Here is a 60,948-nt window from a genome sequence, read left to right as displayed (position 1 = left end):
TTATATGTTAAGGTGGAGGACATTAATTGGTTCAGTAGCACCACAGTATAACACACCACGCGAGTGTTGTCAGTTTGCAGAACAGAACATTTTTGGAATACTGTCTTAGTTCCATATGTGAGCGATGACTCAAACCAGTCAATGAATCAAAACAAATGAAAAGAATTATGTCCATGTGATACAGTTGGAAACAGTTGTAGCAGAACACAACCCTCCGTTACTACTGTCTCTATAAAAAGAACACATATAATATGCATGGTTGGACATATGACCCTTTTTCCACGAACTGGATGACATCAAACTTAACCTTTGAAATGCCCCCTTTGCAAAGCGCCACTGTCCCCTTCCCCGTGTACAGTGGCCACATACGGTATTGCAGATTTCCCTTCTTTTTTTCTGTTGCCATGGTGATGAGCACCACGCCGGGGATGGAGCTGTGAAAGTACTCGAAAAACTAAATTATTCCAAAACACTCAGCCAGACGTAGACGGAAAAAATAGACCATTGTATGCATCATTTTAATTTTAAGCTAAATTAACAGATGGCCTTTGAAAATTAATTGAAGGCATTAGCCTAAATTAATCAGTCGATGGTATTGATCAAACGTGTAAAATGTAAATTAACACATAGAAAAACACACACCACTCACACACAAGCACTTAGAACACTTTCGTTCTTTTGCTTATTATCATCATCATCATCATCATTAATATTATTATTATTATTAATAATAATAATAATAATAATAATAATAATAATAATAATAATATATTATTTATTTATTTATTTTTAACACAATTTGGATATGGGGAAACAACATTGCCATGGGAGATTCCATGTCCCTCACCATTCAAACTGTGACAGCACTGCGGCAATGACAACTACTGTTTGAAACTGCAAAACGTGCGGTGATCGCCTCCCCTCTGACCGTGCATGTGTGCCATCTGGACTATGTTGGTAGGCCCTCCTGGCACCAATTCCAACTCCAGTCAGTCTCCATCAGCCCCTGCGCACTCTCCGGTCAGCGGCGCCACTGGGTGCAGGGATATCCCGGTGACAGGGAAGCCCGCTCGAGGTAAGCGAGACACCTCCACCGGCCATCTACGCTCGGCATCTGTCTACTTTACCGCAGCCTCTGCGTGTGCCGTTTGCGGGGAGTCAATCGGAACGCTTTGCCTTGGACTTGTTTTTAGTGTCAGCGAGTGGCCGAGAGGCCCGGTGACCCACATTGTTACCTAATGCTGCGTGTTAGCCCGCTAGCTGGGCAGCTAGCTAGCTCCGGCTAAAAGTGGGTTGACACACATTCAGCGACTGTTGCCGAGCGAGTTGATTGCGCGCTGAATAAAGTGGCTCGCCGGCGAAGAGTGATCGAATAATCGCTGGCCATAGATAAAAGGTACCTCGGCGGACTGTGTCATGTGTCGCGGTAAGTGTGGCAAAGCGTGAATGCTGTTGTTTTGTGGCTTTAATTCGCGCTAGCCTGTAAGCTAGACGGCGTTAGCATTCAGAGCAATCAGTGCCCGGTGTGCCGGCCGGCTTCACCGGCGGCTGACATATAATTTTACTCGACACAGCAAAGGAGTTTATTCTAGGCGATGACACCTGTAAATGTTGCACGGGCACACCTTATTTTGAGTCGACGTGCTGTGCAAATGTCTATATATGTTTTCTTTGCGCGTCAGTTTTCCACTTCGATGCCCACTGACAGCTCTGTGACAGCTGCGTTTTCTCACCGGGTTCGCTCCGGCGAACCTGTTTCCCGCCGCCGCCGCCGTCACTAGCGTCTTACCGATCACAAAACTGACCACAGACACTGTATATCTGCTCCATCTTATCTGTTTGCAAAATGTCTCGCCGGTGGAGCCGATGCTGATGGATATGACAGGAGGCGGGTGATTAGTAATGCAGTCTGGAAAAGGGCTCGCAAAATGCCAGTTTTGTAAATCTGCAACTTGCAAATGAGATGGAACAGTAGCAGCTTTACTTCTATTAGAAACAGCGAGCCGTTCATCACTCATCATCTAGCTTGACGGACATCATAACCATGTTGTATGCAGGACTCTTTTCTTTTTTTTTCTCTCCCCCCCCCTTTGGCACTGCTTTAAATTGATGTTTTCCCAACTGTGGTCGATGCATTATAATAGGGTTGTAATTAGGAGATAAGTAAATATGCCTAAATATTAGGCATAAAACATGGAAATAAAAACTGTTTATCCCAACCTGAGGATAGAGGCTGCTCTGTAGTCTATTGGCTGCCGGTACTTCTGTATCACTTGCCAGATGGTGGCAGGGGGAAAGCAGGATGGCTGGGGAGGCTGTTGCTGTTTAAAGGTCCCGTATTATGCAAAATCACTTTTCCAATATTTTCCAGGAGCAACAAATGTTTCTATTCTTCCAGTGAACTCCCAAGAAATGAGGACAAAAGTCAATTTACTTGCTGATTGATTGCTCAACTTTTCAGAAAGTGGGTGCTAAAACACCCAGTTCTGGAAATAAATTATCCCCCTGTGATGTCACAAAGAGCAGTGATCACAGCCAACCAGGTGGTTGTTTGGGGAGACCACACAGTATCAGTTTGAATAGAAAGCAGAAACTCTTTTGTTGAAATGTTTTGGCAGGAGTCAATTAACTGGGGATTAAATCTGCCGTGGTCTTGAGTTCTAAAGAGTTTGACTAATGAATCTTGTGAGGCTGTTGCAGAAGAAATGTCTAAAACTGGTATAACGCAGGACCTTTAACATCTAATCTAATCTTAACATTTGAAGTGTGGACAAAAGTAGCACATGCCGATGGGACAGTAGGACAGCCGGTTGATTTTGGACCTGATGTGTTGTTGTTGAGTGTTGTCACAGGTTTTGATTTAGTAGCTTGAGCTGACACTGAGTAAAAAGCAAACGCATTCTCTGAGGCTTTCACTCATCTCTGGGCTTCTTTTTCTACCTTGTTTTAAAACAGAAGCGATGCGCGTCTCTCGTATCTTAAAATCCGGATGCTGCCGTGCCGAATGAGGAGGTGCGGCCAACAACGCGCAGATCATTTCCTGATACGCCTCGTAATGTGATTATTACCCGCCTGTCATGTCGGGCTTCACTGATAAGGAGGAGTGTGTGTTAATTTGATTGTCTCATTGCCGGTGATTGTGGACGGTTTAAATCATTCACTGAGCTCTTTGTGAAAGGTCCCATATGTTGAAATTTGAAAAAAACATTTTTTTTTTTAACTTGCGAAAGAAAGTTTTAGAAGGTGGGAGCTAAAACAGCTTAGCAGCTCTGGAAATGAGCTCTTTGTGATGTCACAAACTGCAGGTAAGAAGTAAATATATGAAACTGGGTGTAACGTTGGATCTTTGAATGTTCTCAAATAGATAAAGATGATATTATGAGAATTATAAAATAACAAGTGTGCATAACAGACCTGTTTATAAATGAGTCATAAGCCACAAACCAGTTTTTTTTTTAATGTGCGTTTGAGAGTCTGTGTTTGATCGGGACTAGAAAGTTATGAATAATCATGTTGTCCTGGAGCCCAGTGAACTGAATGTTCATCGTCTCAAGGATTTTATTTTTCCCCCTCTGTGGCGTCACTGGCTCAGGGTCATCTTTGTGCCCGCGTGGGGAAGAAATTTCTTGCGCTGCCGTCACAGAATGCGACTTGAGAATGGCTCGCTTTTACAGTCGTTGGAACAGTTTTGGTTCCTACACACAACAGATGTTGCATTAGTCACGGCAGAGCATGTGTTTGCTGCAGAATGCCGGCGCTGATATCATGGGGTTAAAGATTGTTTCAACACGGTCTCGGCCGGAAGTGCGAGTGATTTTCTTTTTTTTTTTTTTATGTTGTGATGTTTTCTGCACTTTAATCACTGTTATGCATCGTTTTTAAAATGGCTAACTGTTAGTTTTTGTTTGTTTTAAACTTTTATATGAGCGGGCTCAGTACCATTGTTTAGTCTCTGTCTGATACCTACCTTATCACGTTTGCCTTTTTAGCCCCTCCGACATGACTTTTTTTTTTTTTTTTTCACCAATGGAAGCGACTGCCGGCAATTTTGTCTGGGGATTCATTTAAAGTGCTCACTTTACTTTGCGGGGCCTTGTTGTGGCAACACTCTGATGCCTCTGGCTGCCTGCTCTGCAGCAGATAATGTGGTGCCACCACTATTTAGTCTGCACCGCACGAGGGCTGCGCAATTTAAACAAACAGACTGACAAGAATATCATTTCCACTGGGCACAGTCAGCATGTTGCAGCTGCTTTATTTACACGTGATGCACGACATCCGACCCCGAAGCCTGCGCCAGCCCATCATCGAGCCGCTGTGAATAAGAACCTTGCAAACCGTGTTTGACATGTTCTTGTTCGTATGTCACCACTGGAATCGGAATCAGAATGAGCTTTATTGTTGTCGTAAAACAAGTCGCAACGAGATTGCAGCACCTGCTCGGTGCATGAGAAGGGACACAAACAACCCCATTGCACATATCGCGCACGCCATAAATATTCCCTGACGGCATGAATGCATTAAAGTCACTCTGACATGTGCTAATTAACAGGGTGATAATAAATGATGATGATAATAAGTAATGATATTTTACACAGCGATGAACTTCTTTAAACATTTATTCTCAGACATCCTGTTTTAGTGCTCAAGTTCATTTGATAAACAAAAATGATCGTCTGCTCTGCATCACCCTTTCGAATTTATTTTATGATCTGTTGTTTTTTTTTTGTCTCTTACTGAGAACATTTTGGCGTAAGTGGAATAATCCAGCATAATAAATTCAGAAACATGCAATTTTTGCAAGAAGTTATATTGCAAAACATCCATCCGTCCATCCGTCCGTCCGTCCATCCATCCATCTATCCATCCATCCGTCCATCCATCCATCCATCTTTCGATACCCGCTTATTCAGGGTCACGGGGGCCTGCTGGAGCTCATCCCAGCTGTCATAGGGCGAAGGCAGGGTGACACCCTGGACAAGTTGCTGCATCGCAGGGCCACAAAAAGATGAACAACCAATTGCAATGCATTCACTCGCATGCATGTTTTTGAACTGTGGGAGGAAGCCGGAGAACCTGGAGAGAACAAACACAGACACGGGGAGAACATGCAAACTCTGGAATCGAACCCACAACCTTCTTGCTGTGAGGTGGGAGTGCTAACCACTGAACAGATTGGTTGTCTTGCTTCTCAAGGCAGTGCCAAACAGCCCAAACTTAGAAGTGACCTCTGTACTAAAGTACATGGAAGCTTTCAGTTGGTGATCAGTGGTTTCTCTTCACTACCTGCTCTCTGTCGTACCTTTTGTTTTTTCTTTTTTTTTCTACCAATGCATGGACAAGACACCGTCTACACTGCCTCATGATTTCCCTGCCATTCTTTTTGATCGGCTACAGAAGCACCCATTTACAATGCTGTTAGACAACACAGTGCCTCTCGGGGCTGTTGACTTGAATCCGGTTTGAAAGGCAGTCTTACAATGAGCTGTTTTACAGAGGTTTTTTTTTTTTTTTTGGGCGCTTTTGAGGATGGTGTGATGAAATGTGAACTCACTGTTCATTATGAATGATAGGACTATGTGTGTCTCTGGGTTTAAAGAGGAACGACCAAACTGTAGAAAATTTCATCCATTGGCCTCAAAACGGCTGACTGTCGGGCTTCTTCTCTGGACATGCGACAAGAGCAACAAAAAATCCACAGACTCTTTCGCCTTCACACTAACCTAATGAAGCGCTGAGTTTTGTTCCTCTCCAATCTTAAAAGAGGTTCACAGACTTTGCAGCAAAACAAGTTTATCCGTATTGCTAAACCAAATAATTATACTAATGTTTATTTAATGTTTATTTCATTTACGTTGATGCATTTGCCTGTTTTCCTTCAAATTCCAAAAGCTGCGGTCTTGTGAGTTCCTGCTTTGGCAGAGTGTGACCAGAAGTAATTGAAACAGGTGTTAGGGGTTAACACAAACATCACAGGCCTGAGGTACTTAAGGTTGCGGAAATATTTTGGTGAAGAGATCCCGCAGGCCGAATAATTAATGTCAGATGTGTTCTGCTCATTGTGCTCTACATTTAAGTGGGAGCGGTAGTCGGTTCCTCGAAGTTCACATCAGAGCCGAGCCTCCCCCAGGACATGTTCTGTCATGATACGGGCTTTTGGGACGCCGCTCCCGTCATAACTCTTGCACGATGATATTTGTATCGGGATAATAACAACACGGCCCATTGACGGTAATTCCCGAAATCTCTTTATCTTTATTCTCTCCATTCTTCTGCTGCTTGTTTATCTATATATAGCCACGTAATGACATCACAGGACATCTATTGGCACCAAATCACTTCAACACGGCACTTAGATTTTAATTTTTTCATTCATATGAAGTGCGCTTTCAGAAATTTGCTTGACATTTTTATGGAAACTCCTCCATAAATTAAAAATTATGCGAGGAAGCTCCACCGGAGTCTCGCATAGGATGTGGAAATCTGGAAATGGCCAATAAGGATGGACTTGAGTAAACATGATTGTGGCTGCTTTATGAGCGATGCGTCGGGGTCTGCCACCGGCGGGTTATGGCCTTGCTGGGACCTTTGTTTTGATGAGGCCAATAAAGTGCAGCCACTCTATAAGAGAGAGTAGCTGCACTTTATCACTTCATTTACTGAAGGTAAACACGATGAAGTGTGACGAAAGTTCAAATAAAGAGCCACTGGCCCAGGGTTGCTAATAAGCCCGAGTGACGTCCGGGCTTTTTTGTCAGCGTGTCTCGAGTGCTGCTCATTTATTCCTGTGGCCCTGCGGGAGGTTCACATTGACCCAGATGTTTTAGTTCTGATTCAGATGACGTGATATCACGTCTGACTCTCGTGTCTCTTCTTTTTCTCGCCGTTCAACAGGCTAAGGAAGTGAAGCTGCCTCGTCTGCAGGACCCCGTGTCCGTCACGACATGAAGACGTCGTCCAGGTTGAACGTCCCCTGCAGTCAAAAGGTAACATCCTGGGCTTTGTCTGCTAAGCGGCAACGTTGGTTCTTGCACTGCATCCTTTTATTCTTCCCTCTGAAGAATATTTAACTGGCTGGATGAGCCATGCAGGGCCTATTCTCATGATGAGACACTGCTGTGGAAGTCTTTACAGAGCTTTTACTGCAGCTGTGAACAGACTCTGATAACTTTCATTGCCTTAATCTTGGTTTTATTTCACATTTTTTTCCGGAGCTGTTTATGGCCGTGTGTTTATTGAACCCCCAAATTGTTTTTTTTTTAACCGTAATATTTGCACATAAACCAAAACTAATTTTAAAATGTATGGCATTTTATTCCGATTGTTAAGAGCTGTCCGCTGGGATGAAAGTCACTAGCAGGTTGTTGGGGGGGATGATTCAAAGCTGCAGCTGTATTTGCTGCACTTAAAAATCCCTGATGATCTGAAAAAAAAAATTAAAGAAAGGTTTTGAATCAACGTAGCCAGTTTTAATCCAGCTGGAAAAGATGAAACGAGGGTGAAACGAAGCATGTGGAAAACTTTGCACGGTTTGCCAAGATTCCTTGTAAACTAGTTCATTGAAAAACGGTTTTATTTGCTCTTAATCGAGACCTAGAAACTTTTTTTTTCTCAGACTGGAATCTGTGTCTGATCAAAAATACTTTCATTTAATTTCAATATTTTCCCACAAAAAAAAAATCACTTTGTGCTGTTCACTGATGTGGATGCTGCTGACAAGTATGAAAGAACCCTAAGTATCAACAAACAGGAAGCTGCAGGCTAGTAAACATGTAGTACTAGATAAAACATGGTACTCCCGGATGTAGAGGCTGATAATAAAGACAATAATCATACACTATATCTGTTAAATAGTAGTGTAGGAATGTAGCCTTGCCACTAGTGACCCTGTGAGATTTGGATTATCAGCAATATCAGCGACTCGGCGGCAGGTCACTGTTTGGTTTGACATCAGCGTCTCAAAGGTCTTCTCACAGTTTTATCTCTGCCTTGCAGTATTTGGGAGGGGCGCTGGCACGAAACCAACGTCCTGCTACGTTATGTTGGGGGACAAACGCACCTCTGCTAAAAGTCTGAAAGGTTTCACTGAAGCAGTTTTGCTTCACCGTGCCTCGGTGGTGATCACAGCAGGGGGGCGGTGGTGTAACTTGTCTGGAAAGTCCGGAACGCCAGTGTGACATTTGGATGAAAGTCATTTGGATTTTTTGGCTGTTGGCTGTTACCTGGGGCAGTTTTTTTTTTTTTTTTAATTGGTTAAATACCATTAGAGTGACATCTTGGGAGAGCTCCTCGGATTCCTTCACCGCTTGCATTGATCAGTGATGAGTAAGAAGAGAAAAAACTCATCTAATAGAAGATAGAATTGATGAGTAAGTTATAGAAGTCAGACTGTTCTCTTGGTACCATAGTAACTTAATATTCTGCACATTCTAACCCTAATCCTAACCCTAACCCACTGTGAAAGCACCTCTTGCCGTGCACATTTAAGACACGATTATCAGCACTTAATGACTTGTGCTTGATCGCTTTGACATGGCGGAGAAAAGAAAAGCAAAGCCCGTCAGTGATTCAAGCCTCCTGGAAGGTTTTTCACTTGGCACATTATTCCCCTGAGTTGACTTGTGCCACTTATGAGGAAGGGTCAAGGTGACTGTGCATTAAAAAAACAAAACAAAAAAAAGAACCCAACTTATCCGACTGATTGCTTCTTTCCACTGTCGGGAGTCCATGGCTCCGCCCTGAGCGACTTGGACGACCCCGCGGGAGGTTCACGCAGAGTTCAGAACGGCGGGGCGTGCTGGGCGGCGCAGCTAATGGATTTGGGGCGCGACGGGGAGTTCGCCGTGCGCAGGCGGGGCTGACTGACTGCCTGATTGTTGATGATGATGCAGTGGATTGCAGCGCCTCGTGACGCGTGTGAATCGCTGTCGGTGTACAAGATGGAAACGTCGTGGGGCTGGTGTTGTGTTTGTTGATGTGGGTGGAAGCGGCAACGGCAGCGACCGGCGTCGCCGTGGCACCGTCGGGATTTCTGATGCCGTCAGCGCTTTACCGCGGGTTGCGTGCGGTCAGGGCAGTCGTCTCACAGTGTCTCACAGTGTCTCACAGTGTCTCACAGTGCACTGCCGGAGCACCACATGACTCACCATTCATTTTATGTGTTTTATTTTTTATTTTTACTGCATCACTAATTCTACATTTGAAGACCGTCTGCAGCGTGGTCTTCCCTTTCGTCTGCCTGAGAGTTGGATCGCGAGGCGTCTTTGCAGAATGGTGTATTTTGTCACCTGATGCACAGCAGTTGTGCAGAAAACTTCACTGCTCTTGGTCTCGCTGTGCTGGACTCTGCCGGTGCTCTCCTCAGACAGAGAACGCCTCTGTTTCCAATTCTCCGATTGTGAGAACTCCAACGTCGCTTCCCACGACCGTTGGTGATTTGCGGCGGGCGGCAGAAAAAGAATCGCACGTCCGCAGCAGGAAACGCCGGCGTGCCAGATGGAGTTGTGGCCGTAGCGTTTCACCGCTTTTGGTTGTAATCTTGCTGGGCGGCAGGGCACCGCAGCGGGCCTTGATTGCTTCTCCAACTCTGCCAGCCCAACCCCCTGAACTCCGCTGACCCATTTGGCACGGACGTGAGACCCCTGGCTGAGTTCCTGCCTTGCTTTTCTGCCTGCCAGCCGCCGCTGCTGCCGCTGCTGCCGCTGCTGCCGCTGCTGCCGCTGCTGCTGCTGCCGCCGCCGCCGCCGCCGCCGCCGCCGCCGCCGCCGCCGCTGCTGCTTGCCTCTCAAGCATTCTTGTCTGTGGGCTGCGGTGAGAAAATGCAAAAACAAAGAGTTCGTTTGTGCTGCCGGGCCCAGCGGACGTGCAGGCGCTGAGTGGAAACGCAGCTGGTCGCCCCGACGCGGAGGCTTGGATTGGCTGTGCGGCGGCACGGAGGGCAGCTGGGAGCCGCTGTCATTTGCATTTCCTGTCCCCGTCGTCACGCGTTAGCGGGAAGCGTCAGGAGGGAGCGGACGTGGACGGCACGTCGCGGATGCTGCAGAATGCACGCGGCTCTGTCGCCGCCACCGCCGCCGCCGCCTCGGGCCAAACATATGACCGGGCCGAGCGAATTTGTTTTGATGTCGCGCCTGTTTGACGTGCGCGTCTGCTTCAGCAGGAAATGTGTGCACGGAAGACTGTCTGCACGACATCATCCAGGATGCGTCACGAAACAAAAGAGAGAATTCTTGAATCCCTCTGTGCTGCAAGTTGACGCTGCACGAAATAACTCGCGCCCTTTGCGTTTTTTTATGTATTTTATGCTGTAAATGTCCCACTTTGGCCCTCTAGCAGGCTGCACCAATACCACCTGGTCCGACTATAACAAACTGAATCAGTAAAGTATTTGGATTCCGATGGTCAACTGGTTAAGTTATTGCTCCTCATCCGGCTTAAATGGGAAGTTTTCACCAAATGAACTGGCGCCAACCGTATCAGTTGGACTCATGCAGTGGAACTGGCAGCAAGGGATCCGTGCGTTTAATCCTTTCGGGGAAAATCCTCTGATTTCTGGGAGCAGCTCCAGTGGTTGGCGCCCTGCATTCAGCCAGGTATCACCGCCGGGTTTGTCGTGCGTCCGCGGCTGGAAGGGCCGCACGAAGCTGCGACGCCCCCGGTGCTTGTTCCAGACAGGGACCCCGGGGGCGTGACCACTCTGCTGCGTCAGTGTTCTGGTGTCGTATGTGATTCACTAAAAAAGGGGCCTCTGGAAAACATCCAGGGCTGGGATGGAAATACAGTTGTTGAGTTGCGGCTTGGACTTTCCTGACGCCGTCGTTTCTGTCTCCCCAGTGAAGTCGCACAGTGAGGCGATGCCGCTGCCTGCACCACTGGGGGTTTTTCTCTCTCTTTGAAAATGAGCTCATTGCAGGGTAGCTGTCATGACATTCACCTTTGTGAATCGAATCCCCGAAGCATTCGTTTCGTCACGGTGGCTTGCATATACAGTAGAAACTGCGGTTTTGTTCCTCACATTGAGCTGTTTTTTTTTAATAAACCCAGCAGTTGTATTTATTTTTCTATTTAAAATTGGATTTTAAAACGGTCCGTTTTATGTTGTTCAGGTTTGGAATCGACAAGTCTGGCCGCCTGTTGTGTGACTTTCACGCAGCCAAGGTTTTCTTTCAGCCCGATCGAGTATCGCAGGCCTCTGGTGGTGCACCAGGTGAAATCTTTGAGGTTCCCTAAATCCCCTGTTCTCAGGTGTCAGCACGCAGGTCATGTAGATGATGAAGAAAACACGGCCAGGCCTCTGTGACATCAGGTCTCAGAAATCTTGTTTGACGTCTAACTTTGATAATTTGCAGTAATTAGTTACCTGGCACGGCAGATGGAACGTTTCCTAAATCCTGTGGATTTAGAGACATGGAGAGTTGGGACCTGACAGATCCAGCAGTCATGTCACGTGGGGAATAGGCCTGGATCATCATAGAAAAAAAAAACACAATCACAATTATTTATTTTTTATGTTGTCAAAATACTGATTATTGCACAATGATTGTCTGAATTGGAAACGTTGGCATGTATCGAACCACTAAAGTGAAAAAAACAACAAAATGTCCTCAGAGAAAAAGCCATCAACTCTTTTTAGTTTTATCAGCTACATCAAGTTATATCACACCATCATGTGTGAATTACCAAACTACTGTAGAACCTTTTTTTTTTTTTTGGTGACCTACTAACATTTGGGCTGCTTCATTCAAGAACTGATTGACCGAAATCTTTGTGTGCCAGTATGAGATTTCCTCACACATGCGTTTAATTTTTTGGGCCACAATAGAAGCTTTAATCTTAACACAACAAGGAAAAAGTTTTCAAGTGGGCCCTGAAATGTAGCCGAGACCTGGACTGACCCCAGACGATGAATGAATCAATGAATCGGCGGAAGATGAGATCCATATCTTCAATTAGTAGTGCTTCATCAACCACCTTATCTGATTCAAGTTAATTTGACCTCGTATTGAATTTGCGATTTGCTTTCTCCCTGCTGTTGAAAAGGAGGCCGTGCGAGGGTCTAATTCCAGGCACTTCTGTCGGTGTAGAGAAACTGATTCCTTCACCGCACGGTGTGGTGAACAACATCCCTGTGTTTGGCTTTTTATTGGCTCCCATTGTGTTTGTTCTCCAGCTGCACCCTCCGGCGTGCCTTCAGTTAGTTTCCATCCTTGTTGATATTTTTGCTTTGAGTTTTTTTTTTTAACTTTTTTAAACCTTCAACTGGTTCAGCCAGTTGGGTCGCCTGTGATTGACGGACGACGCGGTGGCTGCTGATCGCTTTGCGTTCCCCTCACCTGCCGGTAGCGTGTTTGGCTGTCTGTCTGACTGAGATAATCAGCGGTCACATGACCGAGAGGGGCGGGGCTGGCTCTGCGTGCAGGTCACCCAGTGGTCAGCGCACTCTCCCCCCCTGACTCGGCAGTCTGAGTGAGCAAGCTGTGAAGGAATTAAGGGAGGGTGTGTGTGTGTGTGTGTGTGTGTGTGTGTGTGTGTGTGTGTGTGTGTGTGTGTGTGTGTGTGTGTGTGTGTGTGTGTGTGTGTGTGTGTGTGTGTGTGTGTGTGTGTGCTTCTCCTCCGCTGCGCACTGCACTGCACTGCACTGCACGGTGAAGTCGGTTGCTATGGTTTTGCCCGTTGGCACCGCTGCCGCGCTTGCATCTCAGTGAGGGCGCGGCGGGCTGCGTGACGAGCGCCGCCGCCATAGATCCACTTCAGAGTGACTCATATCCTCAGAGCTGCGCTGCCCTACATCTCAGCCTGCGTGCACACACCCGCCCGCCTGCGCAAACGCACCAACACACACACACACACACACACACACACACACACACACACACACACACACACACACACACACACACCAGCGACTCGGCGGACGCTCCACTGTGATAGTGTGTTTGCGTCGCAGGTGGAAAATAGGAATCTTTCCACGTTCACACATTTGGATGGATGGCGCCGGCGGACGCGGCTCGCTGCATAATTGGCCGTCAAACACCCAACACCTTCGCACCTCGCCGGCGTTTTTCCTCCTGCCCCCACTTCCGTTCCCCTTGACGTCGGCGCCTGCCGAGGCCTCCAGGAGGCAGAGTCGCTGTGGCGTGATTAAAACGAGGAAATGCGATACGTGTTTTATCCCCCACTCCGCTCTCACCTTTTGTCCGTGTAAAAAAAAACCCGGAGCTTATGGTGGGTTTATGCGGAGCGTGTGAGCCGCGGCACCCATGTGCGCAGGAAGGTGTCGCCTGTGTAGCTGTGATTAAGTCAGGCCGGAGAAGGAGGAGGAGGAGGAGGAGGAAGAGGAAAGTGGGTCATTGGGCCAGCAGGTCAGTGAGGCATCCATGACATCACAGTTATACAACCTCTGCTTACAAAACAGTGGGGCTGCGGAGAGCAGAGCTGCCGCAGCCGGTGCCAGCACACCGGAGTCGCTGCTTCATATTTTCCTCTCTCCTCTTCCTCCGCTCCTGCCGGCAAGCAGGGACACCCCTGTCTGTGCTTCTTCCTCTAACCTGCTCTTTCCGTCTTTGTCTTTTCAGTCTCAGTCTGGTGTTCCTGTCAGCTTCAGTGTAGGGTGCTGGGGTGTGGTGTGGTGTGGTGCAGCAGAGTTTCGATATCGGCTCTTTCTTCCGTTTCCAGGTGTAAGATGCCAGTTTTCCACACAAAAAAAGGCTCCTAAATTTTTTTTTTTTTAAATGTTGCTTTTGTCTTGAGAGTGATGGGAAGTGACTCATGAAACAATAAACTGAAAGTCAGTGACAAATCTATTATTCATCCTGTTGTTTTTTAGCGTGTCTCAACACGTGGAAAAATACTTGGTGGGATGTCTCACCGTGAGACTTCATCAGTCACGGCTAATTGGGGATTCCTTCTCACGCCAGCTGTGTATTGTTATCCTCTGTTTCTGGTTTTGTACTGCTTTCTCCCAACTTTAACTACAAGTGCCCTCAGGGGCCCACATTTTCAAATTTCCCAGTTTAGCCCTTTGTTTGCAGCCTCCTGCAAGAAGCAGGTTTGATTTGTTGGCTCTTCCCTTTGGAAGACAAAACTGCGTAGGTGTTTTGTCACTCACCTGGCAAAGGCATTTGAACCTTTGGTCATTTCATGCGTTTTTTTTGCTGATCAGATTACGAAAAACGCATGAACTGACCAAGTGCAAACAGTCCAAATCCGTTTTGACATCCGATCACCAAAACCACCTCGTAAAAACGCATTTGTCACGGACGTGCAAACAGAATGCGACTTCAGTCCACATTAACGACTGCCTACTCCACTCACCTCTCCCGTGTACGTACTTGGTCGGCGCCCCAACTTCCGGCGTCGTCATTGTAAAGTTACAAACAAGAAGCGAAAACAAATCATTTTTGTTAGACTCGTTTATTAGCATGCTAATAAATTTCATTCCGGATTAGCGTATTTTGTCAGCGGAGCAGCGGTCGCAGTTTCCCACATGTGATTAAATGTGCGACGTTGCATCCGAAAATTTGCCAGCCACTGTTGATCCGAAAATAAAGTCATCACGACTCTGTCCCACCAGTCGTTACTCCTCGTTCGGATCCATACGAGCTGCAGTAGAACGAGTGACTTGATATAGTCCGCAAACAGGAAGTTGATTCTTATTCGCTGTCATGTAAAACTCGCCGTGGTTTTGCGCTTTACTGCTCCCAGTCGTTAAAAACGGAAATGACGCATGTTGCATTTGCATAGGTTCGGCAGGGGGGGGGCTGTGTGTGTGTGTGTGTGATGCGATCACAAATGGCACGCTCGAGACGCATGTTAATGGCTAAGTGCGAACAGATGCTGCGAGATCCGTTCTCGTGATCCAATCCCCCAAAACAGTTACAAGTGACCAAGTGAAAACAGGGCCAGAGAGGTGGTTTCCAAAAGAAAGTGCTCCAAGAACCCCCCATTCTGGGGAGCTTATCCAAAGACTGCACGTCATTTGTTTGAAGGGATATGGAAAACAAATTTTGCATCATTTTGGAGCAATTTGCTTTTTGCACCACATCACATCATCATCTGTCTGCAGGAGTTTTGATTAGAATAGGGCCAAAAGAAGAAAAAGCAAAAGTCAAAGCAGGAAGCCCAACACTAGAGCTCCAACATTGACAGAGCCTTCAGCTAGGAAAACGCCGGTTGTGATGCTAACCGACTGAGGAAATGAAAGGCTGTAATATTGACTGGAGAAACCCCAGGCCGCTCTTCATTTGAATTAAGGGAGCTAACTGCTGAGTGGACGACACCAGTTAAATCATTACAAAAGATAACCTGATTGTCTCCCCCCGCCCCGCCCATCTCTTCTCCATTCAGATGCCGCTGCCATGTGTCACATCCGACGACACGGAGAACCTCTGAGAGTCGTCTCGTCTTGTGTTTGCCCTGCGGTCTGTGACTCCCCTCTCAAGCTCTCGCAGATCCGCCGCCGCCGCAGCCCGCTCGGCGCTCGCCTTCCTCCTGCAGCACCTTCCTCACCCTCTCACGGGACAGGCTGGACTGTCAGTAAGCCAAGGTTCACTCTCAACCGCCAGATGTGACACTGTGTTGAAACAGCCAGAAGTGAAGAAACTGCGTCTCTCATGTCGGTTGGTGTGTGTGCGCGTGTGTTTTTTTTCCCTTTTCTCCCACCACAGGTTCAGTCACAAATGTCTTCCTCAAGATTAAAAGATCCCTCTCCAGCACTTCACACCTGAACAGCATACAAAATGACCTCGAGCATTGACCGGTGAGTCTTTATCTGCAGACGATGTGACCTTTATTGTTACTTTTTCACTGACAGTTTCACAATAAGTCAGACAGTTTGTCTGTTGCATGCACGGACTTCACAAACTCTGAATTGCTCTGGAGTCGCTATACCGCACAGATGTATAATCAATGGACTAAATACCTTGACCTGCTTTCTCCTCTGCAGGGATGACAACAGCACCATTGATGGGTTAATGGAAGAAGATGAAAAGGACAAAGCAAAACGGTAAACACTCTGGGTTTATGCTCAGTCGGTCTGCACATTTTGTAACACTCTTGACCTGAAAAGCAGCCTCAAAAGAGCCATTTGAAACCTCCTCCTCTTCTTCCTCCTCTTCCTGTGTGAACCTGCAGCGTGTCCCGTAACAAGTCAGAGAAGAAACGCAGAGACCAGTTCAATGTTCTCATCAAGGAGCTGGGCACCATGTTGCCGGGCAACACCCGCAAGATGGACAAGTCCACGATTTTACAGAAGAGCATCGACTTCCTGCACAAACACAAAGGTTGGGGAAGGGATCCATTGTGCCGAGGTGGCGTAATGTGTTTATTGTTCTGCTTGCATCTGCTGGCTGACATTCTGCACGTCCATCCCCATTAGAAAACGCTGCTCAGTCAGAGTCGACGGAGATCCGACAAGACTGGAAGCCTACGTTTCTTAGTAATGAAGAGTTCACCCAGCTGATGTTGGAGGTGAGTCGAAGCATTTCTTCCTCCTGTTCAGGTACGGCGAGGATGTCCAATAATTTAAAGGTCCGATGATACGTCTCGACCCTGCTAATGAACAATCTTTTACTTATTTCGTCTGCTCCGCTTTTTTGGCAATGTGATAAAACACCAGGTCCTGGAAATCTGCCCCTTGTGATGTCACATAGGGTACTGCGTTGTCTTCCAGGTTCATGACCACATCCCCAGCCAGGTGTTAGTTCTACCCTCAGACACCTTGTGCCCCCCCCCCCCCCCCTTCCAAACTCACAGCAAAGCGTCAGTTGTAGCAGGAGGCTGAAAGAGCCTTCATGCAGGAGGCTGTAAACAGAGGGCTAACAATTCAGTTTTCTGTCACAAATTAGTTTTCTCCATGTGACTTTTATGAATGTATTTGCATTTTTCCAGGCACTGGATGGGTTTTTCTTGGCAATAATGACTGACGGGAATATAATCTACGCCTCTGAGAGTGTGACATCCCTGCTAGAGCACTTACCTGTAAGTACAGTGCGATGTTCAAAGAAGTAGATGCAACAGCGGAATATTTTCAAATTGTGATGACTTCATTCATTTTAATTAATAGGCTGAATACATGCAGGATCTTTAAACTGCGCTTTATTTCCCCATTGTATAAGCAAAACACATGTCTTTGTCTTACTACACCATACTGCAGCACTGTGTTGATAATAAATGAACAAAGAAATAAATAAATTCCATGATGATGTTTGTGTCTGTGCAATGTTTGTTATTTCCTCACACTTAAAATTTGTCGGCTGCTGCTTTGCGTCTTTCAGTCTGATCTCGTGGACCAGAACCTGCTGAACTTCTTGCCAGCCGGGGAGCACTCAGACGTGTACAAGGCTCTGTCCTCCCACATCATGGAAGGAGAGACGCTGACGCCCGAATATCTGAAAAGTAAAGCTCACCTTCCACCGCCGGCGTCGCATCTTTGCCATCATCCTGCAGATCTGGTTTCTCATCCTTGCTTTTTTTTACCCCAGCAAAAAATCAGCTGGAGTTCTGCTGCCACATGCTCAGAGGGACCATCGACCCTAAAGAGCCTCCTGTGTACGAGTACGTCAAGTTCATCGGAAATTTCAAGTCCCTGAATAATGGTGAGTCGCACCGAAATGTGCCGGAAGTGCGTCTGAGCCGAGTCTCCCCAGATCTAATCTCTCGCCGTGTCTGTGTGTGCTTGTCGCCAGTGCCTAACTGTACCCGGAACAGTTTCGAAGGAGTGATCCAGCGATCGCTTCAGTCTGCCTTTGAAGACAGAGTGTGTCTCATAGCAACCGTGAGGCTCGCCAAACCTCAGTTTATCAAAGTGAGGATCCTTGTCCGCTCCGCCGTCTCCCGCCCAGCATTCCATCTGCTCCGCACACCCTCGCTCCCAGTGAAAAAAAAAGAAAAAGATTAGTTTTAATGAGGACACAGCTCAGTGGCGACGCCCGCCCAGTCAAACACACTGGGGCTTCCTCCCGTCTGCCATTAATTTCATTCCCTCGCCGCCTCTGTTGGCTGTGACTTTCTCTTTAAAAACATCACAGCCGTCTCTTTTCCACTCTGTGAAATGGCTCATTTGTCCCACCCAGTCAAAGAGCTTCTCAATTTTTGTCTAGTCTATTAGAATTTTTTTTTTTTTTTTTTAAATAGTCAATTGGACCAGATTTTGAAAAACACACTCAGCATCTTCAGACCTCATCAGACTCTAACCTTTCTCTGCCCTGTATCTCATTATTTTCTTTCCTCTTCCCTCACAGGAAATGTGCATTGTAGAAGAGCCTAATGAGGAGTTTACCTCCCGTCATAGTCTAGAGTGGAAGTTTCTGTTTTTGGACCACAGGTAGTCTTTATCTTCATTTCTTTTCTCAGTTCATTGTGCAAAATGAATGGATCTTCTTGTTCCTGAACATTTGGTGCTCCTGAGGCTTATTCTGTGGGGGGGGGGTAATTTTCACAATAATAGTTAATACTTTATGCACCGTCAAGTGTTATGCACTGCAATTGTGTCCATTCCTCATTTTGTTAATGATCTAAGGAGACCAAGGCCAAAAGAGGCAACAGTCTGACTTCTTATTTCCTGATCTGGAACAAATACAGCTTCCCACTAACGTGACACCAGCTTAAATTTGAGTTGCACCATGTCGATTTTTGTTTTGCTGCTGCAGCAGTGATTTAATGTTTGTGGAGTGCTGCTGTTTATCTGCCTGCCTGTCGACATCAAATTAGCAAATGAAAATCCAAAGAGCTTGCAAGGCAGCTGGGCTGCAAACATTTCACATCTGAAATCTTGCAGACCGTGGAAACTTGAACACTCACCCAAATTCCTCTCAGCTGGTCTGAATATGACAGGACTCATCAGTGTCTTTTGAGGAAAAAGAGGCGGTACCTAAAGTTGGGGTTTAGCAGCGATCAAGGAAGAGCTACTGCAGGATTGTTCAGCATGGATGCTGCAATATTCAAATATACCCATTACCAAAGTGGCCCAGTCTACTGAAGAAATCTGATTGGCATATTCAGTGTGATAAAATGGTCATCCGGCTTTTGGCTGAAACCATAATAATATTAATTGTAATAATCATAAACGTGCTCTTTCTTTGTTCAGAGCGCCACCTATCATCGGCTACCTGCCCTTTGAGGTCCTGGGTACGTCGGGATACGACTACTACCACGTGGACGACCTGGAGACGCTCGCCAAATGCCACGAACACCGTGAGTCAGGCACTCTGACGACTGAGTGTCGCACACACACACACGTGCCCACGATGGACGTCACTCAGCTTTGATTCCCTGCGTGTGTCCTTCAGTGATGCAGTACGGCAAAGGGAAGTCCTGCTACTACAGGTTCCTCACCAAAGGGCAGCAGTGGATTTGGCTGCAGACCCACTACTACATCACGTACCACCAGTGGAACTCCAGACCCGAGTTCATCGTCTGCACGCACACGGTGGTCAGGTGCGTGGAGGGTTGAAGCAAGTTGCATTCGTGGGACGTTCTTGTCGAGGCCAGGAGTGTAAAACTCACTGGGATTATGATGGTAACACATAGATGGATAGATAATGTGGCGGCATACCCACAGTATATCTGCTATGATATCAAAAGAAGAAAACAAAAACCTAAACAAAGGAGTGTTTATTAAACTTTTTTCAAAATCTGTGTCAGTCAGGCTGATTTATTCTAGTGAAGTCGCTCTTCCAGCAGCGTCAGGGTCTTGCATCTGCACTTGTGCTTGTCATTTTGCTGAAGTTCCCACTTCCTGCTGCTCTACTTACTGGCAGCTGACAAAAAAAGCTCTGCTTCTGCTTTATGTCAGACAGACTCACTGTTATACATTGAATGTCATTGCGATGCAGTGAGACTGACCACTGTTTGTGTCCCTGCTGCACAGTTACGCTGAAGTAAGAGCGGAGCAGCGGCGAGAGCTGGGAATAGAAGAATCCCACCCTGAAATCACAGCAGACAAGGTGAGTCTTCTGTCCCGCTCGCTGTGTGGTTTGCACCAGAAAGCACCCGTCGGCGACGCTGACTGCTGCGACTTTTCTCCGTCGCCTTCGCAGCAATCGCAGGACTCGGGCTCCGAGTCTCAGCTCAACACTGCCAGCCTGAAGGAGGCGCTAGAGCGCTTCAACCACAGCCGGACGCCCTCGGCGTCGTCTCGCAGCTCACGCAAGTCCTCGCACACAGCCGTGTCTGACCCAGCCTGTAAGTGCCCTGCGTCGCAACAGCATTCATTCATTCATTCATTCATTCATTCTCTTCCTTTTTTTCCACCCTCAGCCTCACAGATGAAGCTCCAGGGCGACAGGAGTACACCGGGTCGCCAGTCGGTATGTGCAGTGGAGATGACCTCACAACGAAGGTCTTCTATTAGCAGTCAGGTCAGTCGAGTCACATGTCGCATAATGAGGAAGAGTGTTTTTTTTTGTTGTTTCTGAGACTTTTTTTTCTCATTTTGTTTTAATTGTACCAGCAATCAATGAGCTCTCAAAACACGGCGCAGAACATAACCCCGTCCATGGTTTCACAACAACAACAGCAGCAGCAGCAACAGCAGCAGCAGCAGCAGCAACAACAGCAGCAGCAGCAGCAGCAGCAGCAGCAGCAACAGCAACAGCAGCAGCAGCAACAACAACAACAACAACAACAACAGCAGCAGCCTCAACAACAACAACAGCAACAGCAGCAACAGCCTCAACAGCAAGTTCAGACGTCTGGTCAGGTAAAGCATACAGTACACATCTTTTTAATACAAAAACGTAACAGATTCCTTAAATTATGCTGGATTATTTGTTGTTACTTAGTAATAGCCCAGCTTTAATCACACTAAATCATTAAAAAAGGTAAAATCTACAACATCCCAGACAGGAAACAAAATTGAAAAAAATAAAAGCAATAACTTTGTACTTGTTATGCCTGTGTGGTTCTGTGACAGTCAATGGTTCAGTTCTGCAACCAGCTGGATGCCATGCACAGCATGAAGGAGCAGCTGGAGCAGAGGACCAAGATGATCGAGGCCAACATCCAGCGGCAGCAGGACGAGCTGCGGCAGATCCAGGACGAGCTGCAGCGAGTGCAGGGCCACAGTCTGCAGGTTGTGCGCGGGACAATCCGCAGCCGCTCGGCCGTTCTACTCTCTGTTCTCAAATGTCGTGTCTGGATTTTATTTTACTCACCGTTTCCCTGTCGGGTGGGGGGAATTCTTGCAATCTTTCAGATGTTTCTGCAGAAAGGAGCCGCGGGACTGAACCTGAGCTCCATTCAGATGGCGCCGGCTAACGCGGTGCAGCAGGGGGCGACGTTCAACATGCAGGGCCAGTTGGTGTCCCCGGGGCCCCTGCAGGGCGCCATACAGCAGCAGCACGCTCTCCAGCCTCAGTCCCAGCAGCAAACACTCCTCCGGGACCAGAGCTCGGCTCTTGCGCAGGTCGGACGAGCTCCTCTGTTTACTCTCCCGCCGATTCCCTCGTGGCGCCACTGAATTTCCCCTCTGGCTCTCTCCGCTTCAGTCCCAGCGCTCGTCTCTCACGCTGCAGCCGCAGCAGAATCCGCTCTCGGCGCCTCTCTACAACACGATGATGATCCCCCAGCAGAGCTCCACCAACGTGGTCCAGATCGCCACCAGCCTGGCCCAGAACACCGGACCAAACACTCCTGCTGTGGCCACGTTTGCGCAGGAGCGAGCCACCCAGATCAGGCAGGTTCTCCTCACCGTCACCACCGTCAGCTTTGTGCAACAATATCGCAGACACTTAATAACGCTCATTTTATGGCCCCTGACAGGTTCCCTGCTGCTCCTCAGCTGCTCACCAAGCTGGTGACGGGACAGATGGCCTGCGGGGCAGTGATGGTGCCCACCACCATGTTCATGGGACAAATGGTGACAGCCTTTGCTCCTCAGCAGGGCCAGACTCAGGCCATTAGCATTTCCCAGCAGCCGCAGCAGCAGCAGCAGCAACAGCAGCAGCAGCAGCAGCAGCAGCAGCAGCAACAGGAGCAGCAGCAGCAGCAGCAGCAGCTGTCCCAGGTCACAGCCATGCAGCCAGGGCAGGCTCCGCTGGCGCAGCAGCAGACACAGTTCCTACAGGTGCAGCGGCAACGTCTGCCCTCATTTTAGTTGTAGCCGTGATTTTTGAGTCTCCAGTTTGAGTCTGTAAAGTTTGTTGACGTCAAGCAGAGGAAGTTTCCGCTCTGGAACTCATTGAGGGAACAGCAAGCAGTTGAGACCTGGTTTCATCACGGCTAAAAGGTCGTGATTGGTTTTGAAACGCTTAGTTTGACTGAATGTTGATGTTAACTTGACTTTAAATGCTTTCAATTCAAACTTGCCCAGATGGATGAGCACAATTTCAGAACTGAGATCTAAGTGTTCAAGGATTTGCACAGGCTGGATTTATTCTTTTACAAAAGTCAAGCGCGTTCGGACTGCCAGCCAAAATCAGATTTTTTAGCCCATCCAGATTGAAACCGGATGGGCTTTGTAGTCTGAACAGTCACAAATCAAATGAAATCCAATTTTTTTGAAACCACCTTCGAGAGGTCGTTTCAAATCACATTTGGACAGATGCGTCTCTGTCTGTGATGTCACTCTATGCGACGTAAGACCCAATGCGCCAGACCAGAGAGCGACATTCCAGGTGCGGAGCTGTTAGGTAATGGAGCAGACAGAGGAAGTAGAAAACAGCAGCACCTGGACAGAGGAGGAAACTCATTGGCTCATCAGTGTGTGGGGAGATACTGTAGCTCCAATCAAGCCAAGCTCCAGGGCAGGGCTGTATCGCAACAAGTGCCACTGTCGCAATGATGTGACGTCACACACTGCACGCTACGATGGAGGGTGCCTCCGCTCCGATGTCGTTGCTCCAGCAGCCTGTCAGATGGGTCAATTATGTGGCCCAGTGTGAACAGAGCCAGATCCCATTTGGACACTTGCTAAAAACAGCGTGGACAGTCAGCCCTGAAAATCGGATTTGAGAAGGAATCTGATTTGAATCAGATTTCCCTGCAGTCTGAATGCTTCCCCGAATCCCTGATGATGTCAGTGGTCATGTACAACCCTGGTGACACCACGGCCACATTAAGCAGAACTGCTGTTGTAGCACAACTACAACACAGCAAGTTTCAGATGTTCACATAGTTCCACCGAGACGTCTCACCTACTTGATTTTCCTTTTTTACTTTCACCGCAGGCTTCTCGGCTCCTTCACGGAAACCAGTCCACCCAGCTGATCCTGCAGGCGGCCTTCCCCCTGCAGCAGCAGGGCACCTTCACTGCCACAACACCACAGCAGCAACAGAAGCAGTTGCAGCAGCAACAGCAGCAGCAGCAGCTGGCCCCTCACCGGGCGGACAGTTTGTCTGATCGCTCGGCCGCTCAGCGGCAGTAGCCGAACAGTAACACCAGCCGAGTGTGGAGTGGAACCCGAAGACGGCCACGTGGCGCTGACGGCGCTCTGAGGAGGAAGAAGTGCTGGTGGTCGTCTGCTGGAAGTGCCACCCAGTGACAGGTGACCGGACGGGCCCGGCTGCACCTTCAGCTTTTTGCACTTAGCTCCCCGAGCGCTGCAGGGAACCAGAACTGGGTCTGCTGCCGTTCCGGCTGTAGACTTTGGCTCCTCTTCAAAGCCTTTTATTTTGCCAAGAAACGGAGCTCCAGTGTCCGTACCGGACCCTCATCCCCCCCAAGCCTCTACCCGTCTGTGTGCGTGTGTGAGTGCGACCCTTGTGCGTGTGTCTAGTCTCTAGTCGTCCCCTACAGAATCACTTTATGCAGAGCTGTCTCAGACAATGCAGCCCAAAGCAGCCAGAGGCTCGTTGTTGTGTTTTTGTTTCTTCCCCTTCCCCGCTCTTGTTTTCTTTTTATGTAAAGAAAATTAATAATTATGGGTCAGAAAATATTTTTAAGAATGTGGTGTAGAGTGAACTTTTACTGTACAGAACGTGTAATATATCATGTAAATACAATGAAAAAGAAAGAACTAATATTTTATATGATGCATGAAATGCGTATAGTCTGATATTTGCAGCTTGGAATATGTTTATTTTTCTCTCTTTCTCCTGTATTTTTTTTTTTTAAAGAAAAGAAATCATGAATGGTTCAGCGACTGAACGGTTCAAACATTTCTCCTGTGTGTGTGTTTGCGAAGCAGACAAAGCTGTTGCTGTCTCATGTGTCACAGTTTGTTTGATCCTTGACCCAGAAAAATGTCATATTATCAAAAAAAAAAAAAAATACATTGTTTGGATCTATTTTGCTTTCCCTTCTGAGATGTATAAAAAAAACAAAACAAACGCAAGCCTCGCCTCATGTTGACTCAAACTTTTCCGTAATTTTTTTTCAGAGCCACAACTTTGTTGATGCTGTTAACCGATGACATATCTCAGGTGGAGCGGTTTGTGACTGCACAGGTTTAGATAAATTCAAGTTACGTCCTTGCTCCCGGTTTACTCTTTAGCCGCTTCACCAGGTTGGAAGGTGGAGGGTTTTCGGCACAGACGTCTTCCTTAGCGTCTTCTTCCAGTTCTGCCCTGCACAACCCGGACAAGTTATAAAGTGATAAAAGGCTTCTGTGTCAGGTGCCGAATGCACCTTTGTCTGTATACATTGTGATATTTTGACATTGCTCAGCTGCAACCCTCTGAGGTCTTGTGCAAAATTCCCTGAGCCAATGATTTGGTGAACCTCCCAGCAGTCCCAGTAGAAGGTCATTTTTGTTGTGCCACTTTTCAGTGTGTGCTGCAACAGGCGCTGGAACTCGGCCCTCTGTGATGTCACAAATTGTACTGCTAGCTCACCCAGCGTGGTGGTGATCTCCAACTGTCCCGCAAAACTGCAAACTGGCTTGCTAAGGATGCAATTGCTCTCTCTTGCCACAAGAGGGCATAGTGTCCAGAAAATTGTATAACGCCAAACACTTGTTTAATTGTTGTTGTTTTTTTTTATTCTGTTTGCTTCTAGAACACATTGATAAAGATTTTTTAAAAACACAAATATGGGACCTGTTGTAACCCTTTATATTGCCTCAGACAGGATAGCTCACTGGATTAGACTGCTGACTGTGGTGCAGGAGACCTCAGTTCAATTTCAATTTGAGGCAACTGAAATTTAACCAAGATTTTATTCGCATCTATGTATGCTTGCGGTACTAGTATGCGTCTGCAGTCTGAAGTCCGGAAGGGTGGACAGCTCAGTGGGTTAAACTACTGACTGTCATGTGGGAGACCCAGGTTTGATTCCTGCTCCAGGTGAATTCATGTGTGTTGGGGGCTCAAGAGAGGCTTTTAATTTTTTGGCACCTAGAGAGAGAGAAAAAAAAAGACGGTATATAGTAACACTTTTTTCAGGATTCTTTGAGCTCCAAACGTTTATAAGTAACACTGTTTGTACACGTTCCTCTCATTTCATCACAAACCCTCATAGAAATGTCATCCAAGGACCTGCTCTTGAATAAATCATGGGTATAATTCAAGTGTAGCTGAGCTGTCGCTGGCTGGGACTCGAACGGCCGTCTCCTGCACCGCAGCCAGAGACTACTGAGCCACTCACTGCGGTCACGCCAGCTGCCCTTCGAAAAGGCTCAGTCGCGCTATCTACGCTTCACAATCGTGTGTGCGTCTTTTTAAACCGCTTCACACGGCAAAGCGTGGGAGCGGCTTCGTGGTGCAATCAGGCACACCACGTAAACTCGGGTATAGAAAGAGATGGATGGACGGACTGAAGATTTAGCAGCATCCAGTGGTAGGAAGGGATATAGAAATGAAATAAATACATGTATTCATTTGTTGCGTTATCACATCTTTGCAGGGTCTTTTACACCACGCTGGATCCTAATTGTGAGCCAGAGCTAATTGTAGTTGTAGATATTATTTAATTTATTCATTTATTTAATTATTCACATTTATTTCTTGAGCCAAAACCATGTATCAATTAGAACACTGCATATTAAGAGCTACAGTATCTGTTTTGCTCCCTTTTGAATAGAAACAACAACAACAACAACAAAAAACAGTAAACATCTTTTTTCTGTTCTGTCGGACCTCACTGATACATTGATTGAGATTCCTTCCGACCTGCAGATACATAAAATGTCATGCATTCCTCTTCCTCAAGTGATTTTGCCCTAATAATCCTGATGGTGCAACTGGCCTGCAGTTTGAAAATTAAAAAGTAACATACCTAATGCACACTCATCAGTTCCTGGCAGGTTAAATCAGGATTACACAACTCAGTTGTTTTCAGTCAGATGTACCTTTCAACATGTTTCTCATGTAACCCAGTACTCCTCTCCAAATTACGTTTCCCAGAATCTTGATTGCAAATTAACACAGTGCAAAAATGAAAGAAAATTTATTGTAACGGACGGCCTCTTGAGATGCACCCTCTCGTTTTCAAGAGGTCCGCACAAATTCTAATTACAAATTCAAAAATCAGGATCACATGAAACCATTTTATTAATGTTCTTTGTTTTCTCTACAGATATAAAGTCATTTACACAAACAACCCTTACCTTTTATTTCACATTCTTGTGTTGCCTGTCAAATATTGACTATGCAGCTTTATAGCACGTTGACTTACAAAAATATTTCAATTTCTTTGCTCACTGTGACACCACCCCTCCGCATTTTTATGGTTCATGTACTTAAAAAGAAAGTGATCCTAAATAAATAGCTTTAAAAAAAAAAAACAAAGGTCGAGGAAACATAGGCTTGAAGTATTACATTGCTGGGTTTAAACAGCAGTTGGAGGCGATAGACACAGTAGGTTTTAATACTCTGCTTAGTCGTTCTATATCTTTTCTGTACCTGTGTTATTACAGTACCTGTAGCTGGGAGCAGTCACAGTAAAACTGGCCCAAAGGTGTCAAAGTTCTAAACTGGGTAATCTGGTGCTTCACTGCTTTTTACAACTGATCATTAAAAAGGTCCCATATTGTGCAGAATTCACCTACAAGTGTTTTCTCACAATAATATGCGTCTCTATCCAGTCAGTCAACTCTAACCCAAACTTTTTTTTCTGCTCTATTTCTCAGAAAGTGAAAAACAAGGCCCTTTTGTGAAGTCACAAAGATCACCGACGTCTCTCCCGCTTTAGTTTCAACACCCACAGCCAGCTGTTAGCTGTTGGCTCCGCCTGCTGAGGTAAAGCCGCTCCACTGGAGTTTAGGATAAAAAACAAAGGTATGAAAATTCGCACAATATGGGACCTTTAACCCAGAGTATCATTAGAGCTTTATTACATATCACGCTAATTTGATCTTACCCTCTCACAAGGCCTTATTTAGTTTGAACAATCTGTTTGACCCCCAACACAGGAAATTATAAACACCACATAAAATTAGGCCCTAATCAGAGGTTGCTTGGGAAAAAATAAGTGCAGTCCATGAAGGGAAAAGGCAACTGAGTCACCTGAATGCACCTGAGCTCACGTCAAACAGGGGGGGGGGGGGGGGGGCAAGAAGAAGAAGAAAAGAAAAAAATAGCATTCAACGTCTTAAATCAAAGGCAAATGTTTTATAGACGGCTGGGAGGGAAGGAGGTACTCTATGTGTGTGTGTGTGTGTGTGTGTTTCTGCTTGTAGGAAGCAGCACCTTAAAAAAAACAAAAACAATCAGTAACATTTCAGTCATCTTCCTCTCACACAGATAAGAACGCTGATGCCGCAGTCATGTCCACTTCCGTCTCCGACCAGCTGGTGTCACTCAACGGCTTCTTCTTCTCACAAAAGGTTTATTGTAACCGATAAGGCGACTTCGCCTCTCCTATGGGGCTTCAGTGTTTTGACTCGTCGGAACCTTATTTAACTCCAGCAGAGTGGTGGGTGCGCGAGTGCTCAACCCGCGTGAGACTGAGCCGCGGAGATGCCGGCTAGGAGACGAGGACGTGGCTTTAGCTCTCAATGTCAAACGTTCTGAGGGACACAAAGTCAAAACTACAGCTCTAAATAGCAAACTTAAATTTTACACTTATGTACAGAGAGGGAACCTGAAAGTCTCTCGTCCGATTAAAGTCCAGCATCGGGTTTGATGAAGAGTGCGGAGAGGGCAAACGCCAGGAAAACAATCCCTCCGATGATTGTTACTATGGAAACAAGTCAGGGAAACAACATTTCAATTACGACGCAAGTAAACCGAGTGAACGTCAGTGGAATATTCGGTCAAATTTATTGACAGTCTCTTCGTGATTAAAAAAAAAGGAGGTCAAAATCTCACCTGTTCTGACCGATATCTTCTGGGCGATCATTCTCCCTCCGATCACAGCCAGTCCTGTGCACAGACAGTGTCCCAGGGTCCCACCTACCGCCACTCCAAACGGATCCTGGGAATTTTAGAGATGAAAAACTACTTTGTTATGACACACAAACAAAGAAAACCACCCAAAGACAAATATCATGTCTTTGTTTGTGGTCTTAAAGTCTCAAGGGATGTCATTAGTTTAGCACTTGCACGACCTGAGGGTGAAAGTCAGACTAATATCCCCAGAAAAATAAAGTGACACCTGGTTGGGAACGGAGAAGCTACTCGGCAAGGACCTCATTTTCATTATTTTAATTCAACAATATTGAGTAGCATTTAATGCTCTGTCCTCCCCCAGAAAGCGATGCGCCAGTTGCTGTTCTTGCTACGATCATTCACGTTTATTCATGTTTGCCTCAGTCGATTCCGTTTGGTGGTTAAAGGTCTTGTGCAGACAGCGACCAACCTCTCTCGCGGCCAAGATGATGGTGGTGAGCTGCGAGCGGTCGCCCCACTCTGCCAGGAAGGTGAGGGTGAAGGCTTGGATGAAGATGGGCGAGACAAAGCTGTGCCACTTCTTCTGCGGGACGGCCGTCCCTGTTCCAGCCTCCACGTCCGGAGCTCCGTTCACCTGTTTGGATCGCTGGAGCTGCAAAGACGAAGATCCATCAGCACAGCTCGCAAAGTGCTGAATGTTTCAACGCTTAAGCAACAAACCAAAACATGCCACTTTTCACCTCCTTGTACTCTTCGTGCCAACAATCACTCTGTGAAATCAGCCTCCGATTGCATTTCAGGACAAGGTGCATCAACGCAGTCATGCATACCAGATAGGAATAACCAAGAGAATAGTCATTTATGACAACAGATTTTTTTTTCTCATTTTCTGGTGAGTTCACCAACAAGAAAGAGACTCTGCCTACTGTTAGAAGAAAGCACTAGTAAAAACACATTTGCATAATATTGGACCTCTGCCTTGTATATTTGAAGGCATAAATCCTACATGTAGATTTAGGGGGTGACGCACCAAAATAATTCACAGTGCTCTCTCGCTATCCGAGTGTTTCCCACGTTTAACATGAACTTATTATTACTGGACAAAAACCTTCGATGTACCTCTTCGTCCTTCTTCTTGATCTCCGCCTGCACCTCCTCCAACTCCTCCTGGCCTTCATCGGGGCTCATCCTCAGGCCTTCTCGCAGCATGCGGATGCCAAAGATGGCAAAGAGAGCAGTGGACACGTAGTATGTGTAGATTCTGGGGATGATGGTTGTGGCATAGCCAAACAGCACTGAGGAGGACACACAAAAATCAATTTGCTGTCGTTCCTGCATGAGAAGGAACGAGCCGAGCATGTGCGCGCCCACGTACCGGAGAGGCAGGTCATGAGTCCCAGGGCCAGCATAGCTCCTACCAGCACGGTGAGGCGGTTGTAGCGCATGGCCATGATGGCGGCGATGAAAAACGTCTTGTCGCCCAGTTCGGACACGATGATGACGGAGATTGAAGCCACGAAGGCGTGGATGAATCCCAGGTTTCCTTGACTGGCAGCATCTTGGGCAGCGACTGGACCCACTGGTCGCACCGTGGGAACTTTCTGAGGGAGGAGAGCAAGCGAGCACCAGTTACAGAGGAGAGCTGCGCTGCTCACACTTGTGCTGGTTGTGATAGTTTTTTAATACATATATTTTTGATTTTACCACCTTTGACCTACTGTTATTTTGTATGCGTGTAAACTGACACGGTTGGACAGAATTTCATTGTACATTGACAAAAAAATATTCGACCCTATTCTAAATCTGTGACAGCGCCAATTGTCGGTCAATATGCAATATCGGAAATCGGGCCATTGTGACGTTACAAAGGGTTTCCTCACACGAGGTTGTGCCAAAACCTACCAGTTAGGATTTGATGTTTTGTCTCCCATTCTCATTACCAACCTCTTTTTTGCAAGCGGTCGTAAATAGAAGGCTAAATAAACTGTTCTCGGGTAGTCGTGTCGTTTTATAAGGGAAACTATCAGGTGCGTGGGAGGAAAACGGATCTGAACTCGGATGGGGATATGACTCGTTTCAAAAACCAACAACAACAACACATAAATTAAATGCACAAATCGAGCCGTGGCGCGTCAACGTGACCTCTAGTTGCAGAAGTGTCAGTCACCATTCGTTTCCACGGAATATTTGCTATGTTTCGCTCGAAAGACGAGCTGAGAACTCCTGGAGCTCACGTTACACCCGGAACGAGGCGCCGCTGCTAGCGAGTGCGGGCTAGCTCGGAGGAGCTAGGAGGCAACGGGACGCGAGCTTCCAGTTGGTTTACAGCTCAACACTGTCGCGTACATTCATTAAAACGATGTGGGGCTATTTGACTGAGGATACTACCTCCTGCTTGGGCTGCTCCGGAACAGCTGCGTTGTGTTGTTCCTCTGGAACGGCGGCAACTCCGAGCGACAACAGAAACACGACGGCGAGCGGAAACAACACACATCTCACACTACTTCTGTCAGACCGTCCATTTCCTCCGCGGACCATTGGAGGCATTCTGGCTTTAACAACAACAACGAAAAATAAACCTTAACAAATTCCGCTGCTGCTAGCTGTTATTTTTACCCCCCCAAAAAAATCACTTAACGTAAGCGGCAACGGAGCTGTACAACTTCATATTAGCATCCTAAAGCGATTCCAGGGACGCTCGGCTGATACACGTCACGAACACACCGACCGGGCCGAGCGGTCGCGACGCGAAGCGGAAGTCAGAGTCTTTGTGACGCGCCGGTTCAGGCGGGATTTGAAAGTTGATTGGACTATGAAACAAGTGAACTCACTTTTATGTGACGTATATGTAAGACGGCGCAGTGATTGGATAATTGGCTTGCCAGAATGAATTTATTGTTCTGAAACGTAACAACAGTTTAAAAACGAAATAGCCTCTTAATTAAAACGAAGTAAAATGAATAAATACTTAACAAGAGAATTACAAAATAATAAACTTTAAAGTGATGTTTTAGACTGTCACGATTTTTTTTTTTATTTATTTAAATTATTTTTAGGTGTTCTTGTCGCATTTATTTTTTTGCGTCCGGCCATTTCACTTTAAATATCATCAAGCTTTTATTTTAACGACCGCATCCAACGCGATACCTTTAGTAACTGATATTCAATGTATTCAGACAGACATAGACTGACAGACATAGTGAGGTGAGCATTATTAAAAAGCAGGAACAGGTGGATGTTATTTCAGGGCTTTTTTTTTTGTATAACAGAACTTTTTGTACAAAAAATAAAATACACTTAGATTTACACATTTACATTGGGACCTTTAACTGTACAAAGCTTAGAATGTTTACACAGCTTAAAATAATACGTTAAAAACCCTTTCAACCCTAAAATTAACACTGCTTATGCAATTTAAGGGGGGGGAGTTTGACTTTGTAACACCAAGAGAATTCAGTGTTGGAGAGAAAGGAGAGTTTTGGTCTGACAGATTCACAACCACATTTAAATTGTACTGTCTTTCTTTGTGGTCAGGTGAAGGGCATCACAAAGATCTTATTATAGCACGAAGGGTATAAATGCTTTTCTGTGTTTCGGGTAAGGCCTGTACTTGATCACATAAAGTTCATGACAGAGCTGCGCCGCCAGTGCCTGGTTCGTGAGAACATAAAGGGCAAGGAGCCACCAGGTGAGGGACTGGCCTCCGAGCAGCAAACTAAAGGAGACGTAGATCAGCAGCTCGGCAAAGTAGTGCGGACAGGACACGAGCTCGAACCAGCCTCCCACTGGCATCCGGTGGGCCAGAGTCTCCACTGCTCCTGGAGGACAAGAGACAAACAGTAACAGGAAGCATCAGGAGCCTGCATCGTCCACAACTGATCTTGATTTTTTTTCACTGCGCCATCTAGTGGAAAGCAGGTTATCTTGCTGAGGGGCTTGTAGAGGATAGTTTTGAGGGCAGCGTGAACAGCTGTTATTCACAGACACAATCTCTGCCTCACAACAGTGCAGTACAGTGAATTATCCTGTAAATGTTTAGCTGTTATTTTTGGTCAATAAAAGCTTCGCAAACAAACTTGCACTTCCAAGTAAGCCAATTATGTTCACTTGACCTGAACTAAAATCTATTGCTCTACATGGGCTCCTTGATGCACAAAGCTCACCTGACTTGCTGACCCGAAGCCTGGCCAACAGAACTATGCACTGATGCTGCAACAGTGAAGCACCAATAAAAAGTGCACCACCTGCTATGTGGAACCAGCCCAACTGTGAGAGGAGAGTTCCACTGCCTGGTAAAAGAACAGCAGCAACGTTAGAACAATAAAACAGAATCAAGCAATCCACAGTGCAGAGAGTGACAAACGACTCCAGTTGAACCTTGTCCTTGACGGTCTGAGCAGAGCGCCGTCAAACCCAGCAGGACGTAGTACCCCAGACCAAACATGTACTGCACCAGATGAACGGCTCCGGTGTCGGAGAAGACACTAACACACAGACACTCCCGCAGCCTCCTCAGAGAGTGGACGCAGATCAGCGGCAGCAGCAGCAGAGTCGACAGCTGTGGGACTGAACACAGCATGAGAATCAAACATGATAACCAGTTTGGCCCTGGTGAAGGAGGAGGTCAGCCTACCTTCTTTGCTAGGGCTTGGTACGCTGGTCAACGTGTCCAATATTCTAGTCAGCCATGAGGGGTACGACTGGCCCTGAAATCGGAAGTTCAGGTGGAAGACAAGGAGAAGAGTATTCCAGCTAACGGATACAGCATAGAAATGCCAAAACCACCTGAAAGACAGGGCAGAAAAATAGCCCAGATTGACAGATTATTGTTTAGTTGCTAGTCTAATGGAAGCTAGTATTCCTGAGATCCTGAGAAGTGAAACATTATAACAAAATTCAAATGTAAATCCTATTTCAAAACAAAACAATCAAACAAAAACCACTACAGAAAAGGAAAAACAGCAGAGTTGATCACTTTAAATCTGAGGCAGTATGTCCAAACATCATTCAATAAAAATCTCCCTGGTGATTGGTCTTGTAACAGCACATTCTACATTCAAAACTTAGAAGTAAACAGCAATAAAAGAAATGCATGGTTGTAATAAACGAATAAACAAATTGCGAGACCAGAAAAGTTACCTCTTTGGCACGTCAAATACACGCAGCCATCTGCCGCGTTTGTAGCTTTCTTTCGTTTTCCCGTAACGAATAAGATCCTGAAACAGCACAGACAGCCGACATGTTTTGTATTTTATTGGTAGGTATGACGAGACTTTGTGAACACAAAAGGCTGCGAGGAAACAAACAGCCAAAAAGGTCCAGAGAGCATCGACAGGACTCGGGTTCATTTTCCCGAGTCCAGCTGGTGCGCTACGCTGATGTTGTGTGCGACGTTGAGAAGGGACCGACGGTAAAAGTCCGTGGGCACAGTAGTTCCGGGTGTGGAAAAGATTTTGACGTGAAGGAGTTTTATTTAAATCATTTCAATGGAAGAATTTGTGACAAATTTGGTCCTTTGCCATATTTTTGTCTTGTGGGTGGGCAGGAAAGAACTTAATTGACATTTTATGCAAACCTAATAGAAGAAACGTAATCCCACTTTAACTGTCTACCTTCTGCTTCAGCAAATGTTTTACATTTACCATGGTTAATACAACTTAAATATTCTAACGGAATGATTTTTTTTTAAATTTTCACATTACAATTGTGTTTGCTTTTTACGTTAATTTAAAACATAAACCTGAGGGTGAAGTTTGTTTTTACAATTCCTAAGTGGGATTGAAAAATAATAGACACAAGATTAGAACACAATTTCAATGAAAAGCTATTGAACATGTTCTTTTGACGGTCTAGCCTGCGTTAAATCTTGTATTTTAATTCTAATTTGTGGAAATGTACAAATAGCATGTGACAGCATTAAACATCTGCACCACTTTGATCTTGGGGACAGTGTTGACTGACCAAGTGGCCTGGACACTTCACTCATAAGCGACTTTACGCTGAGTTGTCTTCACACTGGTCCGTCTGTGTTTACAGTACAGCATTACACTGAGGGCAAGCAAAGTGTTTTTTTTGGTGAAAAGTCTTTGAGGCATTAAAGTTCAGGATGCCTCTTAGAGGAGCACAGTATCCTGTCTGAGGAAGTGCGAACCGTTTCCTGCTTCCCTCACTCCCTCCCTTGTCCTCAGTGTCCTCCTTTTGTTTACCGCCCCATGAGCAGGACCCTCATTAGGCCCCCCAACTATTGCTGCCACCCGATCTACTCTTTTCCCCAGAGCTGCACCAAAGACACTGTGCTGTTTCCCAAAGGAAACTTCGACACAGTACATCTTAATTCACTTTTCCAAAGTTTTCTGACAATAACATTCATATGTAGACAGTCAGCAAATTCACCAGAAACAAGAAAAGTCCATCCTTTAGTTCTTTCCACCACACCAAAGTATGTGCTCAAACACATACACTGGAAATAAAACCCTTGTGATGTCACAAAGGGCAGTGACAACACCCACTGTCTAGTTTTGGCTCCATCCTTTCAGACTGGTGTGGCAGCCGCATTTTTGGAAACACGTGGAAGGTGTTTGCAAAGTGTCACATCGGGCTGCAAAGTGCATTGGCTGGCTGAGGCTGCTCCACTGGGGATGAACTGTGCGGCTCCAGCTGGTTTTCTTTTCAGCTTTGTCTTCATCCCGTTAAAGAAACTTGAGGAAATAGAAGTTGTTAAGTTTTAATTTTAGCCGCACATTTCTCTTCCTCTTAAAATGTCACACGCACTTCACCTTTATACATTCATTCATTCATTCATCTTCTATACCCGCTTATTCCTATTCGGGGTCACGGGGGTCTGCTGGAGCCTATCCCAGCTGTCTTAGGGCGAAGGTAGGGTGACACCCTGGACAAGTCGCCAGTTCATCGCAGGGCCACATAGAGACAAACAACCATTCACACTCACATGCACACCTCCGGACAATTTAGAATGTTCAATTGACCTCACATGCATGTTTTTGGATTGTGGGAGGAAGCCGGAGAACCCGGAGAGAACCCACGCAGACACAGGGAGAACATGCAAACTCCACACAGAAAGGTCCCAGGTCCGGGCCACCTTTATACAGTTGTCTACAAATTACATGAATCACAATAATGCTGAGAAAACTTGCTCTATTTTTGTCCCTCTTGCTCCCTTTAATTGTATTCCCTTCTCTCACTGTGCATTTCTCTACTTTTTCTCTCCCCCTCTTTCTCTCCATCTCACCACTTGTTTGTGTCTTTCTCCACCTCCCCTTGTTTCTCTCTCTCTCTCTCTCTCTGTCTCTCTCTCTCTCTCCCTCACCCCCTCTCTCTTTGTGTACCCATGGCCTTTCTTTCAGAGCTGAATTGTGGGACACTGACCTTTGAAATCCCTCTTGTGATTGTAGTGCATAAACATGTTGAGTGCCGAGACAATTCAAAGCTCCTTTTCTTTTTTGGTAAAAAACAAAGTCTTGAGGGCTTTTGAATGAGGGCTGTTTTTAAAATATGAGCCTAATGTACCATATCAATTGTGTTGTGTTTTTCTGAATTCTTGGATTATCTGGGGAAGTCAACCAAATATTTTAAGTCATTGTAAAAGCCCAGAAAACAAATACATGAAGGCTTTGTCTGTGTTTCTTTCCTTATAAATTTCTGATAAGAAAATTTGGGGCCACACAGAAATCAAAGCAATCACTTCCTGCTGAATGTGGAAAATTACGGTATTTGAAAAAAAAAAATCTTTTCCAGAGGTGCGTTCCAGAGGTGGAAAAAAAAAATCAGGAGTGGCCTCCAGGAAGCTCTGGTCAGGAGCAAAGTCGGGTGTTTTCTAGGAGTCAGCAGGACAGGAAACATGTGGATTTATCATGTTTAATAATGTGACCTCTGATATAGTAGGAAAAAAAATATTATTACTCATAGTTAAATTGGGCTCTGGTTGGTTGTAAATGCACTGAATTACAAACATTAATGGTGGCCTGGATAAAGTTCTGAAGGAGACAAATTATCGACCCACAGAGTGAAAGTGTATATTTTTTTCGTTTTGCAAAACTATCATAGTGGTGAAATAATCTATGGGTTGGACTAAACCTCCAAGAGCTGAAATACAGTGAACAATAGAGTTGAACAGGTGGAAATATTTTTGGTTTAGTTTGATCCAACCAAGGGGATTTGTTCTTACTTTCTTCCTGACACCCCAAAAACTGTAAAACTCAGTGAAGTCAAGAGGAACTGTTGCTCTTTTTATTGCGTAATTTCAGTAACCTTGAAAATAAGCACACAGCAACAGGGATTTAATTCTTTAGAAGAAAAAAAAGTCTTTGTCTAAAAGTCCCTGGCATCTGTTCAGTGCCATTTCCTCTTTCTTTATTGTATTGTCGTAGGTTTGAAAGGATGAAAGGGCAGCTGGAAATAATAAGAGGCTCAGTTAAGATGTATGTGATCGTAACACTTTGATACTCTGGACAGAAAGATTTCTGGGGGAAGAGGACGAGGACAGCTGAGATAAAGTGGAACGATCATCTTATCACTGTGAAACAGATGTTAACGAGTGGCTTATCCACAGTACACTACAGAAATCACCCCTCTGTTCAGAGCGCCCTGCAAAAAACACAAACAAGATTCATCACCCGGCTCCAACAGACGCTTTGTCGTCTTTGGTCAAAACTCTTACCCAATCAGTGCCCTGCTCGTTGCCACATCCCCATTATGGAAGCAGGAACAAAATGGTAACGGTTGGACAAGTGGAAACATGCCCTTTGTTGGCAGAGGACAAAAAGCAAGGCAAGCTCAGAGGGCGGAGCCAGCACCTGCATGGAGGTGTTGTCCTTTGTGATGTCACAAGGGGCTGTTTTCCTGAGTGGAAGCACAAACTTTCTAGAAAAAAAGTGCAGCAGGCAGAAGAATTTGAAAAGTCTGGTTGGTACATCTGATATCAACTAAATTCAACCAGATTAGGTAAAATCTTTCACTCTTTTTAATTGGGAGGAAGTACTCCAGCTTTTATGATTTCTGATTTACTTTGGCTGGACAGTCAAACTAAAAACTGAAACCTTCCAAACAAAATAAAAAGGAGCAGCCGCCGGCCAAAAGGTCCTCTCCTCTGTCCCCCTCATGTGATGGGTTTTAGTTCCAGCAGGGGAGAAAAGAGCAAGCTCCTCCCCAACCCCGTCTCCATCCTCTGCTGGGCTCACTGTGCACTCAGCTCCCCACAGCACCGTTGTGCTACCACTGCGGGGATTCCGCGCAACTTTCCTCTGCACTGGAATGTGACGCTGCACAACTTGATGGATTAGCAGCCGGAGTGAACGAGCGCGAACAAGTGTCCCTGGAACCGGGTGCGCTCGTGAGGCAGCGTGTCCTAAGTCCCACCATGGCTCCGGAGCCCTCGGTGATGTCACTTTTTGGGATTGTTCTGGGAATCGGTTGCGTTGCTGGTAAGGGGATTCAAAACAGTTCTGGATGTGTTCATTGCTAAGACTTAGTTTCCTCTTTTTTTCTTCTTCCTATTTTTATTATTTTAATAGTTGAAGCGTCTGTGTATGTTTCCTACGGGCCAAACACGATTATGGAGTTTGGTATCTCGTGTCCATACATGCTGAGTGTGTGTTGTGGAAGAAACTAAAAAACTCATTCTGAGAGAAGGTTTTTCTTAAGAAATTAATGGAATTCACTGGCAGACATTAATTCATTAACTCATTTACTTGAAAAAGTTCACTTGATTGGTGAGCGAATGAGAGAAAATAAAGAATAGAATAGAGGAAAAAAATTCCTGGATTTTTTTTTCAAACAAATTAAACTCTTAAAAGACACATCAGCCAAGTTTAGGTCAATTTCACTTTTTTCCGTAAGTTTCAGGATCATAGGTTGGCGTTTCCCGCTTGGGCAGCCTAGTATGTTTTTTTTTTCTTTCCACCCAGCGCTGTGTGAGGGCCTCACAGGGAGGTGGTGCTGGGCAGCCTGCATCCTCAGAAACAGGAACCCCACCTATGGGCCTATTGAGCCTGACCAGGCCCATCTTCCTGTGCTTCCTGTTTTGACACAGCTCCGCCATTTTCTGCCGCCAGAGGAAAGACGGGGTCGGTGGGGGGTTGGAGGGAGTGATCAGGGAGCCGCTTACACAACACTTGACGCCCTCAGAGGCGTCTGACCTAAATCTGATTGTCACGGCGTAAACAAACGACGACACGCATCTTGTTTGGTGGCAAACCAACGTTTGCCCCTTTCACCCCTCAAACTCCCGGTAGAAATCCCATCTTGGTGACTGATGTTTGCTTCCTGCAGCCATTGAACTGAGGTTCATGCCCGATCCACCCACGCTCACCACCGAGGCCGTGCACCGGATGAACAAATCCGACGACCTGGAGCTCACGTGCAGGTATCCGCTCGTGCACGTCAGTTGAACCGAGTCAAACACACATGCACAAACGTAGCGTTCACATCAAATTCTTTCCTCCCCGGGTCAGAGGTCGGCAGTACCTGAGATGGTCGACTCCTCCGACAAGCACCCGCTTCTCCACCTCCGACTGCAGCGGCTCGGGCCTCTTCTGCACGACGCTGCGCATCTCCAACGCCACTGTCAACGAGACGGGGCAGTACCAGTGTTCCTACCGCGACCTGAAAGTGGAGGACGGCAAGACGTCGATGGCCACCTACGTGTTCGTCAACGGTGCGACTCCTCTTAATTGATATTTTTCTTTTTTTTTCTCATGAAAGTAAAAAATAGCAACCTGGTAAAAGTGGCGGTTCACAAAGAAAATGTATTCAAAACCAACCAGGTGCCTTCTGGGTCTAGAAACAAGCCAGTTGTGATTTGAAATTTGAACAAATGAGGTTTTTGTACCCTCATTTATAATGCTGGCTGATTTATTGTAGTGTAAAGGCAGATCCCAGATCCTGAGTTTGCTTCTACTCCCAAAGTGTGTGCTAAAACACTCACAAACATCACAAAGGAAACTCTACCACACGCACGGCCAGGTGTCGGCTCCGCTCACTGAGACTGCCTTGTTTTTTTTATCCCCTTCTTAAACATGCGCTAAGTCCAACAGAGCACCTGCTTGTGCGGCAGGCTGTAAACAGAAGGCTAAATATGCTGCTTCATTGAAATCTGTTTGGAGAATTAAACCGTGTCACCACTTCAGTAGAGTCCACGATATAAAATCCAGCTCTAAAATGAGTGTCAGCGCTGTGCTTTGCTGATCTATCAGTTCTTTTGACATCTTATACTGGAATGTTCCATGAAATTCAAGACTACAGAGTGCCGTTCGTACCCTCTGAGAAGGAGTACGAGGTGGTGTCCATCCGTGAAGGCGAGCGGGTGGTGATACCTTGCCGAGGTTCCGTGGAGAACCTCAACGTCACGCTCAACACTGTAAGGAAGAGCTTTTTTTGTTATTGTTGTTTGGGCTGCTTCAGTCTCACATAATGTTGTACACAACACGTTTTCAAGCACGATTTCACCCCGTTTGTTGTCAAAGTCAGTAAATGTCTGTGTCTGTCAGAAGTATTCAAACAAGGAGCTCCATCCTGACGGTAAGGAGAGCCAGTGGGACGCCAGGAGGGGTTTCATCGTTCCCAGTCACCTGATCAGCTTTGCCGGCGTCGTGTCCTGCCAGACCCGCATTGGGGACGAGACCTTCAAGTCGCCGCTGTACATCGTGGCGGTGGTCGGTGAGGAAGGAGTCACAACATCTCAGTCTAGACCTTTTTGTCTGGTTTTGTTGCGTGGGTGAAGATACAGAGGGACTTGGGTGAACGCTGTGGGCTTCTCCGGGAGAACAATGGGCTGCCGACTGAGTGCCGTGCCTGCACTGCCTTTTTCCGCAGGATACAAGATCTACGATCTCACTCTGACCCCAGCGCAGAGCAGGCTGGCTGCGGGGGAGCGGCTGGTGCTGAGCTGCCTGGCCACCACCGAGCTCAACGTGGGCATCGAGTTCAACTGGACGCACTCGGGACACGCCCTGGTCAGTGCTGCAGCAGGGACAGTGTCTCGCTTCCCCTGTGATAAAGTGATTTTTTTTTGTATCATTAGAAAGACACATTTCATTCCGCGGTCCTTCACCCTTCCTCACATCAGACCTCGGCCACACACGGGACCCCCCACAAGAAGAAGTTGTGGAACAGCCTGGAGCTGTCCAACACGCTGGTGGTGGACAACGTGACGGTGGACCACACGGGGGAGTTCACCTGCACCGCGTCCAGCGGCCTGATGGAGAAAAGCGCAACGGCCTCCTTGCAAGTGTTTGGTGAGTGGCGGAGCCTCAATCACTGGTTGTATTGCATTGTTCATCCAATGCTGATTTTCCAATGTTCATGTTTCTGATTTGATTTTTGTCACTAAACACTTTCAAAATAAAAGCTAAATGCTTAATGGATTGATATTGTCCCTTTTCATATGACGATGATGATAAAAGTAGGAGCGATGCCTCAGCTGTTTTGCAGCAGCACCTGTTGAATTTAAAGTGCTGTTAACTAGACTGACTTCTGTGGAGAATACCTACAAAAAAATCCCCCCAAAGTGATGTGAGGTTTAAGTCTCTGTATATTTAGCTGCTACTGTGTAAATAACAAAACAGATTTTCAATTTTTTAAGCCATATTAAATGCCTAAAACAAATGGACTTGAACATACAATCAGTCATTCGCCATTACAATAATATCCCCCCTTGACTGAAGCTTCAGCACATCGCTCCAGTCTAGAACAGGATGTTGGAAATGAAAAAAAAGAAAAAGAAATGCTAACTAGGGAAAATTTTCGGCAATGTTGCAGAAAAACCCTTCATTGACATGAAGGAGCCATGGACCAAAGTGTGGGAGGTGAATGTGGGAGACCCGCTCACCAACATCCCCATCAAGTACTCGGCCTACCCGGAGCCCAACATTAAATGGTAGGTCCAGCACAGAGGTGAACGGCCCTGAAGGCACCGTGCTAGGTGGAAAAATTCAGCGTTAAATCGACCGCCCTTGCCCTTTTTTCCCCTCCGTCTGCCAAGGGTTAAAAACGGACAGCCGCTGAAGGAGGACTACAGGATCAGGCAGAAGAGTGACGCACTGGTCATCCATGGAGTGACAGAGATGGATGCCGGAAATTACACAATATTTCTGAGCAACAAAGTCACCAAAGAGGAACAGAAACGTTCCTTCCAGCTGCTGGTCAACGGTAACCACCAGTTGTTTATTGAATTTTTATTTTACTTGTCTTAAAGCTGCCCAATGCTGTTGACTGAATTTAAAGGGACAGTTCACAAAAAAGTACCTTTTTAAAAAAAAAAAAATTTAAACACATTTGCATCACACAGACCCCTTTTTGAGTTTCACAGAGGTAAAGATTTTCCAATTTGGGGAAGGACTCCAGCGCAAGCAAAGCAAAACAAACTTGTGCGTCCAACTGCTTCTGTGGCGTCATCCGTCAGTGTCGCAATGCTCAACGGCTCAATCTGTCTCAAAAGAGATGCAATGTACTTTTCCCAAAAAACTATTTAACAACATAATATCTGCAGTTCCACAAAATGGGCTGGTCTGTTTTTTGGATGAAGCTAAAAAAATAAAAATAGTGACAATAACAGCATTATTCTTGTTTGTGGAGCTATATTCTATTGTCTATTATCTTATTAGCATATTTTAGCTGACATGACTATCGATCGGACAATTGGATTGCTGAGCTTCCACTGAAGAAGCCGGTCTGCAGGACACCTTTTTCTCTGCGGCACCTTTGAAAATCAAAGGTTGACTCGGAGCAGCCACCCTGCACACACACTGACTGAGTGAGCGAGTGCCATCGCAACAAGACAGTGGTGTGTAACAATAACGTGCGGCAATGTTTTTTTGTCGGCTGTAAAATGTGAGGAAGGGCAAGTTGGTTTCCCTCCCGTGAAACTTGGATAAAAAAAAAAAAAAATAAATCATCGGAACCTCTTGTTAAATGATGGTTAAAAGCTATTCCGACGTGGTGAAGGGTCAATTTTGAGGGAACCGTCCCTTTTTAAAAACCCTCAATGTCTGTCCTCTCCCCCAGTTCGTCCACATATTATTGAGAAGGAAGTGGCGGTGCACACGGACATCTATCCGCACGGCAGTAGCCCCACCCTGAGGTGCACCGCCCGTGGGTTCCCCATGCCGACGCAGATCGAGTGGCAGTGGATGTCCAAGGACGACTGTCCGGAGGCCTTCCTGTGAGTCACACCCGCCTCCTGTGTGTGTGTGCGTGTGTGTGTGTGTGTGTGTGGACGCAGTGTTTGCATTTTTCCCCACCCGCCACTCATTGTCAACAGGTTGTTTATGTAGAACGAGGGTTTGCTGCTTTCGTGATGTTGACGAAAAACACGAGCGCAGACAATGAGAGTGCACGGCGGCCCGATAGGGATCGGCGGATGTGATTCAACGTTCCTCACAATGTGCATTTTGAGCAGCAGCCTAAAACAGTCTCGGGCTCAGATTGTAAAGCCTGGGAGATCCGCTGCGTGTGACCCGTGTGAGGTCCCGGCTGGCTGCAGTGGGCTGGACAGAGGAGGAGCAGTGGGCCGGGGGTCTGCTCAGACCCTCCTTATCTTCTGCCGACACATCAGAGCCAGATCTTCCTCAGTCGCTGTCCCCGTTTCCTGTTGTTCCTGTCCTGCTCCCTTGTCTGTAGAAGCCGCTTACTGACCGAAGCTGCCTGTCTTTTCCTTGACCTCCCCAACACCCCACCCCGACTTCCTCCTTCGAGTTGAGAAAACAGACAGAAAACATTGTCCTTGTGTTTGGATGGATGGGTTGCATAATGGAGCAACAACACCAGATTTACAAAAGAGAGAAAAAAAAGAAAGTTTGGTGCAACCCGCAACCTGCAAGACTTCTTTTGGATTGAACTGCTTCCTTTCCGCCAGGTCGGGCCACAAGAATCCAGATGCACAGCTGAGATGCACAGGCTGGAGAGACATAAGCAACAACACGGGCCAGTACCCGGCTGAGCGCATCACCATCAACAACGACTTTGCTGAAAAGGTGCCGCGTACATTTCCTCTGTGCACTTTTGGCAACAAAAAAAAAGAAAAGTAAAGAAAATGCGCAAAAACCTGGAACAAGAGTGACATGTTTTTTTTTCTTCCAGAAAATGACGAGTTCTTTGAAGATCCACAAAGCAGAAGACCATGCCCTCTACAGGTGCATGGCCTACAACAAAATAGGAGAAGATTCGCGTGTCATTTTGTTCCATGTGACACGTAAGACTCCCTTTTTTTCCACAAAGGAACCTTATGCACACTTTTAAGATAAATCCAGCCTGATGATTATGTAAACGTTAACTCTAAACAGCCCCTAACAACAGCATAGTTAGCCCTCTGTTTACAGCCTCATGCAAAAAACTAATAAAAGTAAATAAAAATCTGGGTTCAGCTTCTTGCTGAAACCGACGCTTTGTTGGCCCTTCTACATGTTTTGAAGAATGTCATGACAAACTAGAGAAAGGTATCAATGCCCATTGTGACATCGCAAAGGGTAGATCCCTAGTGGGGAGTTCACTGACAGACTAGAAGCATCACATTATTGTGAATAAGCATTAATAAAGTGAATTTTGCTCCTGTCCCGCTGCTCTTTACCTGGCTGCTGTCCTGCAGGAGGCCTGGAGGTGAGCGTCTCTCCATCCAGCAAACCCCTGGAGGAGGACAGCGTGGTCCTGCGCTGCAAGGCCGACCGCCTCCTCTACAGCATCCTGGCTTGGTTCCGCGTGACCAACGTGTCCGAGTCGGAACAGGCGTCGTCCGTGCAGCCCTGCCGCTCGCTCACGCTGCAGCACAAGCCGCTGTCTCGCGGCGTCCGTCCCGGCTCGCAGGGCACCGACGACACGCTGGAGCTGCAGCTGCCCAGCGCCTCCCGCCAGGACGAGGGCCTGTACGCCTGCCAGGTGGAGAACGTCAAGACTCAGGAGAGGACCTGCCTGCTGCGGCGCCTCACCCTGCAGAGTGAGCAAAACCTCTACTACGCACACACACACACACGCACACGCACACACACACACACACACACACACACACACACACACACACACACACACACACACACACACACACACACACACACACACACACACACACACACACAGAAAGGAGATCATGCAGATTCGGCCCAATGTGGAATATTTCAAGTCTAAAACTCTTAAAGAAAATAAAAGCAAATGCATTTTGTTTTCGTGAATAATAAGCACTTATTTCAACAAAAATAGTTGGGACACTTGTCAGGAGGGTGTCATACACAGGATTACATTGTTTGCAATATGTTTTCTTGTCATTAGATGCTGAAAAATCTATTCTAACAATCGTGATTATTAGCTCTTATTAAAAAGTGGGAACGTTACAATTTTCTCAACACATTTTTCAATTCAAATATTCAAATATTCAAATTACTACTTTAAATCTCTAAATGCTTCTTACCATCCTCTGAGTCTGGTCTCATGCATGGCTTGAAGACTCTGCAGACAGAGCAAAACAGAATCAACAGCCCTAGTGCTCGTCATCTCATTTTTGTTTCTTTTTTTGCGGAACTGGTTGTGATGGTAGGCCTCGAGGCGGCTCGGATCCTCAACAACTTGACGGATCAGAAGGTGAATGTGAGCGCGACGGTCACCCTCCACTGCGACGCCGCTGGCAGGCCGACGCCGCTGGTGCTGTGGACCAAAAACAACCAGACGGTGGTGGAGGGCTCAGGTGAGGCCGGCGGGCTTCTCAGCAAGAACAAAAAAACAAGACAGAAATGAAACCATAATAAAATAACAGTCACAGTTTCTAAAGCAGATTTTTTTTACTACTGTGCCTCCCAGGTGTGATTCTGAGCCAGGACAACCAAACTTTGACAATCCAGCGGGTAAAGAAGGAGGATAGCGGTCACTACACCTGCACTGCCTGCAACCGCCGTGGGTGTGACGCCTCGCAGGCTTTCCTGACGACCGAAGGTCAGTCAGTCATCGTGTTTCTGAGAGGCTGGTTGTTACTGGACCTGCGAAAAATCCCAGTGATGGAATTAGTTGTAATTTCACTTGAGTTGATCTACATCTGCAATCTTTTTTCTTTATCCTGCCCTTAAGTTGTGCTTGACTTCTATGTTTTTTTGTAGTTTTTACATCTTTTGCATCTGTTCATTAATCCACTTGCAAAGATGGTGCTGTTTATGATTCTTTTAACAAAGAAAAAAATATAAAAAAAGACCTTCATTTTCTTTCAACACACTGACGGCCGTCACAAAAGGCTGCCGGTTCACACCCTTTCCACCCATCATTTTTATATCAAAGACGTAGCTTAAGAATAGCTCTGCTTCCTCACGGCAGGAAGTCGACACACATCCTTCCGAGAGATTCTAAATTCAAAACAATGTGGAGGCAGCAGGGACAAAAGGGAGAGGCTGCTGCGACCTGCTCCAGCCTCCCTCGGCCTCCCTTCCCCCTGCTGATCACAGTCGCAGAGCCACAGGCAAACACATGCGCCGGCTGCGGCTGGGGGCCTACGTGACCCGATCCTCGCCAGCAGAGTGAAGCCCCAGTTACATCCCAGCTGACTGGGGCTGAAGTGGGGGAGGAGAGCGGGGGGCACACGGCTTTGATAACGAGGGAGAGCAAAGGAGCCAACAAGAGAAGCTCTGTGTTTTGTTCAGTTTGCAGCAGAAATGGTTTCTGTGAGCTCTTCAGACAGGGACGTGCATGACTGAAGATAGACGGATGGAAACTTTTTCAGTGCACCTTTTGAAGTAAACTTGTATAGCAATCAACAGGGTAAAAAAATACCACAGGAAAATTCTCAGGAAGTGGTTGTGGGTTTTTATTTGTTTCTAAGATGCTAAAATTGTTTCTTGTCTTTTACTTCTTTGAAACAATAGCAGAAAATGACATAAACATAAACACAAAAATACTCCTTTATAGGCCAATGAGATATAAGCAGGGGACAGGAGCAGAGAGCTATACGGCGCAAGGTACTGACACAAAGTTGCAGATTGTTTTGAAGATTTAATTATCCACTGGATTGAGCAACAGTTAAAAAAATAATAATAATGATAGGAAAACTGTCCCAAAAATGTCTCGCCGGGAATTTACAGCAGAAAAATACACTTGTGGAAATGTAATTTTCCAATTTGCGATTTTCCATCCCATCATCGGAAAATTGAACTGAAAAATGTTGGACTTATTGTACCACCCAAAATGATGATAGACAACCCCACTCTCTTTCTCTCTCTCTGACCTCGCTAATACTTCTCTCACTCTGGCTGAGCACTGGTGGAGGCAGACCGCCCATTGTGCTTGCCAGACGCGTTTCTCTGTGGCTCCAACGGTCCCAGTTGTCTTTGGCAGTCGTCGCTCGCCGATATTTTGTTATCATTTGTTATGGTGAGATAAAACATCACTTTGTGTCACAGCCCAAATTCCAGCAAGTCTCCTTCCCCTAACACAGACTCGCATGCACGTGCAACATGCCAAAGACAAGCCAAGGCGAACCTGCCTGCAACCACACCAAGGCATCTGGGGAAATTTGCCCAAGAACTGTGAAAGAAAAGTCCCTCATTTTCTGACCAGGTTGGTGAACTCTGCTGCCGTGTTTCATTTCAGGTGCGGAGGAAAAGACCAACGTGGAACTGATTGTCCCCATCGGCTCAGTGGTCATTGCCATGTTTTTCTGGTTGCTCATCGTCTTCGTCATCCGCGGAAGAAAGAGAGTAAGAAACTTCCGCATCCTCATCCTGCCCGTGCCACACGTTTCCTTCCTTGGAGATTCCCACAATGATTCAGTGTGGAAATTAGAAATTGGATTAAAAGCGACTAAAACAGACATGCGCACGCACACACACACACTTTGTTGGTGTGAGACTGATTAGAAGCCACAGATTCTGCTTTCCTTTGTGTCTGGAATAACAAGGCCAAGACACGTAGACACGTAGGCCCCTTTGAACTGTGCTGCCAACACTGACAGCAGAACCGCTGCTCATTTTAATTGCACAAGCAGAGAAAATATTCAGGCCCAGATTTGCCAAATGTTATGCATCTTGATTGTATCAAAGAGTCGCCACCTTTTGTTACGGGGTTCAGAAACCAGATTTTTTTCAGAATTCCCTTCACAATGTTTTCTGACAGCAATTTGTGCTCCTATTCTGTATGTGAATTCACCAACAATGAGAAATGGCCAGCATGTCCTTCTTTTGCCTGCTCCACATTTCAAAATGCATGCAAAAACACACTGTTCTTAAAACCAGTTCCTTGTGATGTCAGAAACAGCGCAGATACAGCGACCAGAGACCACCATCTTGTTCCTGTCCCCACCATGTAGAAGGTCCAAGAAAGCATCAGTTCCAGCAGAAAGCTAAAACTAAATGTTTTCACCAGAGGCTACAAACATAGGGCTAACTTTCTGGAGATCTATAGTTTTTTTTCAAATTATAAGATCTGAAAATGTGGTGATTTTATGTAAATTTCTGGAACAATAAAACTAACAAGTTCAATTTTTGTTTGGTACTGTTTTAGAATACCGGCGGAGACCTGAAGACGGGATATCTTTCCATGATCCTGGACTCGGAGGACATGCCCATGGATGAGCAGTGTGAACGGCTCACGTACGATGCTAACAAGTGGGAATTCCCTCGGGACAGACTCAAGCTAGGTGAGGGGCGACTCACAACACGCAGCTTTAAAGAAGTAACTTTAAAAAGTAACAACACTTCACGGCTGTCTCTCACCCAAGGTGACCCACTGGGACGAGGGGCGTTCGGTCAGGTGGTGGAAGCAGCCGCCTTCGGCATCGAGAAAGCCACCACGTGCACCACTGTTGCTGTTAAGATGCTGAAAGGTCTGTTTTTTTTTCTTTTTTCTTACTATTTCCGAGCTTTTTTCTAAAACCCAAGTTTCCCGTCACACTGTTCCTGTGATACAAGTTTCCCAGAACGGAGCAACAATCTGACATCCAATCTGATTGTGTGCAACGTGCACTAAGCCTATAATGACTCTATTATTTTAACCCAACACAGAGGTTTACTTGATGCCCCGAATACTGTGCCGTTTCTCTGTTGTTTGCTTTCGATCCAGATATTTTGAAGTAAGGTTTTTGAAATGAATTTAAAGGGAAAGTTTAAAAAAAACAAACAGAAAAAAAACAAAAGAAATCAATTTGACATGTTTAATACTCACCTGTGTCTTTGTGGTGAAAGTTCCTTGTTTTTTTTATTACAACAACTGTGTTGCAATGGAAATAAGTCCACCCAATGGACTCTTATGGCAAGCCATGGACCCCAGTTTAAAAAAAGCTCTTAACTCAGAGTGGTCTGTGGATATTTTGCTGTTTCATGACAAATTAGACAGCCAAGTCACTAACAGTATGGACACATGCTTTTTCTTTTTCGGCTTACGTTTGAGTTCATGGCTACAACTGCTTCCAGTTTAGCGTTATCAGCACTGAGTGCTACAGTCAGGTCCCCCATCAGAATCACCACCCACATCAAAGCAGTGAGCAAATTGGTAATACTTGAATTCAGGGTCCCTTTAAGGTCATTGTCCACACGTGCGTCCAATAAGAAAACAACTCAGCAAACCTGCTTGTGTCTGGGTGTTGCAGAGGGAGCCACTTCCAGTGAGTACCGCGCCCTGATGTCGGAGCTGAAAATCCTCATCCACATTGGCCACCACCTCAACGTCGTCAACCTGCTGGGAGCGTGCACCAAGCCTGGCGGTGAGTCGGTTACTGGGCAGTTTACTCCGGTCAGGTCCTGCGTTTGTTTAAGGTCTTTATTTTATGTCTTGTGTTGCGTTATAGTAAATTCTTTAGGTGCTGGTCATTTTCACACCGTCATCCATGATCTCTTTTGTCCTGCAGGCCCTCTGATGGTGATAGTGGAGTACTGTAAGAATGGAAACCTCTCCAGCTACCTGAAGGGCAAGCGTGGGGAGTACAGTCCATACAAGGTGAGTGCACAGCCAATATCTATAGCAGATGTTGTGTTGAGCCCCTGGCTGCTCTGCACTCATGTTTCTCTGCATTCTGGGCCACAGAGGAAGCGTCTGAACAGCCAGAGGTGGCCGTCCACAGAGGAGCATGTTGAGGAAGGAGATCTGGGTCTGGGTACTGTCGCCCAGCTGGACATCTGCACAGGAACCGCCGTCTGCACCAGAGCTGCGTCGGGCAGCAACATGGACATGCAAGAAGGTGACAGTGAAGGAAAACAGACCCCCAGTTGTAGCTCGCTCAGAGTTGAGCTGAGAAAATTAACGACCAGAATGAATTTATGTGTTCACAGACAGCTCAGATGATGACCACCTGACAATGGAGGACCTTATCTGCTACAGCTTCCAGGTGGCCAAAGGCATGGAGTTCCTCTCCTCCCGCAAGGTGAACCAAGAGCTCTGGCTTCAAATATTGACTCTGGGAGCAAAATTGGCACAATGAGACTTCTGTTGACTGAGAGAACCACCTTCTGCTCTCATGTGCAATATGGAGGGGGCAAGAATTTAATAATTTCTGTTTCCATGTAAATCCAAACTTCTCCCTTTGCTCTACAGTGTATCCACAGAGACCTGGCGGCCAGAAACATCCTGCTCTCCGAGAACAATGTGGTAAAGATCTGCGACTTCGGTCTGGCCCGAGACGTCTACAAAGACCCCGACTACGTCCGCAAGGGAGATGTGAGTCTGCAAAGCCATACCGGGTAAATCGTACCTTTCAAGTTCTTGCAGTTGTTAACAAGGCCCACAACTTGGCTCCAGGCACGTCTCCCTCTCAAGTGGATGGCACCGGAGACCATCTTCGATCGGGTCTACACCACACAGAGCGATGTCTGGTCCTTCGGGGTTCTTCTGTGGGAGATCTTCTCCTTGGGTGAGTCCTGGACTGATGAGCAGACCACGCCAAGACCACGGAATGTCTGAAACTTGACGTGATTCTCACCTCAGGGGCTTCCCCGTACCCGGGCGTTTGCATCGACGAGTCTTTCTGCAGGAGGCTGAAGGAAGGCACCAGGATGAGGCCTCCAGAATACGCTCCCACTGAGATGTGAGGCAGCAGCTTGTGTGTTGTGGCTCAGCGCCGCCGACGCCTCCGATAACCTCGTTACCCCTTTTGTCTTGGCAGATACCAGACTATGTTGGACTGCTGGCTGGATTGTCCCACCGACAGACCCACGTTTGCAGAGCTGGTGGAACATCTGGGGAACCTGCTACAGGCCAGCGCTCAGCAGGTCTGTCTGGATCAGACACAAGCGTCTGGATGTGTTTCAGGAAAAACATGTTTTTTAAAAGAGAGTTTCTCACTGTAACTTTGTTTTTGTAAAAATTGTAAAAACGCAAAAGAACCCCGCCAAAAATATGGGACGTTAATAACATACACATGTTAACAGATTCTGGACTATGAAAGTGTATTTGAAGTTTCGTTTCAAACATTACTTTAAAATTATAAGTGAAGCAGGTTGGGAATTTGGCAAAGTAAAGCAACACAAAGTTAAAGATAATTGCACTTGTGTGTGTGTGTGTGTGTGTGTGTACAGGACGGGAAGGACTACATCCCACTGACAGCAGGCGAGGAGGCTGAAGGCACTCCAGTGACCCCTGACCCCAGGAGCATCTACTACAGACCCCAGAGTGGCGACGTCCTGGAGGTTCAGCTCCATTACGACAGCCCGCCGGCCTTGGGGTCAGCATCACGCTTCACAGTTTCCATGTCTTAGAATAAGACTCTTGTGCAGAGTCGAACCTTAAACCTGCGTCTCCTGTTCAGGTCGAGCCAACAGGCTGAGCGGAGCAGTCGGCCCCTCAGCGTCAAGACGTTTGAGGACATCCCCGTGGCACACAGTAGCGTCATGGTGAGTCGTGACTGATGACTCACACCAAGAGCTGATTCACTCAGGAGCGATATCACCTGAAAGCATATGAAGCTGTTGAACATTTAACATTGAGCAGTATCATATCAATGATGCTCACTTCTTAGAAGTTCTGTTTGCCCTTAATGGACCTTTTCAAACCATGATCAAGGATTTGTTTTAATTATGCCAACTAACTAAGACTTTTGTCGCCTGTGCAGGAGGGTCACATAGATCCTGGAATAGGCTTCTCACCAGATGACGCAAAGGTTATGAACAGGCACCTGCCAAACACACCCAACTTGAGGTAAGAACTGCGGTGTGTCTCCACTATCTACCAGCGTCTTTATTTTGTGTCCCAGAGGAACTGCCACATACAACATATGGTCCAAATCTCCTTCCAGACACCTTTGGAATTGATTTTGTGCTTTTAAAAATAAAGTTTGATTGACTGATTGACATCTGTAACTGGTGTTTTTCTTAGTTATCATCCATATATTTGATATTTGGATAGTAATAACCTGGTGACAGGTCCGCCCTATTTCTGGGGAATTCAGGCTAGAGACAATGCTTATTTTTAGAAAACATTTGGCCTTTATTTATTCATTTTATATTTGACTTAAACTCTATTTTTTTTCTTCTGATTTCACCTCTGCAGCCAGCTGCTGCGCTGCAAGAGCAAAGAGTCCCTGGCCTCGGAGTCGTCCAATCAGACGAGCGGCTACCAGTCGGGCTACCACTCAGACGACACGGACACGCCCATCTACGCCAATGAGGAGGTGATCATGAAGCATAACATGCTGAAGAAGCCCCCAAAGGCCAAGACGCCGGAGAAATTCAACATGGAGATCCGCTACAGCACACCGCCGGTCTGACCCACATAAGATTCTGCGGCGCCGCCCCACTGTACAGTCTCCTTTTTTTCCCACATCTAACAAGAACAATGGCGATACTGGCCACACCGACTGCTGTAGCGCCACTTTCCACAAAAGATAATAGCCCAATAAGTCACCGGGGGTGGGGGATAAAATGAAGGTTGTGTGAGGGGTTTCTTTTTGGACAGCCGGAGCAGGTTATCATGTTTACACAGCCAGCGAAAAAGGTCTGGGGAGTCCGAGACACAAGTACACGCCCACTTCCTGAGGCGTGATCCGCCCACTTCCCCTTGTGTGGGAAATTGCATGTGGGATTTTTAGATAATTGAATCACCGAATGTTTTTTTCCTTTGCAGTCTTCGTTTTTCCTCCCCAAGTTAATGTGGATGGCTCAGTTCTCACAGCACAATCAGCTCTCCACAGTGTCACGCTTGTACAGTTCCTGTACGCATGCAACTAACATTATTCTCTTGGTGAAAGCATTATTGAACCTGCAAAAATACAAATTGTAACTAGTTTTATAAATAAATATACTCACAGGTAAAATACTTGAGACATCGTGTTTCTTCTTTTTTTGTTTTTAACCTCTTGACGTTCTTTTGTTTGCTGTTTATCATCTTTCCAACCCAAACATCATCAGTGACTGTTTCCTGTATGCGTATGTGTGTGTGTGTGTGTGTGTGTGTGTGTGTGTGTCTGCTGCCAGGAAAACAATACTTTCTCAACCTTGTGCGTGCGAGTGTGTGCGTGCGTGTGTCAAAGGAACAATGTCTTTTCAGTGCTGGTTATTTTCTGGTGGTCGAGGAGGCCATTGTGGGGGGAGACTGATGACTGAAGGGCTACATTTCAGATTCAGATTTCAAAGATTTGTTACTATTAATTATTGCAAAAACACTTAGTATTTAGCATTTTCCTGAGTAGCTAAAGAGGAGCAGTTGTTGTTTTTTTGTGGGCTTGGCCGTGCTGCTGTCAGGGAAGGAAACTCCAAGGTGCTGGTCGGTCTGAGACGGTGACCAAGTCTGAGAACACAACGTATTGTGTCTGCAAACAGGGACAACAAACAGAACTAATTATAGAGGAGCAGCGGAAATGACCCGCAGCTTGTGAGGGCTTGTTTCCGTGTTGCCGCACACAAATGTTCCAAGTCTAATTTAGAAAATCCTTCCCATTGCCACTGCGGAAGACCGGATGAGTTATTTTTAAATGTCACTTATTCTCATTTTTTTTTTAATTTTTCATCCTTGACTACCTCACATAGCTTATTATCCTAAAATATATATATATATATATATTTAAATTATAGATTTACAGAAAACTGTACGATTGGCCCTCTGTTTTCTGCTTCCTGCAAAAACATCATCATCATCAACAACAACAACAAAAAAAAAATGGTGGATTGTAGTTTCCTGATAAAACTGATGCTTTGTTAGAAAAGCAGCGCAAGCAAAAGGAGTTAAGACTTTTCTCTTTTCTGGGGAGTTCACTGACAGGACGGATACATTGGTAAAGACGTTTGGGTAATAGGGTCCTTCAAAGACACGGTGAAATATTTATGTTCTGAAAACACACAGTGAGACTTGATTAATAATTTTTCTTTGACAAAATAAAGCAAGTGCTACTCTTACATTCCGTCATGTTATGGAGGCAAGACGCATTTAATTGAGCAGTGCTTTTAATTTCACGTGCACTCAGCACGCAATGTCTCATGAACGTTGTCATCTATAGCGATACAACCTCTGCTGGTGGCTTGATGTCACTACAACCAAACTTGAATTACGGCAACCTCGAATGGCCAATATATCAAAACTCACAACACATTCTGAAATGATAATTTGTTATCATGGTTTCTTTGCAACATTGCCCTCTATTGTTCACAGAGTGTGACTACATGTCTGTTTCTGACTCAGGTCAAGTTTGACTCCATTAGAAACCATTCAAGCCATAAAATGTGGACACAAAAAAGTCATTCTGTCCTTGAAAACTGGTTTAACTCAAAACTTCCACTGAACGAATCAGCATTGACCTGATTCAATTAGTTTAATGGAGCCACTAAACAGGTTCCAGGGCATGTGACAAGAAGCTGCCAAGTAATTCTGCTGCATCATCTGGCAGACAAATGCTTCCTTTGACAGATTCACACTTCAGCAACTTGTCTATAAACAAACAAATTAATAATAGACAAATAAACGACAAATACACCAATAAATGCTGGTATTAGCTTTCCATCCACAAAAAGACAAATATTTAAAGTTTGTAAGGGGGAAAAAAAAGATGACCTGGAGTTATTGACGGCAAGGCCAAAAGTAAACAGCCAAGCTGAGGAGAAAAACACTTGGACCCACACCATGTAAACACATCTGAGTGACACAATGTTGTAGAGCTCAACATCTAACTACCTCAAGGCAAAGAAACTCTGTTTTCATTCTAAATCCCTCCACTGGGTGGCAGCATCGCTCTAACAACAGGCCGCTGAAGTCGGGGACGCGATCCACGTTCTCCTCCTGACACTTAAGTGGCAACACCCTAAATGTTGTTATCATTGTTTTTGTTTGCACGGCAAGATCCTGGTGGCGTCTAACATCTGGCGCGCGGACTTGATTATCACGAGCTCAGCTCACCTGTCCGACCGCATCAAAGCAGATCAGCGGCGTGTTTCCTCAAAGACACTCCTCTCTCCTACCACGCCTCTGGATTCGCTTGTCAGCCTGACGCGCAGAAGAAACCAGTCGCTCGGAGATAAAACATTGTGATGTAGTCACCGGAGTCTGTCCGCTTAATGTCAGCACGTAAAAATAATTACCTTACCCAGCAAGATGGAGGGTGGTGGTGGTGGTGTAAATAACCACCAGCAGGTTTTGCTTGCACTTTCCAAACGCAGCCACACCACATCACACATGCATGCGCACCCAAACATATCGTTCCAGCAGCAGATAGCCTGTAGCGGCCTTATCTCCTCTTTGCTGTCAGCCACCCCGAGCCTTTAAAGGCCGTTGGTGCGTGAGGCTGTCGCTCACTGGCTGCCAGTCAAGATTGACTCCTGCGATACGCAAGAACAATTTCCCGGCGTATCAACTACCGTGACATTTTAGAATTCCGAGGCAAAAAAAAAAAAGTTTATTTCCCGGAAGTAAACTTCTTCTTTGGAGTCAAGGTGCCAAGAATGTCTCCTAAAAGACACACAGAGAGGTAGGTTGGCAGCAGTGGAGAGAGTTTTGGGGATTTATGGCTATGGCTATTCAAAAAACTGGCTCGCTGTTCTGTTCATTTTTTTTTTTGTTTAGTTTTTTTTGTTTGTTTTTGGAAGTCAACCAGTGGTTACTCATTTTATCAAGATACAATATGGATCATAATAATTCAAACGCACACATCCCATCCATCCATACTTTATTGCCAGGAATTATCATGAACAGTTGATTACAATTTAATTGGCTTGTGTTTTCATTGTAAACATACCATAAGGTGGTGCCATATCCCCATGCTTTGACAGTGAGACTGCTATTTAGAATTTTTCTACTGACTGTTACTGTTATGTCTGTGAAGGTTCTCAGTCATCCAGCTCATTTTAAAGTACAAGGGTTAAGTTGGGACAACTGGACTTGGAAACTCCACTGTTACGTATTGTAAAAAATTCCCAACTGAAAATGAAATTTTACAAACAAACAGCCCCCAATTGTGAACTGGTTCTCATTGTTCACTTCAAAGAACTGTTCCAATGACTGACTCATTCACGAACGTCACATCTCTAGTTCTCAGTTGTCGTCAGTCTTGGAGATTTGAGTTGTACGCAACTGGATTCAGGAAATAATGTTTGGGTCCAGAGGTGAGAGGTCACCGGAGGGAAGAAACAAAGGAACATGCCAACGAGGTTGTGCCAGTACTGCCGAATGGTGGGAGGAGGAGCTTAAAGGCTCAGCAGACAATCCCGAGGAGCCGGCGGTGAGCGGTTACGGCGCCTTGTCACCGCCCTCACTGTTGATTTATTGCTTTGTCTAACGATTTTGTTTTATGACTAACAATGAAGCCTGTCAGATGACACAGAGGTGTGTGAATCAAATGTTTGGCACAATTAGCAAAATCTACAAAGCTCCGACCTGGGAATGGTTTATGTGAAAGAATAAATGATAGTGGCTTGTTGGTCCAGAGACGGAGGTTTAAATGAAAATCCTTTAAACGTCTGTGCAGAGAAGCAATAGTGCAATAAAACTGGCACGGGCAAGACTGAGTTCAACTCTGTTTATCAATCCTCCACTTTAAATAATCGGCTGCAGCCAGTGACTGGCGATGAATGCGTTTTTTTTTGTTGTTCTTGTCATTTTTTTTCCATCCTCATTTTTCACCTGAGCACTGGCAGCAGAAAGCGATGCCTGGCTCTGGCGGAGCCTCTGGGCACAGACTGCAAGCAACTCTGCTATCGGCACATCAGTCTGGAACGTCAGTCACCTGCAGAGCACGCTGCCTGGCTGCAGCAGCAGCACCACCTCCCTCTGACACAGCCCGCTTTGTCTCCAAGGACTGAGTGCCTCTGGAGCAGGAAGAAGTTGGAGTTCCATTAGATGTGGCGATGAAGCACGATCTTGTTAACTGTTTTTTTTTTGTTGTTGTTGTTGGTGTAATTAGGGATTATGAGGAAATTATTATTCTATGGAATTCTGTGACACACCCGGTTTATTGTTATAGGCTTTCAAAGGAAAAGGACGAAACCCTCTCGGCTTGACGTGACATGACGGTTACCTGAAGAGGCCTCAGACTCAGCTTCCATGAAATAAACACTGTGAGGAATTCTTGGCCCAACTGGCCAGACATCCCAACCCAAGAGGATCAGACCAGTGACGCCGGCCTTTAATGTCAAATACAACCCTGCGGCTATGCCATCCTTTTAACTATTCCAACTATTCATCCACTTGGATTGTCCTAAATCCCACTCCCACCCTCTGCAGACTCCAGATCAGCGGTGGCCTGGAGTGTGGCAGTTTGTAAGTATGTAAATGTCAATAACCGGTTTCCTCTGTGGTCAGAGTTTGAACTGAAATGAGCCGTTTCACATTACAGCCAACAGGGGCAGAGGCACCGCTAAGCTTAAATCTGCTTCAAGGTCACGACGAGGGTGTTCTGGCTCAAGGCCGGTTGTGTTAGAACGACAAGATGTGCACATTTAAAAGGCCCTTTGTTATGCAAAGAGTCACATTACCAATACTTTCTAACAGTAATCAGCATCTCTGTCCTCCCAGTGAACCGACCAGAAGCCTCCACTTCTGTTGCTTACTTCCCTCAGCTCTTTGTGATGTAACAAAGGGCACAGACAACTCTCCCACATTGACAACACCCCCAACCAGGAGTCCAAACATGTGGAAGGTTCAACAGAGCACCAGTTTTTGTTGAAGACTGTAAACACAGGGTAACTGTGAGTTTTCTACAGATTTGTTGAATATATATATATTTTTTTGTAATTTTTTGCATAGTTAATCATCCCTTAGTCACGGCAAAAAAGACCACTAACGCTGCTCCAAGGTCAGTGTGGAAAGTACAACAAAAGGTTTTTTTGATTTTTTTTTTCTCCCCCCAGGGATCTATTGAGTGATTTCAGAGGGATAAGTAATCAGACGAGGGTTTGCAACTGGACTCCAGGATGATAAATGAAGATCTAAAAAAATACTGCCGGACTTCAAAGAAAGAAACCTCTAAATTTTACGGGTTGGACAAACTACAAAGACAATTAAGCCACGCGGATGCTTAAAAATACAGAGGAAGTGCAAGACTGTTTGCTGAAATTTATCAGCAGCATCAAAGTAGTCAGTGGGCCGTCCTGATATGCTGATGTGCGTGCCGGCAGCTGGCAGCGTGTGCCGCAGCCAGGCTCAGGGCAAACGCCTCAAAGGGCCGCATGTCTTTCCAGGGAAGAGAGGTGGTCGCCATGTTTACACTAACCCCCGGCTGTGGTGAGGACGGGAAATGATCCGGGACATTTATCTTATTTACGGCTAGCTCAGGTCACACGCAACTGATAGCAGAAATCAGCCGAGGCATTGTTGAATCAGGGCCGCAGGGAAACCCGCAACTGAGTCAAGACAAAAACAACAGACAACAAAATACAGAAAAACAACAACAAAAGAGAAAGAAATGAAGACACCGGTTGTGATAGCTTGTTTTGGTTGCTTAGTGACGTTATGTTTGGTTTCCCTCCAGTCTTAGTTTTTTTATTTGGTTTTGCTTCGGCGGTAGAAACCAAAAAAAACACACAACAGGCACTGAAATGGATCATTATTTACTGTTGAGGACGACAAACTGTAAACAAAGCATTGCTAGAGGGACATTAGTGTCATATATTCATAACTAGAATGGAGCCTTTTTAATAGGAAAAACCACAAAAGTTAAAAAAAAAACCCAACAACTTCTAAATCTGATTGAAGAGCTGAATTGAAACACTGTTTTTGTGAAGGAATGAAAACATACCAACGCACTCAGGCTAACAGATCTGGTGGTATTGAGTGTCAGCATGTATGGCGCCGGATCGTTTATTAAGTTATTATAGTTTATTAAGCGTTAGACAATAAACACAGGCAGGCCCAGATTTCCCAGGGTGCACCTCATCTCCAGGGTATTTTCTTTTGCTGAGGCCGTGTGTCGCAAGGGTCGGAAACGTGGGAAAAAGTGGGAACGGCCCCTGGCTAGCGCGTTAGCGTAGCTCGCAGTTATCTGCAGCTGCAATCGGCGTTGAGAGGTGGGGGTGGTGGGGGCAAAAAAACGGAATAATTCCATGCGCAACGTTGGTTTACATTCCCAACAAGCGATTGCACAATTATCCATTATGAGCGGGCGAGCGAAACAGGATGTGTTGCCTCACTGTCATTGTGTCTGGCGGTCCTTGCGCTGGGGCCGATAAGAGCGCCGGCCGGACTGTCCATTCACAAAACTTCTCATGAGGTCACTCAGCTGTTGGATATTAAAAGCCAGCTGGGGGTGGTGGTCGTGGTGTGGGGGGGCGAGAAAGTATCAACCATCAGGATGTTTTTCTCCCCTTGACATGATAAGGCTGCTTGTTCCTTCCTTCCACCGAGGCATTGTCCGCGCCGGGCGACAACAAGCCGAGGAGCATCACGACGTCCCGTATCAACGCCTGATTCACTCACAAGTGTTGTTGTGCACCGGCCGGCCGCAGCTGCGCAGGAAGAGGAGCCTCTCAGGTTATCGTGGGCTCCCGCCGGACACACTCCCTTCAGCGGCGACGCTTCGCATGTGTGTATTTTCTCAGTGCCTTCACAGGGGAAACAAGCAGGGAAACTCCTGCGGTGAAGGAACTTTGCTGTGGAGTGAAAGCTGTGCCAAGCCTCAGTGAGCTGAACACTGGAGCTGAGAGAAAGTCATAAATTCAGACAAAAACACACACACACACACACACACACACACACACACACACACACACACACACACACACACACACACGCACGCACACAGTGCTGCACATGAGCGTGACTCAGCGTTAACCCATTGCAACTTTTGCGCCATTAAGAAAAGACAAAGAGGGGGATGAGAGCGTAAAAAAAAATCGAACCCCTGGAAGTTGTGTTGAAAGTTATGTTGTCATTCTTCATTCCTCCCAGGATGCTCGGCTTCCTAGAAGCCCTCTAAAATCTGAAATTGTAATTGCTCTGGCTGCCTGCATGTTTTCTGAATTCCTTTCTTTCTTTCTTTTTTTTCCCAAGGACGAGTGCATCTGAGGCCACGTTTGCAGTCATTGCTGCTGTTGTTGCTGATTGAGCATCGCCAAAGTCGGCGCCACTGTGTTTTGACGTGGTCTCTGGACAGAGTGATGACCGACTGTGCCGAGGAAGACGTGAACCTCATCCTTTCATTTGCCTTTTCTTTCCTTGTGGTTAAGTGCTGCCAGCTGCTGGTGTGTAAACATGTAGAAACCACAGCGGCTTCCAACGAAATGACTCGTGTCGCCCTCACGTCTATCCATCTATCTATCTATCTATCTATCTATCTATCTATTGCTGTTATTGTTGTTGCCGTTGATGACCTGTAACCCACCACAAACCTTTACCATGTCGCCGACGCTCGCTCCCTCTTCTGGCGTGACAGTAGCAACGATGACAATTAGCAGCGAGGTTGCTGCCAACTGCTAGCGTGCAAACACTCAGAAACCACACTGGCTTCCGACGGAATGACTCATCCTCATTCATTCAACTGATGGATGGAAACATGTCCCGCTGACACTTTTCTTTCAGCGACTGGAGACACTGAGCGTTGCTGAATCCAGGGCGTGATTTCCCTCAACAGTTGCACAGCTCAGGCTTCAGTTGAGGCTACGGCTCAGGTCGACAACAGCGGGGCCACTGTCCGATGCCTTTATTCAACAGCCTCCTTCTTGCTCCTCCTCCACAGGTGGCTTCCTCTCATGCATGCCATGCCATGGAGAAAAATATAAATCTATTAGACAGATTACAACCGCTGCCAAAAGCCATCGGCAGGATTTGCAACCTGACGCTGGAGCTTTCAAAGCCGTCTGCCTCTTGTTGTGTCTGAAGTGCCGCTGCTGCGTGCAGTTTTGTCCTAATTTGGCGCAACCCCGCAATCTTTCAGCCAGGTTTCATTTTGTCTTGTGCAAGACTCCCACTTTAACTTCTCCAGGAGATTTTAATTTAGCCAGCTCCAAGAGTGACGTTAGCCGCTAGCATGTGTACTGTGATGCGTTTAGCAGCAGCCACTCCTTGTAATTTATTTCTGCTGGTCTTCTTCTATGGTTTATTGGAGCATTTGCCCCCCTTCTTTGTCCTCTTTCTTCATTAGATGTCCCCTCAAATCCCAAGAGTGAGTTAAAAATGTGTCAGACCGAAGGTTTCCGTGACGGATGGCGAACATTTAAAGTTGATAACTGAGTGAGGGCACTCCCCCCTGGTGCTGTTGTTGTTGCCCCCAGAGAGCAGCCATGAAGTGGAATGTGCAGGCATCGCCATGAAGTGGAAAGTACAGGAAGCTGGACAAGGCTGAGAGTCACCTGCTGCGTGCAGCCCACCAACCGCAGGTATCTGCTGAAGAACGAGAGCTTTTGTCACCTCTCCCTGGAAGGC

The 60,948-nt window shown here is 46.2% G+C and overlaps 4 protein-coding genes and 1 long non-coding RNA gene across 11 annotated transcripts; 2 read left to right on the top strand and 3 right to left on the bottom strand.

Moving 5' to 3' along the window:
- The first annotated feature begins 919 nt into the window (after window positions 1-919).
- clocka (clock circadian regulator a) lies at window positions 920-24,263 on the top strand. 6 transcript variants are annotated; one of them, XM_076039667.1, is made up of 23 exons: window positions 920-1,075; window positions 6,895-6,986; window positions 15,346-15,544; window positions 15,666-15,757; window positions 15,944-16,003; window positions 16,132-16,280; window positions 16,376-16,467; window positions 16,888-16,977; window positions 17,274-17,394; window positions 17,481-17,594; window positions 17,685-17,803; window positions 18,240-18,322; window positions 19,085-19,191; window positions 19,287-19,434; window positions 19,868-19,943; window positions 20,037-20,181; window positions 20,257-20,357; window positions 20,450-20,698; window positions 20,912-21,070; window positions 21,194-21,403; window positions 21,486-21,673; window positions 21,760-22,063; window positions 23,166-24,263. In XM_076039667.1, the coding sequence occupies exons 4-23, from the start codon at window positions 15,738-15,740 to the stop codon at window positions 23,361-23,363; spliced, it is 2,733 nt and encodes a 910-aa protein (XP_075895782.1). In that variant the 5' UTR covers window positions 920-1,075; window positions 6,895-6,986; window positions 15,346-15,544; window positions 15,666-15,737; the 3' UTR covers window positions 23,364-24,263. The 6 variants fall into 6 exon arrangements, with proteins under 6 accessions (XP_075895782.1, XP_075895780.1, XP_075895779.1 ...); XM_076039665.1 differs by having other exon boundaries at window positions 15,346-15,530; window positions 17,481-17,803; XM_076039664.1 differs by having other exon boundaries at window positions 15,346-15,534; window positions 17,481-17,803.
- A 2,146-nt stretch (window positions 24,264-26,409) lies between these two features.
- tmem165 (transmembrane protein 165) lies at window positions 26,410-30,972 on the bottom strand. The gene is made up of 6 exons (XM_076039668.1): window positions 30,595-30,972; window positions 29,582-29,807; window positions 29,326-29,501; window positions 28,676-28,858; window positions 28,186-28,291; window positions 26,410-28,054 (listed from the first exon to the last, which is right to left on the bottom strand). The coding sequence occupies exons 1-6, from the start codon at window positions 30,751-30,753 to the stop codon at window positions 27,978-27,980; spliced, it is 927 nt and encodes a 308-aa protein (XP_075895783.1). The 5' UTR covers window positions 30,754-30,972; the 3' UTR covers window positions 26,410-27,977.
- Window positions 30,973-31,671: 699 nt separating this feature from the next.
- srd5a3 (steroid 5 alpha-reductase 3) lies at window positions 31,672-33,634 on the bottom strand. Its single transcript, XM_076039147.1, has 5 exons — window positions 33,346-33,634; window positions 32,840-32,991; window positions 32,584-32,772; window positions 32,370-32,495; window positions 31,672-32,024 (listed from the first exon to the last, which is right to left on the bottom strand). Exons 1-5 carry the CDS (start codon window positions 33,552-33,554, stop codon window positions 31,765-31,767), a joined length of 936 nt encoding a protein of 311 aa, XP_075895262.1. The 5' UTR covers window positions 33,555-33,634; the 3' UTR covers window positions 31,672-31,764.
- Window positions 33,635-37,389: 3,755 nt separating this feature from the next.
- On the top strand, window positions 37,390-52,423 carry kdr (kinase insert domain receptor (a type III receptor tyrosine kinase)). 2 transcript variants are annotated; one of them, XM_076039145.1, is made up of 30 exons: window positions 37,390-37,646; window positions 38,494-38,587; window positions 38,676-38,878; window positions 39,459-39,580; window positions 39,714-39,879; window positions 40,036-40,175; window positions 40,289-40,457; window positions 40,981-41,098; window positions 41,204-41,370; window positions 42,226-42,382; window positions 43,076-43,193; window positions 43,300-43,411; window positions 43,805-44,149; window positions 44,744-44,890; window positions 45,004-45,135; window positions 46,777-46,883; window positions 47,686-47,821; window positions 47,903-48,007; window positions 48,770-48,883; window positions 49,028-49,116; window positions 49,204-49,357; window positions 49,449-49,540; window positions 49,711-49,833; window positions 49,915-50,026; window positions 50,101-50,200; window positions 50,279-50,384; window positions 50,691-50,836; window positions 50,921-51,005; window positions 51,224-51,309; window positions 51,661-52,423. In XM_076039145.1, exons 1-30 carry the CDS (start codon window positions 37,583-37,585, stop codon window positions 51,875-51,877), a joined length of 4,026 nt encoding a protein of 1,341 aa, XP_075895260.1. In that variant the 5' UTR covers window positions 37,390-37,582; the 3' UTR covers window positions 51,878-52,423. The 2 variants fall into 2 exon arrangements, with proteins under 2 accessions (XP_075895260.1, XP_075895259.1); XM_076039144.1 differs by having other exon boundaries at window positions 39,711-39,879.
- Window positions 45,066-49,993, bottom strand: LOC142897088 (uncharacterized). The gene is made up of 3 exons (XR_012928420.1): window positions 49,868-49,993; window positions 48,747-49,573; window positions 45,066-45,179 (listed from the first exon to the last, which is right to left on the bottom strand). It is a non-coding gene; the product is annotated as an uncharacterized LOC142897088 (long non-coding RNA).
- Window positions 52,424-60,948: the final 8,525 nt, after the last annotated feature.

This window comes from Nelusetta ayraudi, unplaced genomic scaffold (genome assembly GCF_046127955.1).
Source record: "Nelusetta ayraudi isolate G7.1 ecotype Tasmania unplaced genomic scaffold, CSIRO-AGI_Nayr_v1 ptg000059l, whole genome shotgun sequence".
In the NCBI taxonomy this organism is placed as follows: Eukaryota; Metazoa; Chordata; class Actinopteri; order Tetraodontiformes; family Monacanthidae; genus Nelusetta; species Nelusetta ayraudi.
Note: the sequence above shows the minus strand (reverse complement) of the source record. Positions and strands in the feature narration are given on the sequence as shown.

Excerpts from the sequence above, each read along its gene's own strand:
- tmem165 (XM_076039668.1), bottom strand. The coding sequence starts at position 30,753 with ATGCCTCCAATGGTCCGCGGAGGAAATGGACGGTCTGACAGAAGTAGT. Across the intron at positions 29,808-30,594 it reads CGGAGCAGCCCAAGCAGGAG|AAAGTTCCCACGGTGCGACC; the intron begins GTAGTATCCTCA and ends CTCCTCCCTCAG. Across the intron at positions 29,502-29,581 it reads ACTCATGACCTGCCTCTCCG|TGCTGTTTGGCTATGCCACA; the intron begins GTACGTGGGCGC and ends TGTCCTCCTCAG.
- clocka (XM_076039665.1), top strand. The coding sequence starts at position 15,738 with ATGACCTCGAGCATTGACCG. Across the intron at positions 16,468-16,887 it reads TCACCCAGCTGATGTTGGAG|GCACTGGATGGGTTTTTCTT; the intron begins GTGAGTCGAAGC and ends GCATTTTTCCAG. Across the intron at positions 19,944-20,036 it reads CTGAAATCACAGCAGACAAG|CAATCGCAGGACTCGGGCTC; the intron begins GTGAGTCTTCTG and ends TCGCCTTCGCAG.
- srd5a3 (XM_076039147.1), bottom strand. The coding sequence starts at position 33,554 with ATGAACCCGAGTCCTGTCGATGCTCTCTGGACCTTTTTGGCTGTTTGT. Across the intron at positions 32,773-32,839 it reads ACCAAGCCCTAGCAAAGAAG|TCCCACAGCTGTCGACTCTG; the intron begins GTAGGCTGACCT and ends TGCTGTGTTCAG. Across the intron at positions 32,025-32,369 it reads GCTTCGGGTCAGCAAGTCAG|GAGCAGTGGAGACTCTGGCC; the intron begins GTGAGCTTTGTG and ends CTTGTCCTCCAG.
- kdr (XM_076039144.1), top strand. The coding sequence starts at position 37,583 with ATGGCTCCGGAGCCCTCGGTGATGTCACTTTTTGGGATTGTTCTGGGA. Across the intron at positions 41,099-41,203 it reads CCGGAGCCCAACATTAAATG|GGTTAAAAACGGACAGCCGC; the intron begins GTAGGTCCAGCA and ends CCGTCTGCCAAG. Across the intron at positions 51,310-51,660 it reads CCAAACACACCCAACTTGAG|CCAGCTGCTGCGCTGCAAGA; the intron begins GTAAGAACTGCG and ends TCACCTCTGCAG.